The 68,293-nt window shown below is 36.4% G+C and overlaps 6 protein-coding genes and 1 pseudogene across 15 annotated transcripts in view; 4 read left to right on the forward strand and 3 right to left on the reverse strand.

Moving 5' to 3' along the window:
* LOC113119902 (histone-lysine N-methyltransferase EHMT2-like) overlaps window positions 1-837 on the reverse strand; it is a 20,460-nt gene extending 19,623 nt beyond the window's left edge. For all 3 annotated transcript variants that reach the window (XM_026289613.1, XM_026289614.1, XM_026289615.1), the window contains exons 1-2: window positions 732-837; window positions 178-217 (exon numbers count right to left, since the gene is read on the reverse strand). In XM_026289613.1, the coding sequence (XP_026145398.1) occupies window positions 178-217; window positions 732-758 (67 nt within the window). In that variant the 5' untranslated portion in view covers window positions 759-837. The remainder of the gene's footprint in view (window positions 1-177; window positions 218-731) is intronic.
* Window positions 838-1,100: 263 nt separating this feature from the next.
* Window positions 1,101-6,883, forward strand: LOC113119905 (palmitoyltransferase ZDHHC3-like; annotated as a pseudogene).
* Window positions 6,884-7,342: 459 nt separating this feature from the next.
* Window positions 7,343-12,250, reverse strand: LOC113119906 (transmembrane protein 42-like). Its single transcript, XM_026289621.1, has 3 exons — window positions 11,950-12,250; window positions 11,331-11,477; window positions 7,343-9,905 (listed from the first exon to the last, which is right to left on the reverse strand). The coding sequence occupies exons 1-3, from the start codon at window positions 12,124-12,126 to the stop codon at window positions 9,765-9,767; spliced, it is 465 nt and encodes a 154-aa protein (XP_026145406.1). The 5' UTR covers window positions 12,127-12,250; the 3' UTR covers window positions 7,343-9,764.
* A 6,072-nt stretch (window positions 12,251-18,322) lies between these two features.
* On the forward strand, window positions 18,323-42,590 carry osbpl10a (oxysterol binding protein-like 10a). 2 transcript variants are annotated; one of them, XM_026289622.1, is made up of 13 exons: window positions 18,325-18,698; window positions 27,336-27,511; window positions 29,502-29,581; window positions 30,694-30,762; window positions 32,971-33,162; window positions 35,695-35,890; window positions 38,462-38,592; window positions 39,216-39,359; window positions 39,449-39,920; window positions 40,675-40,861; window positions 40,950-41,132; window positions 41,492-41,645; window positions 41,866-42,590. In XM_026289622.1, exons 1-13 carry the CDS (start codon window positions 18,544-18,546, stop codon window positions 41,929-41,931), a joined length of 2,205 nt encoding a protein of 734 aa, XP_026145407.1. In that variant the 5' UTR covers window positions 18,325-18,543; the 3' UTR covers window positions 41,932-42,590. The 2 variants fall into 2 exon arrangements, with proteins under 2 accessions (XP_026145408.1, XP_026145407.1); XM_026289623.1 differs by lacking the exon at window positions 30,694-30,762 and having other exon boundaries at window positions 18,323-18,698.
* Window positions 42,591-48,356: 5,766 nt separating this feature from the next.
* On the reverse strand, window positions 48,357-50,341 carry LOC113120291 (coiled-coil domain-containing protein 127-like). Its single transcript, XM_026290199.1, has 3 exons — window positions 50,291-50,341; window positions 49,750-49,861; window positions 48,357-49,094 (listed from the first exon to the last, which is right to left on the reverse strand). Exons 2-3 carry the CDS (start codon window positions 49,844-49,846, stop codon window positions 48,577-48,579), a joined length of 615 nt encoding a protein of 204 aa, XP_026145984.1. The 5' UTR covers window positions 49,847-49,861; window positions 50,291-50,341; the 3' UTR covers window positions 48,357-48,576.
* A 2,334-nt stretch (window positions 50,342-52,675) lies between these two features.
* Window positions 52,676-60,720, forward strand: LOC113119908 (succinate dehydrogenase [ubiquinone] flavoprotein subunit, mitochondrial-like). The gene is made up of 15 exons (XM_026289624.1): window positions 52,676-52,790; window positions 53,622-53,705; window positions 53,829-53,990; window positions 54,819-54,962; window positions 55,101-55,265; window positions 55,381-55,529; window positions 56,307-56,431; window positions 56,605-56,773; window positions 56,949-57,144; window positions 57,990-58,161; window positions 58,321-58,439; window positions 58,620-58,731; window positions 59,142-59,272; window positions 59,947-60,060; window positions 60,163-60,720. The coding sequence occupies exons 1-15, from the start codon at window positions 52,731-52,733 to the stop codon at window positions 60,247-60,249; spliced, it is 1,989 nt and encodes a 662-aa protein (XP_026145409.1). The 5' UTR covers window positions 52,676-52,730; the 3' UTR covers window positions 60,250-60,720.
* A 968-nt stretch (window positions 60,721-61,688) lies between these two features.
* The window catches only part of LOC113119909 (retinoic acid receptor RXR-beta-A-like), an 18,699-nt gene continuing 12,094 nt past the window's right edge, over window positions 61,689-68,293 (forward strand). For 2 of the 7 annotated variants that reach the window (XM_026289626.1, XM_026289629.1), the window contains exons 1-7: window positions 61,690-61,842; window positions 62,435-62,571; window positions 62,955-63,184; window positions 64,965-64,991; window positions 65,419-65,572; window positions 66,613-66,792; window positions 67,632-67,655. In XM_026289626.1, the coding sequence (XP_026145411.1) occupies window positions 62,556-62,571; window positions 62,955-63,184; window positions 64,965-64,991; window positions 65,419-65,572; window positions 66,613-66,792; window positions 67,632-67,655 (631 nt within the window). In that variant the 5' untranslated portion in view covers window positions 61,690-61,842; window positions 62,435-62,555. Of the gene's footprint in view, window positions 61,843-62,434; window positions 62,572-62,954; window positions 63,185-64,964; window positions 64,992-65,418; window positions 65,573-66,612; window positions 66,793-67,631; window positions 67,656-68,293 lie in introns of all 7 variants that reach the window. The other 5 variants (XM_026289627.1, XM_026289631.1, XM_026289630.1 and 2 more) reach the window with 3 other exon arrangements.

A 68,293-nucleotide genomic window follows, 5' to 3' on the forward strand; every position in this document is an offset into this window, starting at 1 on the left:
CGTTTTCTTTTTTTATAATAAAGTGAAGTTAAACCAGGAGACAAAACAGGTTAATGTACTGCAGATTAAATCCAAATGTATCTAAGAAATAAAGTAATAAGGTGATACAGAAAACATGTTGGCCAATACTAACATATACAGTGCAGCTCTACTAATTAAAGATTAATATACCCTCACCTTCCTGTTTGGATTGAGGAGAGCTCCCTTCTGATGGGGTCTGAATCAAAATAATAAAAAATAAACAGTTAAACATGATATATAATCCAGAAACAATGACAACATGCTAAAATATGATTAAAACCGATTTTAAATCTGATGTTTTAACACAGAACAACAGCTAAAGTCCGGCTGAAGTTTAAAGTAGACACTTGGGGCACGTCAAATAAATATGGACAGATTCTACAAATATTAGAGAAGATACAATGAACTGATAATCATAGGTCATAAATGTCACATCCATAATATTTTAACAGCACCATCCAACAAACAACGTAAAACGCATGCATTAGTTTAAACATCTTCTGACAAGATCATTGCATCTGTACGTTTAATCACTCCGTTGTTTGCAGCGCTGCATGCTGCAACAAAACAGAAAAGCGCATACACCGAACGCATCATTTCTATCATCTATCGGGAAAACACACTCATAACACAACCTCGAAGGCGCAGATGCACTGTAATGACGGCAAGCACGTGTAAATGTATGTTTTATTGTGTGTTTTGTTTCTCACCTCGAGTGCGCGCTCAGATGCCGACATGATGCCGGATGCGCTCGAGGGAAATCGCAGCGCGCGCACCCGTGACTACTGCTAAGATAAAAGTCACTACGACTCCTTCATTCATACATCTTTTCTAAATTTAGATTTTGTTTTAGAATTTATAAGACGTTACTTATTATTTCATATAACATGAACTAAAAAAAACATGTTAATCACAGCATGTTTCCTAATTTTATTTAACTCTAAAAACGTTTCGATAAAATTATTGTAATCTTCTGACACCTTTATACACAATCAACGCCGAAAAATCCTAAACCGATCTTGGACATTTCCACTGATACTTCTGGTTTCCGAAAGCGTGTGGACTTTTATTGTGTAATGTTCTGAAAGCGGAAGTCCGGGGTGGGCAACTGTGTTGGGTGTGTAACAGAAACTTCCTGGTTGTCGCGGTTCACCTGCCGAAACTGAAGAGATAATTCACACAAAAACACAATCGCCTGCTCATATATCCAACAAACTGACATTTCATCGCTACCTGACGTCACCTGTGTAGAAGCGGAGAGAACATTCATCATCTGAAGCAGAGAAGTCCGTGACGCGCTGCTGGAGCATTCACAGAACACAGTGAGTGAGTCAGAACTGAACTCAATACATTTAATGATTTAAACAGACTGCGCTTTTTATCAACATAAATATAAGTGTCTCCCCCGTTTGTTGCCTGCGAGAATTGTTTCGTACAATATCTACAAGCCTTGTCACAGAAATAAAGAAGGAAAAAAAATAGGGATTTTTGGGGGTGTTTAGTTCTATTTATTAATACTTTCTTAATATAACTTTACCTACGATCATTTTGTATTAATTCATATATTTTCCATTTATTCATTTAGGGCCTTTCATATGTTTGTTTTATTTTATTTGTTTAGCATAGCGTGCACACACACAAGAATATTATTTTAGTATAATTTATTATAATCATGTTTTAAAAAGTAGTTTTCATGTTTATATTTTCTGTATATATATATTTTTTTTTTTCTATTGTCCATTTAAATTTTTGTTAAAGTTTTAGTAATTATCTTGTTCTTGTCATTTTAAAAAAAAAATATATATATATATGTATATATATATAGTTTCTTTTATTTATTTATTTTTTCTTTCAGGTGAATAATTTTTGTACATTAACTTAAACTAAAGGAAACTGAGAAACATTACCTTGGCAAACAGCTGAAATGAAATTATGCTTTTGCTTTATTAAGTGTGTGGGTTTTAATGTTTTTAGTTTCAGTGAACTGTAAAAACCCTGCTTCTTAATGGACTTAATCTATTTTAAATATGCAGACATTGCATACTCTGCTTTCAAATGCAGCGTGAGTTTTAAGGGAGAGAGGGATAGTAAAACAACACTGCTGTAAGTCACTTTGGAAAAGCGTCTGCGGAGTGCATGAACTGGCTGATGTGTGACCTACATGTCGATCTTCACATCTGTCTGTCTGAAGGAGGATGAGGGTGTTTCCTGGTGGAAAGGATGAAGAGTTCCCCAGCTAACCGCGGTCGGGACATCGAGCGTCAGGCAGGATATCTGTGCCCGGAGCACTGCATGCCTCCCCCTCCGCAGACACACTCGGCCGGTGACATGTGGTTCATCCGGGACGGCTGCGGCATCGTGTGCGGCATGATCACGTGGCTGCTGGTCTTATTCGCTGAGTTTGTGGTCATCTTCGTAATGCTGCTGCCGTCGAAGAGTATGCTGTACAGCCTAGTTAACGGTGCCTTGTTTAACGGACTGGCCTTCCTCGCCCTGGCCTCACACTTCAAGGCCATGTGCACCGACCCGGTGAGACAAACACACACATGCCATAGTTTGTGTAGATTCATCACTAAAGCATTCAAAGACTGGTGTTTTGCAGGGTTCGTACAAGGTGCTTAAAGTGCTTGAAGTACTTGAATTTGACTTTTTGAAATTTAAGTCCTGGAAAACCCTTGAAAACAGTCATATTAATGACGTGGTAATTGAAAAGTGCTTGAATTATTTAAAGGCAATATTTATGAATTTACAAAGCAATTTTGAAGTGTATATTTTTTTTTCTATAAAACAAAATTAACGCTCAAAATTAACGCCTCAGCCCATCCCCCTCCTTCTACCCGCCTTATTCGTTAACTCGCTCGTTCTGACATCACTTACCTGGAGCACATTTACGAAATGGTAAAGAGTAAGACGAAGAAATGCCGGGGAACATGACATGACTTTCATGTTCTCATACTTAGAGTTGCCACAGTCATTGAATACTTTAATGTGCTGTACCTTATTTGTACCATCTTGTTTAATTTTCATTCATCTATTTTCCTTTTTTAGAATTTAAAGTAAATAAAGTATATGTTTGATAAGTGAGACCTCTGATTGTAGTCCTTGAAAATCCCCAAAATAGTGCTTGAAAAGTCCTGGAAAGTCCTGGAATTTCATTATACAGTATCTGTACGAACCCTGGTTTTGACTCTGTCTTTCCTCTCAGGGAGCCGTTCCGAAGGGAAACGCCACTAAAGAGTTCATCGAGAGTCTGCAGCTCAAGCCGGGGACAGGTGGTGTATAAATGTCCCAAATGCTGCAGCATCAAAACCTGATAGAGCTCATCACTGCAGGTCAACACACACACACACACACACTGTGTGAGGTTCTCTTCCGAGGCTGTTTCCTGCAGATGTGTCATTGTAAGTGTGTGTTTTCTCCGCATAGTGTGTGTAAGCGCTGTATCAAGAAGATGGACCATCATTGTCCCTGGGTCAACAACTGTGTGGGAGAGAGCAACCAAAAATACTTTGTGCTTTTCACTGTGAGTTTCAAATTTCTTTAAGGATCATCCGGATACTTTTTTATTAATCATTTGAAAAAGTTTTTTTCATTTTATTATTCGTATATGTAATGCAAAAAAGTCATATACAGTTTAATGTTTTAAAATGTAATATTTTAATATTTATTTAACAATTTTGTTTTGTGTTTGACTTTTTTTTTTTTAATTAAAGTTTTACATATTTTTTAGACATATACATTTTTTTTTTTAGATTTTATTTAAGCAGTCAAATTAATAACTGGAAATAATAAAAAATGTAAAAATAACAATAATTGTCCTCTACTCAAAGTTGTAATATTTAAAATAATAATAGTAACAAACATGGCAAAAACGCAAAATTTCTATAAAATATTGCAATAAAAATGATTGTAGTAAATAAATAAAGTGTTTCTGGTGTTTTTACAGATGTACATTGCTTTGATTTCTCTTCATGCTCTCATCATGGTGGCTGTCAATTTTGTCTTGTGTTTTGAAGAAGACTGGGCAAGTAAGTGCTTGTTTCTGGGTTTTATTTACCTCGGTTTGCTGCTAAATGATTGGCTGCTTGTGTTGTAACGGAGCGCTCTGATTGGTTGGTGAGTTTAGAAAGCTTCCTGTTTCCTCTCCTCAGAGTGCAGTTCATTCTCTCCTCCGACGACCCTCATCCTCCTCATCCTCCTGTGCTTTGAGAGCCTGCTCTTCCTCATCTTCACTGCTGTGATGTTCGGGACACAGGTTCACTCCATCTGTAACGATGAGACTGTAAGTCAACATCTGCTGATTTCACTTCCTGCAATAATAAACCATGCTTCCTCATGCCGAGTTATTATAGTCAACTAAAACTAAAACTATTGAAATGTTTATTAACTTTTACTAAAATGATAATATTTTTATTAATATTTTATTAATAAACATATTGTAAAATTTAAGCAGTAGTTTCAGTAATTGTTTCTTATTAATATTTTAAATTAATTTTTATTTTCATTTTATTTTAAAACGTTAGTAATTTTGTTGTTTTTCATGTTTACTAAAATAATTGTAATTTTTAATTTACTAATAATATTTTTTATTTAATTTTCTAATTAAATAAAATTTAATTAAAATCAAAAACTAGGTCAACATGTTAATTAAAACTATAATAGTATAGCAATGATACAAAAGTAACACTGTCGAATGCATACGCATTTTTGATAATTAAGCAGTTTTGTATTATTGATATACTATTATCGCTTTTTATTAATATTTTAAATGAGTTATATTGTTATTTTTCCATTTTCATTTTTTAATTTGAAAGTTTTAGTAATTTTATCATGGTTTCATCATTTTCTATTATTTTTAAATGTCTATTTAGTTTAAGTTTTTAGTTGAGCTATTTAGTGTGTCAAGCTAAACTAAATAAAAATGAGAATTTTTTGGGGGGCAAATAACTAAAATAAGCTGCTTTTTTTAAAAAGTAATTTATTTCAGTGCACATTTATTAAGATTCAAATGGTTTTAGTTTTAGTTTAATGGTTTTTGAGCAGTTTTTACCTGTTTATGTGACCAAACATCTCATTGAAGATATTCCACTTGCTTTTCATATTCCACATTTCTCAGAGCCACAAATATCAATCTGTGTGAGAAGCGTTTGTCTTCTACATTCCCTTGAACAGCTGAAGAAAGCATTTAGATGGATTCAGTCATAACTGAACGCAGATATCATCAGATCAAACTCTCAGAGCGTGACTCTCTCTGTTCACAGGGAATCGAGCAGCTGAAGAAGGAAGAGAGACGATGGGCCAAAAGGTCCAAGTGGATGAACATGAAGGTGGTGTTCGGTCACCCGTTCTCTGTGTCCTGGCTGAGTCCGTTTGCCCCGCCGGATCACGGGAAGGCCAATCTCTACCAGTACGTGGTCTGAGACGTCTCTTTGCTTTTAACCCTGTCTGCTCTGAAAGACCTCAGCACAGCACAGGACTCTAGTGACCTGTTTCTGCTCGAGAGTGACTGTGACGTCCAGCTGATCTTTTATAATCAATCCCACACTGTGAACACTGCCCTTTATCAATCATGTTTGAGATGAACTGGATCTAGAGGCCTTGAGTATGGAACTTACTAACCCTCACCAGCCATGGCAAATAACTCAAGTGTTTCTTTTTGACGTTACTTAATTTTTTTTCTTGATTGACAGATGCCTTTATTATTCGCTGGGTAATTAGGAAATGCCTTTCTTTTCATTCTCTGCTCGAGCTTTAGCACAGAAATGCTGCTAGAGTGTGAGCAATCTTTCTTTGCCAAATTTTATTCCATTATGAAAAATAAAATCACACAAAACATTTTTTTCAACTAATTTATCATTTTCAAAACACTAGTGAAAACGTCTGGCCCATATATCATACCAAAATCATATTTTTTTTGTGCATTGTGACTATTTACATGATAATTAAATGCATCATTCTATCAAATTTACAATATAGTACTTTGTATTGTATTATTATTAGTAGTACTAATTCTCACACTCAGTGCTGGTTACTCATTACTGTAAACCAGTCATTTGGACTGAATTACAACACACACACACACACACACACTTGCATTACAATAATCATATATTTTTATCATTCTTAAAAATAATATTTTTGTATTTTCTGATTGTTTTCAATCTTATTCTCAAATACAGTCATTAATCAATTTTCTTTGTTTCTAAAATAATATCTGTGCATTTTGCCTGCAAATTTTTTATTAAACATTTATTTCTGTTGATTTTGGGATGAAATCTGGTGTTTTAGACATGTTTTATGAGATTAATTTCTGAATGCAGTAGCTCATTACAGGCCTGGAAATACGTTTATGACTGTAATACAACACTTTCAGCCGTTCTTGGGACTGTTTTCACTGTCTCTTGGTGGTGGTGCTCATGTGTCACTGCAGTATTTGAGCACGAGCTCGGTCTTCCTGAATCCAGACGGCTGCTGTCTTCGTCCTGTGACTCCTCAGGATCACATCATGTTCTTATCAATCCTGCTTCTCTTCTGAATCCAGCTCAGACCATCAGATGTTCGGCGTCCTCAGTGGATTTCAGTGCATTGAAGTATTCGGCGGTTCTGCTGTTGGATCAGTATTTCCCGTCGGGTCTCTACGGGTCGCTCATAATCACTGTGGTTAACAGGAACACTGTTTCTTTTCATTTTCATTTTCTTTGCACATTTTTTTGCCTGCTTTCAATGTATTGTGCCTTTTTTAATCAATGCTTTGTTGTGCATGTATTTAAAAAACAAAATCAATATCTTAATGCAGTTTTGGGTGTTGCTCTCACTTTGAAAGTCGATTCAATAAAATTATCTTTTTTGTTGTTTTTCCAAAGTGGTATTTTCTCTGCTTTGTTGTCTTTAGATGGTTATGAAAAAAAATGAATCTTCACAATTCTACTATGGAAGTTTTATTTCGCCAAGGGATAAATAAAAATAAAATAAAGTGGCAATTTCAAAATTTTCATAGCAATTCAGACTTTCTCTTTTTTTCATTAATTTCTAAAGAAATGTCAGAATTGCAATATTAAAACAGAATTGTGAGATATAAAGTTGCAACTGCAATACAAACTCAGAATACTGAGGAAAATAGAATTTTGAGATGTTAAGTCAAACCTTAAGGAGAAAAAAAAGTTATATTTTAAATTTTGTGGTGAAAAACAGGCCTCCATAGTCCACATATTCAAATATCTAAGTATCATATCAATTTCAACTGTTTTTGTTCTGTGCCGGTTCATGCTCATTTGTCTTCAGTTATTGATATCAATGAAAGAATCACACAGAACACTTCATATCAGTTTAATGAATCACTCGTGTAGTGTCATTTCATTTAGATGAGTTTACAGAGCTCTAGTTGGTCCATTAAATAATACAACTATATACACATGTATGAATGTGGCCCGTGATTTACTCAGTGACAGCTACATAAACACATGCCATAATTAACATGAATGAGACAGATATTATAACATGATGGTCGACTGACGTTCAATGATCCCTTCTTTAATAGTAACAGGTCTTAGCAATTTGAAATCAAAAACAAAAATTTACAAACAGACCTCTAATGCACGATATTTTCTCTTTTGGTCCCTAATACTGCAGTGTATGATGCCAAATATGAATATTTTAGTTCTGGTAGTAGTTTACACAAATGTTTGGCAGAACTAATACTTTAATCATAATGACACATAACACTACGTTCTATAGTTACTACGGTAACAGTAATTAAGTGTAAATCTAGCGTCATTGTTCAGATGTATTTAAAGTTACTGTAAATCCTTCAACAGTTTCTCAATGTTCATCGTGCATATTTATAACAAAATGAAACATTATTTGCCAATAATGGGCTCATGACGAGGACAGATGTTGTCAACGTTAAACACAGATGACGTCACATTGCCAGGGACTTCAGAACATCACATTATGATGGAATGCATTCGGTCCATGTTTATTAATATCTACCGTATTTAGCTGCTCTAAGAGTCTCTTAATTGAGACTCATAACACAGGAAGAACTAGAATAATTCACAGGAAGTGCAAGACCTTGACCTCGTCCTTCAGCCCCCTCCAGTAATGACCTGTTAAATCTGCTTCAGGGTCCGTGAAGATCCAGATAAAGCAGGTCTTTACCGAGGTTTGGTAAAGAGCTACAATGTGCCAGAGTCATCGTGAAGTCAAAGCTGACTTTCTTCATGCATGCTACTGATTTTTACAAACAAGTTAAATCATCTTTCTTCACTATGAAAAGCATCAGATTAGAGGAGTTAAACGGCGAGTATGACCTGCTGGTTTCCATTGCGTCATCCTGGTAAGTTTCGGTGTCTGCAGAAGGGGCTGAAGAACAGGTTTTGGTTTGCGTTCATTCGTACAGCTACAGGAAGTGTCTTTGCGATCACATCACTGGATGTTTGCATGCATAAGTCATGTGGCATATTTGGGAAAAGCATTTTCTGGTAAAGAATGTAGAATGCCAACATTTGGAGAGGTTTGGTGTCATTATTGCACGTCTCCTGCCACACGCAGTGCTCACAGTGCTGGAGGATGTTGATGCATGAAAAAAAAACATGTGGGGAACCACAGCTTTAACCAATACCTGACACTCTGGAGACCGAAGGAAGTGATGTCATTGAAGAAATAGCAAGATTGAAGGATAAAAAGAGATGTGATCAGAGAGCAGAAAACTACTTTCATATTTAAATGTAACAATATTTATTGATTTAAGTATTTGTTTGTTGATTTATGAATTTAAGATTCATTTATTGGTTTATTTATTTGCTTGTGTATCAAACATGGTTGGCTTACTAAAAACATTTATTTTACTTTAAATGATATAATCATTAAAAACATGTTTTGTTTTACTTCAACTAGTTGCCAAAGCGTTTAGTTTTTAATTTTTGTTAAGTTTAATTTGAAGTGCCAAAATACCAAAGAAAATAAAGATAAGTTAACTAAAACTAATCAATTATTAATAAAACGACATATATAAAAAAAATAACTTACAAATTAAAATGTAAACAGAAAATCTAAAAATAAAATCTAATTCAAAATATTAACAAAAATTACAGTAGTATGAATATGAAGTAAAATAACAGTCAAATCAAATGGCAAGTTTTACATTTTGGTGCGAAGAAAAAAAAGATTTTACTAGATAAATCTCATGAAACCTTTTCAGGATAGAGCATCCAGATCATATTTCAAAATAAATGTAAAAAAAAAAAATTATATTTAGCATTATTTCACTCAAAAGTGAAAATGTTGCACTGATGTTACTTTTCCTGCATAATTTATGTTTTTGTAATCTATTCCCTTTTTAATTGTCCTAAAACAAACTTCACCTTCTTTATTTAAAACTGATTTTGATGTGAAATATGAGCCAGACGTGTTCTGAGATTCACCTGCCACATTAACAATGATGTAGATTAATTTAAAAATAAATAACAACAAACATAAATAAAATGTAATTTCTTATATTTAAATTGATCTTTGGCATGATAGTAGATTTACGGCTGCGAGAACATTTCAATCTCTCCGTTTTAACGTTTAACCTCAAATAATTTGAGCAGCACTTGTGCAGTGAAAGTAAAATCTTGGTAAGAGCGTAGGAGGTTTGTGTGTCTGAGAGAAGCTGGACCCACACACAGTTTGAGAAGTGGTGATATGAGTGTTTGCTGATATGTTCATAAACCACACTGAACTCATCTAACGCAGACGCAGTGTCATTCTCTCTTGCTGTCGTGTGATTGGGTGAGGTTGGGCGACGTGTGATGAAGCACCAGCAGACCGGAGAGAGTGAGAGAGATGCCCACCCACCACAGAGCCACGTGGGTCTCCCCGAATATTAGCTGCCCCAGAAACGCCTGTTCAGCAGAGACAAAACCCACCAGATCATCATCATCACGACATGAGACACCTACATACACTGTGACAAGCAGAAGACACCTCTAGCAGATTTAAATAATAATAATAATAATAATAATACACAAATTAATATGGATGCTGGGTAGATTATTTTCTATGCAGTCATTAACATTTTATTCTTAAACTAATCTAATGCAAAATGACAAGATCACTTATTAATAATTAATATTATTAATTATAATAATAATATTTATAATAATATTTTTTTTATTTGTTCATTTTACACAACCATGTGCAACCCAAACTGACATCTTCTACCTCTAGCAAACTCAGTCAAACAATGCAATGATCTTTAATGAAGTGATAATCACTTTTCTGACTTTAGTTGATTTAAGATAGCTAAAAAAGTAAAAAAAAAAATTAATCATTTAAATACATATTTTTAAATATATGAATATGTGTGTGTGTGCGTTTTTATCCATAATAAAGATGTTTTTCCAGTTTTAAGATTACTATAAACCATTTTCTTTAAATAATATATTTTCTAAAAGTTATTTCAGGTAATTCAAAAGCTAGAAATTGTTTTTTATTTTACATTTTCTTTTTCTGTTTTGTGAGTGCATTTATAATATGGTGATGAACACTTTTCTATTTTTTCAGGAGTTCAAAGGACTAAGGATTTTTAAAATAATAATAATTCATTTGTTAAGGTAAAATGTTTAAAATAAATATTTAAAATAATTCATCATTTTCATAAGTGCATTTTTTATTATAATAAAAGTGAAAAAAGTTGTTCAAGGTCACTAGCTAAAAAATGTTTTATGTAATGAATGATTAAGATAATATACTTTTAAAATCGGTTTAAAAAAATTCAACAGCTAGAAATTGCTCTATTATTTTGAAAGTTTTTTTAATGCATGCAGATTATTTAAAATAATATTTCAGCTAAAAATTGCTCTATGAATGTTATTTTTTGTATATATGTATATATAAATAAACACACATTTCAAATTATGTAATGGTTTTTATCTTATGTATTGCTTTTGACCTAAGCATAGTCAAGTAGCATAGTAATCATTTAAATACATATTTTTAAATATATGAATACATAAAATATATTTATTTTGCGTGTGAGTTTTTATCTATAATAAAGAGGTTTTTCCAGTTTAAAGATTACTATGAACCATTTTCTTTAAATAATATATTTTCTAAAAGTTAATGTAATTCATTTTTCATTCATTTCAAATTGTTTTTTTATTTAAATTTTTTCTCTTTTTTTGTGAGTGCATTTTTTTTAAATCTATAACATAGTGATAACCACTTTTCTATTTTTTTCCAGATGTTCAAAATGACTAGCTAAGGATTTCTCTATATATATAAATATATATTTTTACTCATCAGTCGGCCCCAGATAAGACACTCACAGAGGAGATGAAGTTGGAGGCGGTGGTGGTCACAGTGGTGCGGGTGGAGGAGCACGAGCTGCGGAGAGCTTTGGCCAGGAACGTCCACATCACAGCGTTACAGGTGAACAGCAGACCTCCACACAGCAGTCTGAGAGGGATGTGCAGCTAGAAACAAAACAGTGGGCCAATTATAATTCACTTAGTATCCCAGGATTTTAAAAAATAAAGTACTTTCAATAATGTACTTAAAGTGCTCTATGTTCATGCAACTTATTTTGTACTTAATATACTAAAATGATTCTTTAGTACTGCTGAAGATAAACTTAAGATTATCTGAGGGCACTGTGCACACGGTGCTATTTTGGGACACCATGAATATGTACATTTAACATACTATCTCTGTATTTAAACAATGTCCTTAATCACCACTTGTCTCATGCTGTCCATATAAATGAATACTGGCTGTGTAAATACTAAAGCTCAATTAGTGCATAAAAAAAGAGCACTGTCACGTGCGCTCTGCTGAAGGTCATACGCGTCTGTCACGCAACATCATCATCCTCATCCTCTTCCCAGTAAACAGCTAAATGCGAGTGTTGTTTGAGCCCTGATGTGACAGTGACAGTGACTGACTCACCCAGTCGCACGCGCTCGTGTCGCTGTCCTGCGTGAATCTCCTCTGCTCGCCCCAGGTCCGCAGGCCGGTCTCACACACGCCCTTCAGGTAGTCGGTGCCGAGGGACAGTTTGGCGGAGGAGGACGCGACCGCGCCGAGAAAACCCGCCAGCAGCGCGTAAAGGACCCCGGGAAACATGACGATCAGAGACGAACTCCAGAAGACCCATCACATCTCCAGCACAGCGAGCGAAAACACTCCATCAGCATCATCACCGCTGCTGCGAGGAAGCGCGCGGCGCGGCGCGGGTGCATTCTGGGTAATGCAGTCCATGCTGAATTTTACATTTTACGCATTGTGTACGTGAATAAAATACATTCTGTCGTTAATTGGTCGCCGTAATTTTGCCAACTGGATCAACTGTCCAAAAATACAGACCAATCCCTACCCATAAACCTAACCTTACCCATAACTTTATTCCTAAAATCAGAGGGAAAATGGTAGATGATTAACCATAGACAGTAAAAGAAATGGACACAGCGACCCCATTGGAACTCAATTGAGACAAATGAAGCCCATTTTTTAGCGTTTTTTAGCACTTCCGTTTCTGACGCGCAGACTCAAACGAAGCTTGACGACGTCAGCAACCTGTCTGACAGATGTAAATCTTCTAGTAGCTGTGCGTGCAAACTGCCATCGTTAATCTTGCAGAGACGGCGAGCTTGAGCGGGGAGTTCTTTGTCGTGAGTGAGCAGGAGTAAGTATTCTGATTAATTATTTTGTATAGTATTTTAAAATGTAACGCCAGTACGCCATATTAAGTTAATTGCCTGCGAGCTTCTCCACCTGTCTGTACGGTAATGCGACAGAGAGCCGAGTGGTTATGACGCAATCGTTAGCCTATTTTTTACAAAAACTGTTTATACGGGGCCATAATGTAACATAGAAGGTAATGGAGCCCTTTATACATTGTCGTGTATCTTTAGAAATAAATAATGGACAAACAGAGTCTTTAAACGCCTCAGATGTAAAGTTATTCGCTGTCAAAGTGACGCCAAAATGAATGGGAGTCAATGGGAATGCTAACGCAAGTGAAGTTCTGCTAAAAGATGGCAGCCCCCACCCGACTTCAACTTCCGGTCGAGTTCCTTGCCCCTTGTGATTAACAAGGGTGTAAAGGCACCAGCCTGATTTCCTGAAAAGTTATCACTGCATTCTGATTGGTTGATTGGAATGATGTACCAGTCTAGTTGTTCTTGGTCAAATCACACTCAAATCCTAAGACCTTCGTTCATCTTCGGAGCACAAATTACGATATTTTTTTATGATTTTATGATTTTTTTTTTTTATCAAAGAATTTATTAAATAATCTTGAAAATAAAAATGTATGTGAAAGTGACATGACATACAGCCAATTATGGTGAGCCATACTCAGAATTCATGCTCTGCATTTAACCCATCCAAAGTGCCCACACAACACACACTCACTGTGAACTCACACCTGGAGCAGTAGGTATCATTTATGCTGCGGTGCCCGGGGAGCAGTTGAGGATTCGGTGCATTGCTCAAGGACACCTCAGTCATGGTATTGCCGGCCCGAAACTCGAACCCACAACCTCAGGGGTCAAACTCTCTAACCAGGTCACAACTTCCCCTTTATATCATGAGAGACTTATTTCAAAAACCAACATACATGCATTCCTGCATTTATTAATTAGATAAACTGATCAGTTGAATTCAAAGATGGTCCAGTGAAATTCTGAGAATTCTCCTGTGGAAGAAGAAAATAATGCTAATGAGATGATTCTCCATTCTCAGACAGATACAGGAACATGACCTTATCAGACAGATCAGGGAGAGAGATGCTATCGAATGACTCATCATTCCCATTAAAGAACTCATCCAATGACATTTAAAGAACAAATGTTTCCATCCAAGAACTGTGACTTTAATCAGCGATGGATGGTGACTTGATGGAGAGCAGATTCTGATCTAAAGGGCATTACAGACATGTCAGTGGGCTGTTCTTATCTTACTTGAAATTAATAGTGTCACAGATGTTGTTATAGTTTTTTTTATGTTCCCATTTTTATATTTTACATTTTAATTTTAGAGTTTATAAGTAAATTATGTGTTTTTGTCATTTTGTAATAAAAGGTCAATAAAGCTTTTATTAATTTTTAATTGCGTTTATTTTGATTAAATCTAAATGTTGCTTTGGCAACCCTCTGGTATTTTGGGAGGTACTTTAGTAATGTTAGCTGTGAGGCCAGTAGAGGACACTAGATTCATTGTTTGTGCTCCAGAAGTCCTCAAATCACGTGTCTTGTGGAAATATTGCTGTTCTTTTCTGTGTCAGTCGATCAGGTTTTTCAGTCTTTTCTGCCATTAGGAAGTGCAAAGCTTATACTTCCTCTTTTCTATCTTCCCCTGCCATGCCAAGTTTAACTACCAGACAGAACTTCTGTAATCTGATCATTCTCAGTTCAAGAAACAACATCTCAAAAATAAAGAGAGCACGTCGTGAGATTGGAAAAGTTTGCAAAACCGTTCTCTCCAGAACTCCTTTAGTGTCTTAGTAACTAATCAGAGATGAAGCCAGCTGGAAGATCGCAGGCTGCTTGAGGTCACCAGCTGCATATTTTCATCTACAGCAAAGTCTGAAGTTTCTCTGAGACGGAGTCCATGCACATCCCTCCAGAGATCATCGAACTTTTAGACTCTCTCATTAGCACGATAACACTCTGAACAATGAACAGCGTGAGAGAACAGAGCGAATGCCTGAGGGGCAGAAAATCCACCAGCTCGTGTTTCTGTGGAAGATCCTCCCTTTAACAACGGACAGAAGCAATTAAAGGCCGTCACAGGTCACTGTCTCTGCTGAACACAAGGATAATTGGCCTCTTATTTGCAAGATTTTCCTCCATGAAAGTGTGAAGAACACGAGGAGTTAATTAGCAGAGATAATGCAAGACTGGCAGAGATAGATAGATAGATAGATAGATAGATAGATAGATAGATAGATAGATAGATAGATAGATAGATAGATAGATAGATAGATAGATAGATAGATAGTTTCTGGAGTGTAACAGGCTTCAGCTGAAGCTCTACTGTCACGTTTCTCTGTTCAGAAGCTCTTAGAGATCCAGCGCTGGACGGGGAGCCTAATTTGACAGGACCTTCTCAGCTGGAACGACTTCCACTGTGAGCGGGCTGAGGCCAAATATAGCCTCCATCACAGGAGCGTGCTGCTTCAGACGACGACAGAGCAAGCGAATGACAGCACGCATCAGCAGACGCATGCCAAAACAACAGCACACACAATCACATCAGATCATTGTGTCTCTGATGCGGATCATTCAGAAGCCTTTGAATATCGTCTGAAGGCAGAAGCTGATCTGATGTGCAGTTACTTCTATTCTTATATATTAATCAGATGCATTAAATAAGAGATCAGATCCCTGCCTTAAGTGCATTTGCATAAAAGAAACATATAGTAAATGTTAACTACAAACACTAACTAGTTAATTAGTACACTAACAAAATGCTTTACTCTTGGGATAAAGTATAAAAGTGCTTGTTATTTCTGTTCCTTATAACATATCATGAAAAGAAAGTAGTTTTAGTTTCCCTGGATACCACGAGGCACATGTGGTTTTATTAACAAAGTTCGGGAGAAGCACGATCAGATAATCATCCAATTTGGTACAGGTGCATCTCGTTTAGCTAATCATCTTATAGCACGCACGCGTATATATATCCAGTCTTCCTACCTCCTGTCCCACGACAGTTTTTCGGCAACCCTCCTCCACCCCAACTCCTCACTTCTAATCTATTTATCCCAAATTGGGATAGGGGGAGTTATTTGGGTTCGGGCTATGCTCCGGGCCCGGACCCCTCCCCCAGGACAGCACGCCAAAATATGCCTACTATTTGCCTTCAGATTAGATGTAAGGGTGAACTCGTGAAATATTTGCAGGAGATAAGGAGTGTGTGATTGTGGGCAGATGTTTGTGATCTGTGTGTGGTCAGACATTAGCATGTGATGACCAGCAAAACAGCAAGAAAATGGGAAAGATTTCCTGATGTCTAGTTCCTGAGCTCATCATCATCATCATTATGAGAGCTTTGGTCCCAATATGAATGTGCTGGATAACAGAACAGACAAAAAACAGAGACACTGGTAATGCCAGAAAATCAAACACAAAAATTAGGTTTTAAGGTTTTTTTTTTTTTTTTTTTTAGAAGTTTTCCCCTCTGTACTGACACTCAGCTACACAACACAGTCTGAACATTCACCACTCACATTAACATACATTTGCATCAACATCTGCTGCAGCTGTGCAGTAAATCACAGCTCATCATGTTCTCCAGGACTCAGTGATGAAAGATGAGACTCTTATGCACAGATTAGTTAAACTGAAGTGGCAAATTGTAGGATACAAAAAATACTTTTGTGGATAGGGCTACTCTATTTATGGAAATTGCAATTCTTCTGTTGAAAACGGTGAAATATTGCAAACCAAAAACAAAATTCAGAAACAAAATTCACAGGGAGCCATCGCATAATTCAGGAGGCCATGGAGGATGGATCTTCTTGGCCTTGTCCAGGTTGCTCAGCTCAACCACTATGACAATGGACTGAGGTTAAGAGAGAACTGAGGGTTTAAGTAGGGGACCAAACAAAGGAACTGAAGAGTTAATTAACCATACACAGGTGAACAGAACGTCAATCAGGAAACTAAGGAAACTATAGGTCACAGGAGAACAGGCCAACTGAAAACACAATGAAAACTAGGACAAAAACCAAACATAACCCTAACATAAGTGGCACTGTGTTTATTTAAACGTGAGCAGCTCATGATTCTGTTTCCTCTGGAAGTTTTGTTCCACCAAGAAATAATGAAATCACATATTTTATGTCACAATAAAGACTTTTGTGGCAGTTCTGAGTTATATTTCACAATTCTGACTTTTTCTTAATTCCTTGGTGGAAAACAGTATCATGAGCTGCGCATGTGTAAATGAACACAGTGCTGTGCTTCACTCGGAAACACAAAGAAATATATAAATTTAATCGCAGCCCTATGATCTGATAGCTGCACTATAAGCCCTTTCCCAATTTCAGATTAATTTCAGTGAATCATGTATACTTCAGTGTGCAGTAATGCAGCTGACCTGAGCTTGACTTCAGTCAAATCCTGCTCTCTCTGCTCATATTGATCTGCAGTGTGTTTGCCGTGTCGTCCTGGCAGAAGGAAATCTATCTCTGGCCTCTTGTAGTGAAACCTGAAGCGGAGGCTTTGTAAATATGCAGCACAGATCCATCAGTAGCTCCATTTCTCAGCACGACTCAGATTGATTTAGTGACTCGTAAGATGCTTCAGCCATGAACATGTTTCTTTATCGTACTAATGGATGGAGGGAAAAGAGCGAGAGGAGGAAGTGCTGTTTATTTCAGCTTTTAAACTTTTTCTCTCTGCAGGTCACTGGCAGGTAAAGTGTTTACTAAGTGAACAGGCCTTAAGCTAACAAACAGCTTTAAAGCATTACAGTTTAGTCATGTGCAATTAGCCGCAAGCAAGTGCTGTAGTTGCCATGTATCCAGAATGAAATACACACTTCATTATGCAGTACTGTAAGCTCAAGATCTAGATTAAAATTTTAATAAAATTTGTGTATTTAGCAGATGGTTTTATCCAAAGCGAATTACAGTGCATTCAGGCTATACATTTTTACCTATCATGTGTTCCCAGGGAATCAAACCCCCAAACTTGCGCTTGATAGCACAAAGCTCTACCACTTGAGTTTCTACCATTGAGAGCAGATTTAGAGAAATTAGCATGAAATCAATTGCTCATTAATGGATCCACTTCAGCGAATGGGTGCCATCAGCAAGAGAGTCGAAACTGATAAAACATGCATATTAATCCAGAACATGCATTCAAGTTATATGGTCTTGCAGAACCCTTTTTTTTAAAGTTTAACTTTATAAATCAACTTAGCCAATGTTTATCCATTTAGAAAATTTAATATTATTATGTTGCTCATGGCTAAATTAAATACATTGCAATGTCTGGCTGTTTAAGGACATTTTGTTTCAGAAACAGTTTTCTTTGACTGACATATTAAGTGCAATGTCAAATTTGAGTAACAGAACCAGCTGAGAACCAGTGACATAAAGATCCTTCATTACTGTACTTTATGGAAAATAAAAGGGTTCTGCTCATAGACAGAATAACAAAAATGTAGAGATTATCAGAGCTATCTTTACTAGTAGAATATTATAGTCCAAGCAGGTGATGCAGCACTACACACACACACACACACACACACACAGAGAGAGAGAGAGAGAGAGAGAGAGAGAAATAAGATTCAGTGAAAAGGCTTCGCGTCACGCACGCGTCGCGCACACGGCAGAGTTCGGACGCGTTTGTAATATCCGGGTCTGAAGGAGGGAGTGTCTCAGATTCCTAACAGAAACACGCTGGACAGAGCCGCGAGAGAGACGCGCTCCGCGGGAATATGGCATCGGGCAGAGGGAAGCGGAGGCGCAGCGCGGTGGAAACGGGTTCCAGCTCTCCGGTCATGATTTAGATCGGGATCCGGACCGCGATGGAAAAGCCGCTGTGTTCGTCGCAGCCCACGGCCTCGCTCGGGTTCGGCGCGTCCTCGGTGGGGAACATCGCGCCGCTGCAGCGCGGACGCACGCGCAGGATAGAGGGAGTGCTGAGCAAATACACCAACCTCATCCAGGGCTGGCAGAACAGGTAACAATCGAACCGAACCGAACCGAACCGAGCACGATCGAAAGCGTGATGAAGTTTACACTGACCGAACTCAACTCGTGTCCGCAGTCTGTCATCTCTTATTAACAAAACACGTGTGACATTAAATGCATTTAATATCTACATATGATTTATATATTTTTATTTTTATTCTTTTTAGTTAAATGTAGGTTAATTATTCAGCTATGACATTTCTATTTGTTCATTAGATACTCGTGCTAGAAACACTGTTATATACAGATACTTCTGAACTTTTATATGTGACCATAACCATAAAACGACCTAATTGTCCAAATGTGTCATAATGGTCCATTTATTTTTATTGAGACATCATCTGAAAGCTGAACAAATATGCTTTCCATTGATGTATGGTTTGTTAGGATAGGACAATATTTGGGGATTTTAATATTTGGAATCTCAGTGTGCAAAAAAATCTAATATTGAGAAAATCGCCTTTAAAGTTGTCCAAATGAAATTCTTAGCAATGCATATATCATTTATAAAAAATACAGGGGAAAAACAGTATTGTGAAATATTATTATGATAACGTTTATCTATTTTAATATACATTACATTTTTAATTATTCTTATTTTCAGCATCATTACTCCAGTCTTCAGTGTCACATGATCTTCAGAAATCATTCTAATAAATGATTTATCAGTGCTGTAAAGATTTATATTTTTAAATAAATGCTCTTCTTTTTAACTTTTTATTCATCAAAGAATCCTGAAAAAAAGTATCACAGGTTCCAAAAAAATATTTGGCAGCACAACTGTTGTCAACATTAATAATTCTAATAATAAATCAGCATATTACAACGATTTCTGAAGATCATGCCCTTTATACTGGAGTAATGGCTGATAGAAATTCATCTTTGCATCACAGAAATAAAATATATATTTTAAGAGATATTAAAATATAAAACATTATTTTATATTGTAATAACATTTTGCAAGATTACTGTTTTTTTTTCCTGTATTTTTGATCAAATAAATGCTGCCTTGATGAGCAGAAGAGACTTCTTTAAAAAACATCACAAGTCTTACTGATCACAAACTTTTGATCGGTTGTGTGTGTGTGTGTGTGTGTGTGTGTGTGTGTGTGTGTGTGTGTGTGTATTCCATACTGGTTATTTCAAATGATGTGATGTGTGATGATGTGTCAAATGTCCAAAGTTTTTAGTAGGTTAAAATGAGGCCATAAAAACTGATAGTTATAGAATTAGATTGGACAATGTTGGAAAACGTTTAGATTAATTATAGTCCGAAAAATAAAATAAATGATGCATGTATTAATACACACAAACACCTAGAAATCTGGCTTTTGAACTCACGTATTGTCATATTTAGTTGTTATGATTCTCATATCTGCTGTGTATTCTGGCATAATGTGACTACATTTCGTAATCTCTTTCATTACTAAAGTGTTGCATCATAACAAAACTTCCTTGTAGTCCCCAGATTGATGCCACATGTTAGCTTTGTGTATTTGCTGAGTTAAAGCTGAAGTCATCCTGATGTGTTAGTCACTGATCAAACACTTGATGCTTGTTTCACAGGAGAGATTCTGAGATGAACTGATACTCAGGAATAATTACACAAGAGATCAGGAACCAGTTTAATAAATACACACATACACACACACTATCTAGATCCGAATCTGATCTTTGTACTTTAAACACAGTCCATCTGTAAGTTGTAAAACAGTGCAGGCGGAAATACGTTTCTTCACACACAAGGTCTATTTCATGCAGAAGATTGTGCAAATGTGTGTGTGTTTTAGGACGTTCTGACCTGTGTGTGTGTCTGTGCGCTGAACACATGGGACGAACTTTGATATTCAGATCAGATTCTCTGCTGATGCAGACGTGAGTTTACATTGACTCAGTAGAGTCCATCTGTTATGGGACTGAGAGATTATGAGCTGTGATTATGAGGAAAATCGTATTGTTGTTACTCTTTTAAATATCAAGATCTAAGTTATGAAACATGTAAACATCACATTTAGGGCCCCATAAAATCCATTTTATTTTCTTCACAAATTCCATGTTTTCCATAAAATATTATTTTTTCATGTAATGAAATGACAATATCATGTTTTTATTTAATTAATTAATTAATTAATTTTTTTTTACAAATAAAGTGTAGCACAACAGAACTTTACTGTATGAATTACAACTTGGATGTTAAAATATCTGGATTAATATATTCCTATACAAATTTGAATTAATAGTTAGGATTGTTATGTGGTTGCACTTTACAGTCCTGTTGGCTGATAACATATTTAAATAGCAGTCAGTTTACAGTTTAATAGAGACTCTAATTCATATTGTGATTTGAATTTGATGTATGCTATGGCCTTCCTTTTGATTTATTATGGCAGAAGATTTGATTAAGTGATATTCTGCTCTTCACTGAATATCCTGCTGTCCAGGAGAACTAAATGAGATATTAAAGAGATCTCGTGTGATTTTTCTCTCCTGTATTCAGTGTTTTTCATAACATGGCTCAGGAGGAGATGAGAACACGCGCACACACACACACACACACACACACACACACACACACGCTCAGCGCTGGTTTCTCCGTGTTCAGCAGGACTGTCAGTCTCGGAGCTGGTGGACGTGACTCAAGCAGCTTTTCTTCTTGTTGTTGTCAGGAGAGTGAATCATGTAAATACAGTATGAATATATCAGACATGTTATTCATCCAATGTGTTTTTCTGTCTTCCATCTCACTGCTTGTTTATAATATTTATAAATTCATTGAAACTCCTCTTATAGGCAATATTATTTTAGTATCATCCTTTTACGTTTTAAAAAATTAGTTTTTATTTTTATACTTCACATTTTTTGTAAAATGTTGTTGCCTTTTGTCATTTTTATTACTTAAAAAAAAACACATCTATATACTACTTTTTATATCATCAAGTTAAACCAAATTAAAATGTAAATGTTGGAAACTAGCTGGAATAATAATAAAAAATTTCAGTTAATGTGTATTTTATTCAAAATAATGATTTTTTTTATGTTAACGATAATAGGCATGTTTACAGGTGACATTTCACCCCAAAATAAAAATACAAATATATAATTCATAAAATAAATTAAAGAAAAGAAAAGCTATTTTTTAAAGACTAAAGTTAAGATTCATTGTGGAATTATTAATTTATTATTTCTTTTTTAGTTCTCAATATTTTCTATAATATTATATATAGAGAGAGAGAGTGAGTGAGAGAGAACGTGACAGAGTGAGAGAGTGATAGATTGATGTGCTTAACTGTGGTGAAACTAATGTAATAAGAAAAGTTCAACCATCACAATGGGACTGAAAACATTTTGTTATATTCAAAATGTAATTCTATCTTTCTTTCTGTCAGTTGTTGAAATATGACTGCACATATTCTCGAGGCATTTTCAAGGCTGCTGTTGTTGGTTTGTTGAGATGCAAGCAGACATTTCTTTGGGAATGAACTAGAGCTGATTAATCGGAAGAACAGACTAATTACTGATGAGAGAAATCACAAAAACATCCAAAATATAGCACCTTATCTATCAATTATGATACGCCATGAAGGTTTCCAGCTCACACTTACAAAAGGCATTTCTGTTGTATGGAAATGAGATTGAATATTTAATTAGAGGTAAATGAAGATGAGGCTGTAGAAGCTGTTCAGTATGTTGTACAGTCAACTGTACATTCATTTTATATTGCAGCAGCAGTACTACAGTATATATTATATTTGTATTTTTAATGTAACTCTTTCACCAGGTTTAATACGGGCCTGGAAACGCCAGGCAGAAGAATAGAAATGTAACTCTACTCTGGGATTCTGACCTTTCTCAGATTACTAGGACACGTTTGTGTGACTGAATTTTATCTCTGCAGACACAGATCTCAGTGAACAGATGATTAAAGCATGGAAAATGTAGATTTAAAGGGCCAGAGTAAAGCAGAAACTGAAGTCCACCTGGGGTTTATTTCTAGAGTTGTTCCGATTCCGATACTAGTATCGGAAATATCTCCGATACCACAACAAATTCTGGCATCGGCATCGGCGAGTACATGAACCCATATACCGATCCGATACCATTTTCTTAAAAAAGACCTAGTTATGACCGCAAGCTTTGCCTAACCGCTGCACGGTTCTTCTTCGCTGCTCAAAATGCATTGAAAACACAGGAAGTTGTGCTGTGTTGCCACAAGCAACCCCTGTTTAGAGCAGCGAAGAAGAAATGAAAACGCGTTAGCAGCCCTGATCTATATATGACTGGATCACTCATCACATTCTAAACTGCCAAAAGACAGTGAAGCCGCTACTATATTATAGATCAGTGGTTAGCAGTATGTCTCTGTAGTACCGGTAGTTACAGACTCTCAAGTATATTCAGTACCGGCAGCTGCGTTCAGTCGCTTCCGTGTAAGTCAAAACGCAGGGCTCCAGACAGTAGCCGAATATATACTAGTGTCTGTGAATATTAAACTGCAAAATACTATTTAAATATTACTCCCGCAAAATCTACATCTCTGTGGGTGACTGGCACAGATGCGCGAGAGCTCGCTGTTTTGTAGTCTCTGCTGTGTGTCATGAGGACACGAACGCATAAACCGTCACTTCATGAGAATTTACCGTTTCATTTGAGAATACTGTCATATCATAAACACAGACACTCAAAGATCTTCATGGCAGCCCATTAAAATAAATGTTTGGTTTACATGAGTAAATTGACAATATATAAAGCTACTGTTGTAGCCTACAGTAATAATAATACGTCTCTATAATAATAATAATTATGCCTAGATGGTTGCTTGTTTTTTACTTGTTTTGTTGTAAAGAGATTATCTGATTAATAGATCTTTTTTTATATTCCTAGACTTATTTGTTGCAGTTTTTTTATACAGTTATATTGTAAAACTTAAATACCTTTTTTAGTTTGCGGTGTTAGATTTTTGGCTGCATTTGAAGTTCTTTTTTGCATATGAAAATAAATAATACTGTCAAATTCATGTTAGATAATAAAAATACTGTAATAAATACAGTAGTTCACCATGTATTTGTTCATGTTTTATTGAGGGATCTGTCTGAAGCACACCATAAAAAGAATTCTAGCAATTTACACAGGGCTAGTAGTATATACAGCTGTATATACAGATATACACCCAGGTATCGGATCAGTACTCGGTATCGGCCGATACCCTGAGCCCAGGTATCGGAATCGGTATCGGGAAGAGAAAAAGGGTATCGGAACATCTCTATTTATTTCTGTGTTACTGGAGCTGATTGAGGAACGGAGAAACTCACAGGTGGATTTGTGCCGTAGGTGTTTGTGTCCCAACGCTTTCTTTTGCAGTTCTGACTCACTTCACTGTGTGTGTTTTCTGCAGAATTCAAAACAACAGACGGTTTCTTTTTAACATTCTATTTTTAAATTGAAACCGTTGAAACACATCACAACAGAGCTGTGTAGTGAGAGTGAAACATTCAGTATCAGTCAGTAAATGTTAATCCAGTTATTTCTCTGATGCTTTCCACAAGTTAATTAGACTGATTTAAACCCATTAATCAGTCGTTTGTGAAGATTTCTGCTAACAAAATTCATTTGTGAGTAAAGTGCATTATGTTTTGCACAAACATAACACAAATCTGTGTTTTCATCGCCTTCTTTTATACAAAAGCACTAAATAGCATGGCAGGAAACACTGTTATTTAACTTGCTAATTATTTAAAAGTTTATGGCAATATGTAACTTATAAATAAATATGAATATCATTTACATGAACATTATTTTATAATTGTAAGGTTAATGTGTGTATGTGTGTGTGTTTGTGTGTGTAGATAGATAGATAGATAGATGTGCACATGCATAAGATAGATAAACAGAACATGTACAGATGGTCACCAGTTTCATTTGTAAACGTGGTTTGTAATGTAGTACTAGACTTGAAAGCATCTGTCTTGAACAATATCTATAAAAGTGAATGATTTACAGAAATGAAGTGATCCCAGTGCTGCGAGTGTCTGTGTAACTAGGCCACACAACTGAATACACTCAATGCTCCTACAGTATGATGAATGAAGCACGTTTTTAATGTGTTTGTGTGCTTCGGTGATGGTAAATCCAGCTCCTCCTCTATTACAGGATCAGAGCTGCTGGGTTATGTCTTTGTGAACGTGATTATATGGTCTTGAAAGGGTCTGGTTTGGGGTCAGAGCACATTTTGAAATGTTTGGTGCCTGAAGGCTGGAGTTTATGAGATAAAGAGCAGCGTCGAGGAGAGAAAGCTCGGAGAGAATGGACTCAAATGTTCACTCTAATTCCATCATCTATATTATGAAATGTACCTTTTCTTTGCCTCTATTTTAAATAGCCTACTATACAGCTGCATGATCAAATGTAATTTATACTTCAGAAACTAAAAGATGCCACGTGAACCAGAAGAGCACTTCTGGAAGTATTTTCTTCAGTCGTTTTATCTATAAAGAAACTTAATCATGAAGCAAACCAAAGGTCAATCACATTACAAACATCAACTGGAGGGAAAAAAATTATAATTGGAGTTTAAATACATGTTTTACTTGTTGAAATAAATTTTTTATTTATGGAATAATGGAAATCACAAAAAATCTGTGACCAGATCATATCTGCTTACTTCATGTGCCAAAATAAGGAAATGTGGGATGATTTTAATTAAACACAGACTATTAAATCATCTAAACATGTCGCAACTTGCAACATAAATACTGTAGATTTATAAACGAGATAAACGGTAAGTGCATGTACAGTATATGACGCATAGCAATGCAAGTTTTTGAGCTGTGATTAATTTAGCATTTTACTAAGTGCAGTTTGTTTTATTTCCAAAGCTTTATTGATTGTTTTCAAGCTGTCAGTTGTCCAGATGAGGATGAGCAGATGCTGCTTTAGCACTGGCCTACTGTATGGATATACTGTAAACTATAGAAACACATTCATAATGCATGTGGAAAAATGAGCCTGTCACTATGATCTATGTTTCACTTTTACTAAACATGTCAAACGTGTGTGTGTGTGTGTGTGTGTGTGTGTGCTTTTTGTAGCTCTCTCTGTTGAAGTTTGTTGCTGGTCAATGCTGCTGTTGCTGCGATCAGACAGAGAGTCATCGATCCGCTTTAGAGAGAAACACAAACACACACACAACAGCATCCTCACTCACACGCTTGCAGGCTTTCTGTTTTATATACAGTATATATAAGAATTACAAAAAGTTGTAAAAAAGAAATGCATGCAATATGTAAACAATTACATTAAATATGTGCTCATTGTGTATGCATTGTTGAACAAAAATATTTATTTAATTTATTTAGTAAGGACTGAAAATATTTCCCCATTTTATTTTCTTCATTCATTTAATTTATTTATTTCCATTTCTTGCTTGCTTTATTTTATTGTCAAAAAATTATATTAATATGAAATTTGCACACTTATTCAGTAAATATTTTGGTCACACTTTATTTTAAGGTCCAATTCTCACTATTAACTAACCATTAACTATGAATTTTGCCTCAATTAACCCCTTATTTGCTGCTTATTAATAGGTAGTTGTTACGTTTAGGGTATTGGATAGTATTATGGATGTCATGCATTATATGTACTTTATAAGCACTAATAAACAGTCAATATGTTAAAAATAGAGATGCTAATAAGAAAGTAGTTATTAGTGTGAATTGGACCCTATACTAAAGTGTTACCAATATTTTTCTTTTGTGTGCACTCTAAAACCAAAGATCTGCTTTTTCTTCTACTTTTATTTTATTTCAATTTTAAACGCATATTTGGGATTGACGATTTCCATAATACAGTTACTAATGTTTACAATTGTTTATTAAATGCAAAAGATTCTTTGGGTTGAGAATAATACCCAAATATTATGTTTACATAAATCTTTTACTCATAATAGTGTGGTTTATTGTGTTTTAGTGGATGTTTCTATGCTATACATGCTGAAAACACCATCATAAAAACACGAGAAAGTAAGACAAATAAAAATACAACATCTAAAAAAACATCTGCATTTGCTTTATAGGATGAAAATGAATCATTGAACAAACAGTTTTCCAGGCTTGTTTGGTTTTGTCAGTGGTGTGAGAGCAGACTGGAGGAACACACTTCTTCAGGTGCACTTCTCTGGTTTTCTGTAGTTCAGCTGCTGTTATGTGCACTTTCTTATACGGTTTAATCACACAGAGAGCTGAGCTGGGACTTCCACTATCATTTACACTCTCTAATTGTCAGAGCGGGTGATTGGAGCCGTGGCCTCTGGCCAGAGGGATTTCAGAAGTGATTCCCTGCTTAAATATAAGGTGAAATAAACATTTTGAATAGACCTGCTGTATGACAAACTGCCTCTCTTTATTAATATGAGCACATAAAAACTGCTTGTAAAAGAGTTTTAAATGGGGTTTTAAATGAAGCATGCCACACCACAGGACTGTCAGATTTGCATCTTCTGTCAAGAATTTCAAAATAAAATCATATAGTGTTTCCGACATGGTGCAGTGCAGTCCTTCTCTCTTCACTCAAGAGGTGTTGCTTGACTTTATGAATGTGTGGTGATGGATGTTAATCTGTGTGTGTGCAGGTATTTCGTGTTGGACCCTGAAGTGGGTCAGCTGCAGTATTTCGTGAGCGAGCAGGGGCGGAGTCAGAAGCCCCGCGGATCCCTGCCTCTGATTGGTGCGTCTGTGACGGCGAGCGACGAGGTGCCTCACATGTTCATCGTCAGCTCGGCCAATGGGGAGCTCTTCAAACTCAGAGGTATTTCACACTGGCACTTGTGACTCTCAGGTCTCTGCGTTCAGGAGACGATGAGCTAAAGGTTACTTGTTTCACAAAGCAGTACTGGGTTGTTACCACAGCAACCAGTGGCCTCTCTTTAGGAGATTCATGTTTCATGCAGGAGTTGTGCATTTATTCAGTATTTTCTCTGTAGTGCTGGAGGCTTTTGTATTGAGAGTCTCGCTGGCATTCAGTCTGTCTCTCAGCCTGTCCTGGCATATGGAGAGAAACTGTGATCTAAACAGATGATTCACTTCCATTTGGATGTCCCTTCTATACACTACCATTCAAAAGTTGGATTTGTTTTTCCAAGAATTCATCAAGCATGCATTAGATTGATAAAAATGGACAGTGAAGACATTTATAATGTTATACAATTTCTATTTCAAATAAATGCTGTTCTTTTGAACTTTCAATTCAAAGAATCCAAAAACAATTACATTTTGTTTAGCAAAAATATTCAGCAGCACAACTGTTTTCAGCACTGATAATAATGAGAAGTGTTTCTTGAGCGGTGCATCAGTATATTATAATGATTTCTGAAGCTCATGTGACACTGAAGACTGGAGTAATGATGCTGAAAGTTTAGCTGCGCATCAGGAATGAATTCTGTCAGTGTCATCAGCTTCATTGTTCAGAATGACTCTCCTAGCATCTCTGTTAATTGCAGTCAGTTCATCTCCTGCTCGTTACAGAAGCATCTTCATCTCCTAATTAAAGTGGGAGCTTGTTTAAATTGCTAATGCCGAGCAGATCGGAGTGAAGCGTATCCGTGATGAAGCATGCTTGACAGCTGTTTTACTCATTAAATGAGCATTAAATGGATTCTGATGAAGGTTGCATGTTCTGATGAGACACAACATCTATTTCTATGAGCAACAATAACTGAGAAACATCTGAGGAAGAACATCTGCCACATTGACTCTCAGAGGATCTGCTCGCTGCTGGCATCTCAAGGGCTTCTGGGTATTTACTGGGAGCTTTAGTAGCTGGTCCAAGGTGGCTCTCTTCTGGCTAAGCTATGAAGCCTAGGAGTCTTGATGAAAATCAGGTCATGTCATCTTAAATACAACATGAACTTAAAACTTTTTACATGTGTTTTTATTTTATATTGATGCATTTTATATGTATTTATTTATTATATATTAAAATTAGCACCTGTAATTTGGCACCTGTAACACAATCAGGAGTTGCAAGCCAAGCTAAAAAAAAAGCATAAAGATTTTTATTCAGTTCAAATGTGTCCTGATGCATCAGTTTTCCTGCGATATGATTGACTGTAATGTTAATGTTTGTCTGTTCCCTTGATTTCTACTCTTGTGTTTGAAATACTTCCATTTAATGATGCCAGATTAACACACCACATCATGAAATATAATAATTTTAAAGATGCAAAGATGCAGCATGTGTGTGTGTGTGTGTGTGCGTGTGTGTGTGTATGTGTGTGTGTGTGTGTGTGTGTGTTAATGTTTGGGCGGCTGCTGCTCTGTTTCTCATTAACGCTCTGTTTCTGGTTTATTCCGGCTCTAATGTTGACGCTCTGCTGAAGCTCAGTGAAGTTTGATGATTTCAGCTCAAGTGTTTCTCTGGTGCTTGTTTTGTCTCTAGGAATAGTCTGACTTCCTGTTGAATGTGGAAGTGATGCTGTGTTCAGGGTCACTCGTCTGACCCTCGACAGTCATTGTGAAAGAACAGTGTGTTATTTTAGTATCAGTGAGATACTGTAGTTTTTATTTAGAGTTTGAATTAGTATTACTTTTATATTTACATTTTAGTTAATTCTTAGTTAGTTCTCTACTTAACAGTTCTCTAGTAACAGTTTTGGACATTAAATCCCAATCCAACATGATATAATAGAAATGCATATTTTAAGCTGTTTCCATAGTGACTATAATGCATATGCAACAATTTGCATATTTACTCTCCCTCTCTCTCTCTCATATTTTCTCCCATAATTCCTCTGTCCCAGCGGTGGACTCCACAGAACAGCAGCTGTGGATGACGCAGCTACAAGAGTGTACCAGACGCCACTCTGACAGCAGTGCCAAGGTCTGTGCGAACACACACACACACACATACACACACACACACACACAGACACACACACTCACATATTGTGGAGAATGTCTGGTGCTGGGAAAGTGTTATAGGAGAATACATTTTTTGCATTTGAGAGATTTTGGGTTTTGTGCACTGTATACTTGTAAGGGTTAAATATCTTCACTAATACAGAGAGATATCATGACGTGTGACTCCTGAAGACATTCAGTGTGTCGTCACTAAGTGAAAAGACTCATGAATGGTCCTTTTGATGCTTCTTATGTAAATCTCACCAGTTGCATGGTTTACTGTGAGGATTCTTTAAGGTCAGGAGATAGAAAAGATCACTAATCTGATCTATGAGATAAGCTCACTAATATATTTTCTAAGACAGTGGATCTCAGTCTTTTTGGCCCTGAGGCCTCTCACTGTGCACAACAATATTCAAAAGTCCTGAAACTAATTTTAATCTGTGGGCAGTCCTACAATAGTTATAGCAACAACAACAAAAGTTGTTTTAAAAAAATGTTCTTCAGTGCTACTATTAATATTTATAACCTTTTTTTTTATTATTCTTATTTAAAATAAAATTAACCTGATTTTCTTTCAGCTAGTTGTCAAGGAAACATTTGTCATTTTTATTTAGTTTAACTTGATGTACATAAACTGAAATCAAATTAATGCAAACTATATAGACATATAAAGAATATAAAAAATGAGAAAAAAACATAATTTTCTTTCCAGTTGTTCACTATTTACTGAATTAATATTAAAAAAAAAATATTTATTAAAATATTCAATATATTAACAAAACAATATTTGCATAACTGGTAAATTGTGTATTTATTATAAAAATGCCCATATAGTTTTAAGGTTGTAATAATTTCCGTGACTTTTCCAGGTCTAGAAATCACAATTATGAAATTTAAATCCATGTATTTCAAGACCATGAGAATCATTGTTCTTCAAAGAAACTAAATAAAAGAACAGTTGTTGAAGTGAATTAAAAAAGAAAGATCTTGATATAGTTTGGTATAGAATCATTTGTCATATTTGAAATCATTTTAAATCATCTTGAGTGCTCTATGGTAAGATGTAATCTGATCAGTTGTTGTTCACAGATGAGGAAACTGAAGGATTGTGACGAGCATCTGTGTGTCAACCGAACTCAGAACACCTTTGACACACAGGTAACACACACACACACACACACACACTTTCTCTGGTTTAATATTAGGTGTCTCATGTCCTGAAGTGTCTGATTGTTGTACACACAGAGGTTAATGTGGTGCTGTAGTAACTGTTCATCAGCTCATGATCACAGAGCTTCATTGAGTGAAGAACAGATGCTTTATTCTGCTTCTTCTGGCTCTCTCAGATTCCTCAGGAACTGATATCACACACATCGATCCAGACGGATCTGGAGTCACTGCTGAGGGCATTAGCACAAACATACTACCTCTGGTTTTCATTTCACAGGGTTGTTTATGAATCTTTAAAAAAAACTTAATCTCACACCGCAGCCTCAAAATACAAAAATATGAAAAAATACAAATTGCACCAATATTACCATCAGCAGTTTTCAATGGCCACATTTTAAACTCTTAACCACAAAGCTAAATGTTACCTACATACTTGTTTAAATTAGCTTTCCAGTTAAAATATCACTAAAAGTCCTTGAAATGAGATCAGTGTACTTGAGAAAGAACTCTGAATGAGAAATGATGACTTGTTTTTATAGACTGTATCTTAAATATAAGTGTGTTTTGTCGTACTCCATATCTTTCTTATCCTATTTCAAGGATTTTGAGATGTTATCAGGAAAAAAAGACAACAATACTCAAGTATAAAAAATACTTTATTTTTTTAAATATTTTTTTTTTTTTGTTGCATAGTTGCATTACTAATTCAAAGCCTAATGCACTAAAAATATTTTTTTTCCCCAAAGATGAGAGATTTGTTTGTTGTGCTATTCATTCAATTATTCATTTTTGGCTCTTTTTTTGAAGGTAACATTATAAAATGATTCATCTAACTAAACAGTATTTATTGGACATTTTTGATTCATTAAGTCATAATGCAATGACAAAATTTGTGATTCATCAGGTTTCTTGCAATATGATTTGGTGCAGTTTTAATGCTTTAATACATTAACTAATAAGATTGAAGATCACAGATAAAATGTCTAATCATGTCCTTGGCCAGAAATATTATTGCACCACACACTGCACTAAATAGATTGAGCGTTTTATTTACAAAATTATTTCAGGCCTGTGGGACGGCATTTGGCTTCGACTGCTTTGTGCCCACGTTCACTGTCAGAATGTGTTCGCCCACACACACACACACATACACACACACACACACACACACATACACGCACACCCTTCTGTTCACCTGAGATATAGCGTTGTGTGTTTTCGAGAGAGAGAGAGACAGACAGAGACACCTGTCTGTGTGAACATCTGACCTACTTCAGCTCTGTGATTCACTTCATTTAAAGACTCATGTAGTGTTATATTCAAGGCTGTGAATTGTTGTGATTAATTGCATCATCTTGTTGTAATTAACACACTGAATTCTCAGTAAACTAAGTAGCAGGCGCTTGTGTGATTGTGAAGTACAGTAATCTGTGTGAATGACACTCAATATGACACTAGCAGCTCAAACACAAAAACAAACCCATTAGCCACAAACTGCATCAAAACACACAGCTATACACATGTAATAATTAATCAACATATTCCATACTGAAAACAGCTTTCCAGACGTTATAGATTTAATCTTAGTGTAAAGACGCAGTTCTCTTCAGATTTCTGTGAATCACTCATGGCTGATATTTCACTTATTGACTCATTGATCATTACTCTTCACCACACAGACACGCTAAACGACTTCTGTTACACATCACATCTAGGTTTGATTTATAAGTTACCAATTTAGTGATAAACAGATGCTTTGCTGATGTCTGTGCATGTGTGATAAAATCCTGTTTTAATCAGCTCTAAATGTTCAGAACAAACTTTAGAAACCACAAGATTAGATGCATTAACAGCATTTAAACATTGTTTGATTGTGTTATTTTAGTATAATTTGAAATTATGTACAATGATTTAATCATCATTTAATTAGTTGCATATGTTAATGCATTAACTAGGATGTTGAAGGTTTCAGTATTTGTGGTAATACATCAGACTCTTATCTAGTTCTGATGCTTTCGTGTATTCAGCAGTCATGTGAAGGTGAGTTTGATAGTGAAATCTTCTCTGGTAGTGACGTCTGTGGCTTGTGTTTTCTGGAGTGTGATTGTGATGTGAATGAAGCTGTAATTCTGCATTCACTGCTCGTTAGACTGTATTGTGTATCTGAATGGGATTTCGTGTGTGTGTGTGTCTCAGGGTTCGTCGGGCAGAACGCGGAGTTTCTCTCTGCTTCCTCACCTCCCTCCGTCTTCCTCTCCTGCATCTCAGAGACATCTGCCTCACCACGGGCCTCAGAACAACATCGTTACCATCACGCACCATAAGTCGCCTGCAGCCGCCCGCCGTGCCAAGAACCAGTACCCAGAGCGCCTCCTGGAGGTCAAAGAGGTCAGACACACACGCTTCAAACACTGCACTGATGGAGGATAATTAATTATTGACCAATCTCCTGTCTGATCTAATGTAGAATTAAAAAACACTCTAAATATTATTTAATTTTAAGATTCATGTATTTGAATTGGATAAACAATTTCCATCCATTAAGATGACATAGTTTTAACAAACTAATAAACTTTATACTATGCATACTTGTCAGTCATACATAAATAAAACCATTTTCTAATTTGATAGAATTTGACTGAATTTGCTTGTTCCACATTAAGCCATATTTGAAACATGTCCATACTTCAAACTGACTAAATGTAATTGTTTTCACAATAAAAAGAGTTATGCAGATTTTAAACAATTTAAATAAATGCATTTTGAAAATATGATTATTTAAATTAAATTTAAAAAAAAAACTGCAAATAGCCTAATTAATTATAAACTATGGCATGATTTTTTTTTGAGAGCAGAAATCTGACCCGTTTCATTTATATATGACTGACAAGTATTCTTCACCTTAAGTTTATCGTTTATGTTCAAATATCAACTTTACGTTAAAATTGTGTAATCTAATGGATGAAATTTCAAATGCAATTTAAATACTCTTGTGTGTGTGTTTGCTCTTTTCCATTTATGTCCATGAATGTGAAGTGAATTTGTCACATTTCACAGGATGTTGAATTGGACTTAGGAAGAGGGATTGACTGAATTGAAATTCAAAGGAATTCAACACAGCATAAGAATTTAATTAGTTCCAATAATAAGATAAAATCAAATATATAGTCAGAATAATGTGAGCTCGATCAAGCTTTAATCTGTGCAAATCAAACTATTACTGGAGAGCTGCTTCATAGGAGAAAATCATGTTGTGATTCTAATGGAAAGCAACACTCTGTGTGTGTGTGTGTGTGTGTGTGTGTGTGGTGTGTGTTTATGTATGCACGTGCATTTAATACTGTAAAGCTGCTTGCTTTATAGTGATCTGTTTTATAAACAGCTATTAAAAATAAATGTGACTGGTGAATTGCAGAGCTGTGCAAACATATCCACATTCCTATGATCAGATGCTTTCTTAACTGCTGTTTTCTCACTACTAGCATTTTAGTTTTATTTTGTTATTGAGGGGAAATTTTGCAGCACATATTTGCATTTTCATCTAAACGCTGCTTTTAGCAGCATGTGGATGCTCGCTAACAGTAAAATATTTAATACATAATGTCATATAAATATATATATATATATATATATATATATATATATATATATATATATATAAAATTAAATATATATAAAATTAAATTAAATAAAATTAAAAGTGATATTCTTTGAATAAAAGCATCTGCCAAATGCATGAATGTGAATGCTGCATTTTCACACAGACTTTCTCCAGAAACATCTCTTTCCTTTAATGGAAATAAGGATCAGCTGGATTTTTGTAGCTCTGAGCATAAAGAAGCGTCACAGAAATGTATTCCTCATATAAACTGTGTCAGTTTGAACTCTGTTGGACTTTATTTCTGTGCCAGAGTATCATTTAGAGAATTAAATAAGACCTGCGTCAGCTGAAACATTATTACCTCATCTGTCACATCTGTCGACACACGGCTCGAGTGATCATCTGCATCAACCACAGCGGAAACTTTACTGCTTTTATTTCAGGCCCTAGATTACATCAGCCATTTCAGAGATGGAGAAATATCTGATTAAAAATTATGATGATTCTTTACAATAATGTGCTCAAGAGTCTCATCTGCTCACCAAGACCACACATACTGGTAAACACAGGAAAACTGATAAATATTATTACATTAAGTAACTGTTTTCTATTTGAATATATTTTAAAATGTCAAATGTCATTTTCACACATGTCACATGATCTTAAGAAATCATTCTAATATACTGATTTGCTGCTCAAGAAACATTTCTGATTATTATAAGTGTGGAAAACAGTTGTGCTGCTTAATGTTTTGTGGAAACTGATACATATTCATTTTCAGAATTATTTGATGAATGGAAAACTCAAGAAGAACAATTTTTATGTGAAATAGAAATCTTTTGCAATGTCATAAATGTCAGCTTTCATGACATTTAAGTATTCATTTATTTAAAAAAAACAAAAACATCTTACATCAGAATCAGTGTTTTATTATAGAAACAGACTTTTCAAACTGAGTTTTCTCATGATATTTGTACCAGTTTAACCCCAAGGGTTGTGTTATACTTAGTTATGTACACTATTGAAAATAAAGGTTCTAAAAGGGTGTTTTTGCAGTGATGCCACAGAAGAACCATTTTTGGTTACCCAGAGAACCTTTCAGTGAACAGTCCCTAAAAGGACCATTTTGAAAGTGCATTTTATAAATCTAAAGAACCTTTTGTGACTAAAGAACCTTTTCTGCATTTTCAAAGCTCCACAGATGTTCAAGGTTCTACATAGAACCATTGATGCCAATAAAGAGCCTTTATTTTTAAGCGTGAGCTGAATGGCGCCACCTATTGGTAGACAACAGTAAAGCTCCTTCCTCATTTCTTCAGGTTATGAACCAGGCTGAGGGTCAGCAGAAGAGTCTGGTCGAGTCCATCGAGTCTCTGCCGACGCGAGGATCCCTGTCCTGTCTGGATCAGGACCTGCTGCTGCTGAAAGCCACCTCTGCCGCCACTCTGAGCTGCCTCGGCGAGTGCCTGAATATATTACAGCAGAGCACCGGACATAACCACGGGCCGCCCTCCGGTGAGTCCAATACGGACACCCTACAGACGCCCGTGGCTCTGCTGTCAGACCCGGAGCCGGCCAAAGATCAGGGCGAGGTCGACTGCGGCCCCTGTCCGTATCTAACGGGCCCCATGCAGTTAAACGTTTGCAATAATTGCTGTTGAAGGGCTGTTCGTCGTTCATGCTGCATGTTCACTGTTTGTGTGAGTTCATCTGTATTTGGGCTCTTCATTTGAATCATTTGTTCATTCAGTTCTGTGCCTGATTGTATCATTCGTATTTGTGTAACATGTTAATGCACGGTTTGTTTGACTGTTTGGAATCTGATTCCAGTCGCTTTTCAATGCTGGACGAACCACATGCCAAAGAAACACACACGCAGGTGCCTGAAAACTCAAAATGACCCGGTGGATCCAATAAAACATTTCAGATCGCCCCTGACATGGACTCAGGTGCTTCACTCTGGGCGTCAAAATCAATTTCCATGATTTTTTTTTATTTGATTTTACGTTATGCATTTTTATTTTATTTTTTTCACTCTGCCAAAAAACAACTAAAAGAACAAAATGAGAACTCCTTGATATCAAAGGACACCTTAGATGTCTTTCTTTCTTCAAGGAGAAACACTTGAGAGCTGAATGACTCTGTGCCTGTCTGAATATTGTATTTTCTTTTTGTATTTTCAGTTTTGAATGTTAATCTTCAGATCTCAGGTTCTGTTCCTTGTGTTTGGAGAGAACGAACTGCATTTTGTTTTAGATTTCTTTAAATGCTGTTTTCTTCTGTTTTGTAAAACATATATTTTTGAAAGTATGGGAGTGAAAATGCTTGTTCCTCTCTCACCCTGAATGCTTCAGATGAGTTTGAAATGAGACTGAATTGATGTATGATGTATGGTGATGTTACGGAAATGAATTAAAGGAATGAGTTCAGATGGCATCTTTGATCTCTGACTGAGGTCTGTTACTGTGGGCAAGTGACACACATTGAGGGGGCGGGGCTTTGAATGGGGCGGGGCCTGCAGATCCAAATTAGGGTAACACTAATCAGGTAAATACATATTGTGTGTTTTGTTTGCATGATCAGTTTGCTTTACATCACAGTGATCAGCTGGGACATTTCACATGTTCTAGTCTGTGCATGGATGTTTCCCTGCATGGTCTGTGTGATGATTTATTTTCCAGCCTGATTCACAAAAGAATGAGTTAATCTGAAACGATGCTTGATGCTGTCCGATGTAGTGTTTTGGAGGAGAATCGTGGTCGTAAGAAACACTTGTATTTTTTGACATTTTATCTAATTATTTTCGCTGTGGATTTACAGTTCAAAAGTTTGGGAACATGTTTCTGAATATTTATTATTATTTTTTATCACAAATACAGTACAAATTTTAATATTGTAAAATAGCATTACAATTTAAAATACATGTTTTGTATTTTTATATATATATATATATATTTTTTTTAAATGTACTAAATTGTACTAAATTTTCCGCTGTGATTTACAGTTTTAAAGGGGTCATATGACTTGCTAAAAAGAACATTATTTTGTGTAATCTGATGTGTTTATATGGTTTAAGGTTTTCCTATTTTCCACATAATGTACGTTATTGTTGCTCCTCTATGCCCTGCCTTCTGAAACGTGTCGTTTTTTTACAAAGCTCATCGGTCTGAAAAGCTAGGTGTGCTGTGATTGGCCATCTATCCAATGCATTGTGATTGGCCGAATACCTCAAGCGTGTGATGGAAATGTTACACACCTTACCACAGTGTGATCCAGACTCCCAGCACAACCAGACAAATACCAATAAAACCCATTACAAACGAAGCATTTGTTGCATCCAGTGGGGACATAGTTACTAATTATAATGACTTGTACTGTCTTTTTACACTGAATGGCCACATGTGACGATACCGGGATGGACTCAAAAATTGAAATCGCATCATATGACCCCTTTAAGAATCTGAAGGTCCATTCACCACAAGGGCTATAACAATTATGAGCACATTAAAATGCAAATAATCTAAAGTTTACCTTACAATATAAAAAGGACTAACTGTATTTGCATCCCAGTTATGTAGGTGGCTGAATGTGCAAAACCTGACATCAGCCGATCAGAAATATTGTGAGAGCAGATGCCAAGTTCATGCAGCCCTGATGACGCTTTGAACATGATGTCATGAGAATTTGAGATGTTTTTTGCATCAGTATGCTTCACATCTTTCTACACACTGAACTGCTGCTGAATTAATCTACAATTCATTGGTTATATATAAAAATAATAACAATAATACAGTGTTAAAACTGCCATTCAAAGCAGCATATGATGTTTGTGTTGAAAGATGTGATTCATTCCTGCTGAAAAAAAAACACCTAGGTTTTTTGGTTTGCTGGTTTGAGTTGGTTTCTAGTTTCAGTTTGATGAGCATTTGTCAACTAGCTGTGTAAGACACTTTAGGCCGTTTTTTCTTTTTCTTTTTTATCAGGGTCAGACTGAACGCAGACTGAAGGTCACTAATTGATTTGGTTTTGAGTTTTGATGTGATGTGTAACTACTGGCCGCTGGTCATGTGTTCTTCATTCCTTCAGATAATGTTCCTGTGTGGACCGTCCAAAAGTCCCCCTCAGGAGAACGTCTGAGGAACGACGGTGCTGTTACCCAGAGCTCCACAGAGCCCTCGCCCTCCCTCAGGAAAACAAACCTGCTGCAGAACACTGAGGTGAGGCAATACTGCGCATTATAGATATTTTTACCATGCAAACGTTTTGGGTCTGTAAGATTTTAAAATGTCTACAATTTTATTCTCACTGAAGCTGCATTTGTTTTTCCAAAAATACATTAGAAATGCAATATTGTAAAAAATTATTTCAGTTTAAAATAACAGTTTTCTATTTAAATGTATAGTAAAATGTAATTAATTCCTGTGATGCACAGCTGAATGTTCAGCATCATTCCTCCAGTCTTCAGTGTCACATGATCTTCAGAAATCATTCTGATATAGTGATTTACTGCTCAACAAACATTTCTGATTATTATGTTTGAAATGTTGAAAACAGTTAATGTTTTTATGGAAACTGATTTTTTTCTGATTCTTTATTGAATAGCACATTGAATCAAACAGCATTTTTTTGAAATTGATTGTTTTAAAAAATTATATATGGTTTTAGTAACATAATTATATATGTATTTAATGATATTAATGATATTCATAATATAGGCTATATATACATAATGTATGTATATGTATGTATGAATTCATCCTTTTTTTCATTGTATAGAATATTGTTGCATGCATAAGTTAGTTGTGTGAGATCATGTGTGTGATGTGTGTGTCTGCTACAGGATGGTGTGGATGTGATTTCTCCTGAGGAGGAGGTGATGGATTCAGATGATAACACTGAAGAAGATCTGGGTGTGTTAGACGACCAGAGGAGCGTCATTCTGCATCTGCTGTCTCAGCTCAAACTGGGCATGGATCTCACACGGGTGTGAATCACAACAACACGTCAGTTTCAGGTAACATTAGAGTTACATTGGACTTTAAAGTGTCTATCTGTGTGTCTATCTGTGTGCAGGTTGTTCTTCCCACATTCATCCTGGAGAAGCGTTCACTGCTGGAGATGTACGCTAATTTCATGGCGCACCCGGACCTGTTCCTGTCCATCTCCACTGGAAGCACCCCGGAGGAGCGTATGGTGCATTTTGTTGAATATTACATGACCGCCTTCCATGAAGGACGTAAGGGCGCCGTCGCCAAGAAGCCCTACAATCCGGTGCTGGGCGAGACCTTCCACTGCTCGTGGGAGGTTCCACAAGATCGAGTCCACCCAATGAGGACTGAGACCAACCCCAGGACCAATCAGGAGGCAACGGGGGCGGGGTCAGACTCTTACAGGGTGCGTTTCGTGGCGGAGCAGGTTTCCCATCATCCTCCGGTGTCAGGGTTTTACTGTGAGTGTGCTGAAAGAGGCATGTGTATCAACACACACATCTGGACCAAGAGCAAGTTCATGGGCATGTCAGTGGGCGTCTCTATGGTGGGAGAAGGTGGGTCAATTTTCACTCAGAGGTTGCTAGTAAATTTTACAGTTAAAGGGATTGTTCATCCAAAAATAACAATGAGCTGAAAATTAACTCATCCTTAAGATATACAAGAGGTAGATGAGTTTGTTGCTTCATCACATGTAGAGAAATTTAGCATTACATCACTTACTCACCAGTGAATCCTCTGCAGTTAATGGGTGCCGTCAGAATGAGAGTCCAAACTGTTGATTAAAAACATCACAATGATCCACAATAATCCACACTGCTCCTGTCCATCAGATAATGTCTTGTGAAGTGAAAAACTGTGTTTGTTAGAAATAAGTCCATCATTAAGAAGTTTTAACTTCAAACTGTCCTTTATCTGTGATATTGCTTTCTCTAGTGAATAGTTTGAATCAGGAAAAAATATGCACAGATCAAGCCCAGTTTATTAGCAAAAATAGTCAAAAACACTAAACAAATATGCAACAGGAGATGGACTTATGATGCTTACTTATGTTACAATATGTTATGTTATGATATATATAAAAACTTGGAATCAGTATTTCATGAGATTTATTCCATGATTTTTTTGCAGCAGATACTTTTCACCACATCACAATTCAGTTCAGGGGTGAAAGGTGTTGTGTGAATGTGAACGCGTCCAGGAAAGTGGAGTTTGTTTTCCCGTTGGACCCGTCGGTGTGATGTGAACCAGATTGATCATCTGTGCTGATGTGCTCAGTCTAGCTTTAGGGTTTTGCTCTGTGCTCTTCAGGTGTGTTGTACCTGCGTGATCACGGGGAGGAGTACGTGTTTACATTCCCGAGTGCGTACGCTCGATCCATCCTCACCGTGCCGTGGGTGGAGCTCGGAGGAAAGGTCACCATCAGCTGCGCTAAGACCGGATACTCGGCCAACGTCACATTCCATACCAAACCCTTCTACGGGGGCAAAGTTCACAGGTCAGTCAGCAATGTCACCGATTCTGAAATGAGATGTAATGAGAAGCCTATGAGTGATGATGATGACGATGAAGGTGTGTGTGTTCAGGGTCAGTGCAGAGGTGAAGCAAAACTCGAGTGGGACGGTGGTGTGTAAAGCTCAGGGTGAGTGGAACGGGACTCTGGAGTTCATCTACAGCAGTGGAGAGACCAAAGTCATCGACACAAACAAACTGCCCGTTATCAGAAAGATGATTCGGCCCGTCGAGAAACAGGGCCCGACCGAGTCCAGGTAAAACTGTCTGATTACATATTTTCAAACACACACATATATATAGACATATATGTATATGGATATACAGTATGTATATTTTTAGGATTTTTTGATGAAAGAAGTTCAAAAGAGCAACATTTGTTTGAAATCTATTGTGACCTTAATTTCACTTTGGCATTTCTGAAGGATCATGTGACTCTGAAGACTGAAGTAACGATGCTGACAGTTTTGATCTTTATCTTTGATATATTCACATAGCAAACAGCTATTGAAATTGTAATAGTATATCTCAATATTGCTGATTTTAAAGTATTTTTAACAAATGTTTATTTTGTGGTCATTGATATAGTTGTGATATTCTGTGTTGTTGATGTCAGGCGTCTCTGGCAGCATGTGACAGCAGCACTGAAGGAAGGAAATGTTGATCTGGCCACTGAACACAAGCATGTGTTAGAGGAAGACCAGCGATCAGACGAGAGACAGAGAGCTGCCAACAACATGCCCTGGAAACCCAAATACTTCCACAAAGAGGTGCGTTCATGACTGAAACCGCCTCAGACACGTCTGCAGTTACACACTGGTTTTGAAACCTGACAAACTCTAAATCTGAACTAAATGCAATAGAAAACATCAAATGGACCATTTAATGTGAAGCTTATCTCTCTGATGCAGCTACGATGAAACCATTTGTACAGTTTTCCTGGAGTGTCTATGGTGTGAACCTGATGAAGGTGTTTGTCTGTGTTTGCAGGGTGATGGATGGGTCTACAAAAACCCCTTATGGAAAACAAATCAAAGAAAGGAAGACGAACGCTGATCAGACTAACACAGGGACTGAGAACAAACAGCAAAAATCAAAAACAGGAGAATAATGGTGCATCACACTACAGACAGAAGCCAGTGTGTATATATGAGAACATGGACACACAGACCAGATCTTTTATACACTTTAAATGATATAGTATTTTTCATGATTATAACCGAGCCTTTATGAATATGCACAGTAATATGTACACAGTAATTTGTGATCTGTTATTAGATGATTTGTTAACAGATTAAGAGAGTCATGGATTTACGTCATTTAACAATGTTCAGAATCAAATTCAGTATTTCAGCTCATATTTCAGCCCAATATATATTCATTAATATAATTCATTAAATTGTAATGATTCATAATTCAATTCATATTTAAATTATACATTGTATAATTTAAATTTTATCATAATTATAGAATTCATAATTCATAAATAATACATTATGTATTTTTGCATTGTGCCATTGTTTTAATAAAAATGACACATTTCCCACCTAAATATTATTACTGTAATATCCTATTTTTTAACTTAGTTGTACAACAAATACAATCACAATATAGAAATACTTCACAATTATTTTAAGTATATCTTGATGGTCCTGAAATAAGCTTCAGTTTCTTATGTTTAGTTAAGAAATAAACGAGTATTCTGTGGTGAAATATGATCTGCACATGTTCTTGACAGATGAATAAGTGATGATATTATGTTCGAGATGAATCAGCAGACATTAAACGGATGAAAATGGTTGTGTTTTGACTGATCAGGTGAGCTGATGGTGATGTGATTGAGTTGAATGTTAAATGAATGGTCTGGTCAGTCAATATCCTCTTCATGAGTCACTGCTAATTACTGAGAGCTGCTGACAGAACGCTATTGTTCAAACTAATTGGCCATTAAATGAGGTTTTACCCGAGAGCTTTTACATCGGTCTGCTCCACCACAATCCTGATGCACTTTTAAAGGCCAAAACCCACTGTACGGTGTTAGCAGATCACTGCATTTCTCACTGTGCGACATGGATCTAATAAACTTGACTAGGGCGTGTGTTTTAGACAGTATGATGGGGACACCTTAAATTGTATTTGTATTAACATTATTTTATGATACAACACCCATATTGCCTAAAAAGATGGGTTTATCATGTGATTACACTAACATTATGCTACTTTTAACTTTACCCTGGAGTTGATTTACCCTTCGTCTATGGACACGGGGATCTTCATTTAACGGACGGTGAACATCAGTCCAATGAGGCAGAATTTTAGTATTTTTCATACAGTTAAATTTTTTGTAATTAAACTGCATAAAACATACAAAGCTATAAATGTAAATTTGTTGTGAACACTCTCAAAGTCATGAGTTATCATTAAAAATATATACTTTATCATGTCAGAAACAAAGCCAAGTTGGTCTAAAGAGTGACTGTTTTTTCATTCTTTAATTTTTCTCTTTCTTTAAAAACAAAAGTAAACAACAAGAACTTTAAGTATAAAGCACTGTGATCATTATCACATTAAAATAATATAAAATATTGTTTCAGTATATTTATAGCAGGAAAGGCCCTGTCTGAACCTTATGGAAGTGACAATAGGAAAAACTGCTTTGGTAACTTTTTATAATAATTTCAACCTTTGTATCTTATAAATTTGACTTGTATGTCAATTAAACAACATTTACTTTACCTTCTATCTTTTAATTTCACTTAAAAGCTTCTGGCAAATTTCAAGTTTTATAGCTCTTCCAGAACCAGGCTTATTAGTAATTAAGGCCAATCTTTCACTCACCATTTCATGTACAAGACAGCTCTCTGACTCTCTGATTAAATCATTAACTCACCTACCTGCAAATGTATCCATTTTCTGGATTGTATTTTATATTGGTGTTTTTTTTTTTATTAATATACTTTACTATAAGCCTGATTCATTAGCACTGAAAACCAGCTTTCCTTTGCAACAAACTAAGACTTGCATTCTTTCAAGAACGTAAGCTACTATACACGTTCCTCTGTCTGGAGTATTTTCATGAACCAGAGCACAACCTAATTATGAATGATGAATAAAAATGAATGTTTATAAAAATCAACATATACGGTAAGTATATATTAAGCATTGCTATACCTCTTTTGGCATTGATGGCACTTAAGCTTCATAGCACATTTGTCAAATGGTGCTTTATAGAACCTTTTTTTAGGTAGTAGGCCATTATCATGCCATATACTACAATGTTTGAGTCAATATGCTTCTAAATGATGCTTTTATACCAAATCGTGGATTGAAAGATTCTAAATCCAGTAGCCTACTAAAAGCTTGCTGATAAAAAAAATACATTACACTTTTAAAATAGTTTAGAGCACTTTGGGGATCGCGAATCATTTGAATCAGTTCGGGAGTTCGTAGCGGGTTCGCGAATCTTTGGAGTCATTTCGGGAGTTCGTAGCGGGTTCGCGAATCATTTGAGTCAGTTCGGGAGTTCAAAGCGGGTTCGCGAATCATTTGAGTCAGTTAGCGAGTTCGTAGCGGGATCGCGAATCATAAGTTTGGGGATCGCGAATCATTTGAGTCAGTTCGGGAGTTCAAAGCGGGATCGCGAATCATTTGAGTCAGTTTGGGGATCGCGAATCATTTGAATCAGTTCGGGAGTTCGTAGCGGGTTCGCGAATCATTTGAATCAGTTAGCGAGTTCGTAGCGGGATCGCGAATCATCAGTTTGGGGATCGCGAATCATTTGAGTCAGTTCGGGAGTTCAAAGCGGGTTCGCGAATCATTTGAATCAGTTCGGGAGTTCGTAGCCGGTTCGCAAATCATTTGATTGAGTTCGGGAGTTAAAAGCGGGTTCGCAAATCATTTGAGTCAGTTTGGGAATCATAGCTGTATATGGATAGGCATTTTTAACTAATTTAGTAACTAGTTCTAATTACGTTTTCCACGTGTTAGGTGTGATACTCATTTTTTGTTTTAATGATGTGCCTTTTAACAGTATCAAGTATATTCAAAAACCAAACAAGTCGAGCCTATAAAAAGGTGCAGGCATCTAGGCTAAAGTTACATGCATAGCGTGTGCATTTTGAGTGCGTTCTTTCACTGCATTATTGGGTGTATTCAAATCCATTTATGAATGCATGTGAATGATCAGAAAATTCAAGATATGGGGGTTAGAAAATGTATATATTTATATCACTTTATGTATAACCAATATCACACGAAGAGTGCCATTTCAGTTTTTCTCCAAAAATCACCATGATTAAAATGTGATATTAAGTTACTACAAACAATAATTTAATTACTAATACTAAATGTTGCAGAATAATGTAGTATATGAATGAATAATAGCCTAAAGAAAGAGTGCCAAAAGGGTTCTTTCTTGGCATTATAGAACCTTTTTAGCATAAAAGGTTCTTTGGAGTTGAGTAAAGAACCCTATGGTTCTATATAGAACCCCAATGAACCTTTTTTCTAAGAGTGTGTCGTCATAACGTTCACCTTGGAGATTGAAAATGTTTCTTTTTTAGGACCCCAGGAGCCCAAATTCAGACCCAGAACAATAAAGGAGTTCAAATGAGGAATCTTTATATTACCAAACTGCAGGGAGAGGAAGAGTAGATATAAGTATGGTGGCCGAGACAGCTCAACTTAAGAAAACACATGCAAATTGAAAAAACATCAGCAAATGAAGAAAACATCTTCATCAGTTTGACAACACAAGTGTTGCAAATCATCACAACACATGAATATAACAAAACCCGCTGCAAATCCTTCACAACACACGCATATAACGAAATGCACTGCAAATCATCACAACACATGCATATAACGAAACGCGCTGCAAATCATCACAACACATGCATAAACGAAACGCGCTGCAAATCCTCACAGCACATGCAATAACGAAATGCACTGAAAATCCCCACAACACATGCAATTATCAAACCCGCTGCAAATAGCACTGACCACAATGGAAATGTTTCAAGGAGACCTTAAAAAGTGTCGGACCCGGCTTGGATTTGTTTATCGTGCAGTGGCTACTGGCCAGTGGAGTTGTTAGTGAACTGAAAGGTGAGGGTTTTTTTTTTAAAACACCATGATTCCTTTATCTTTTGGATATTATTAGCCTAAATAAGCTGAGTAATTGCATGATTAAATGTAAAACGTTTAATTTAATATTCTCAACTAAATATAATTTCAAGGTTAATGAAAATAAATTTGCAATGCTTGGAGCGGAGATGGAGCTTGAATAATTTGAACCACTTTAGGAGTGGGATCGCGAATCATTTGAGTCTGTTCGGGAGTTCAAAGCGGGTTCGCGAATCATTTGAGTCAGTCTGGGGATCGCAAATAATTTGAATCAGCTCGGGAGTTCGTAGCGGGTTCGCGAATCATTTGAGTCAGTTTGGGGATCGCGGATCATTTGAGTCAGTTTGGGAGTTCAAAGCGGGTTCGCGAATCATTTGAGTCAGTTCGGGAGTTCAAAGCGGGTTCGCGAATCATTTGAGTCAGTTTTGGGATATCGCGAATCATTTGAATCAGTTCGGGAGTTCAGAGCGGGATCGCGAATCATTTTAATCTGTTCGGGAGTTCGTAGTGGGTTCGCGAATCATTTGAGTCAGTTCGGGAGTTCAAAGCGGGTTCGCGAAACATTTGAGTCAGTTTTGGGATATCGCGAATCATTTGAATCAGTTCGGGAGTTCAGAGCGGGATCTCGAATCATTTTAATCTGTTCGGGAGTTCGTAGTGGGTTCGCGAATCATTTGAGTCAGTTCGGGAGTTCAAAGCGGGTTCGCGAATCATTAGAGTCAGTTTGCGAATCGCAAATCATTTGAATCAGTTCGGGAGTTCGTAGCAGGTTCGCGAATCATTTGAGTTATTTCGGGAGTTCTATGCAAGTTGAGAATCATTTGAGTCAGTTTTCGAATCGCAAATAATTTGAATCAGTTCGGGAGCTCGGAGCGGGTTCGCGAATCATTTGAGTAAGTTTGAGGATCGCGAATCATTTGAGTCATTTTTAACTAATTTAGTAGCTAGTTCTAATTACGTTTTCCAAGCGTGTTTAGGTGTGATATGTGAACTCGTATTTTTTGTTTTAATGATGTGGCTTTTAACAGTATCAAGTATATTCAAAAACTAAACAAATCGTGCCTAAAAAGTGCAGGCCTCTAAGCTTATGTAAAATTACATGATGAAGTCATACTAGTGCGCATGTGCATTTTGAGTGCTTTCTTTCACTGCATTATTCGGTGTATTCAAATACATTTATGAATGCATGTGAATGATCAGAAAATTCAAGATATGGGGGTTAGAAAATGTATATATTTATATCATTTTATGTAGTTAATCAATATCACACGAAGAGTGCCATTTCAGTTTTTCTACAGAAATCAGCATGATTAAAATGTGATATTAAGTTATTACAAACAATAATTTATTTACAAATACAAAATGTTGCAGAATAATGTAATATATGAATGAACAATAGCCTAAAGAAAGAGTGCCAAAAGGGTTCTTTCTTGTCATTATAGAACCTTTTTAGCATAAAAGGTTCTTTGGAGTTGACTAAAGAACCCTATGGTTCTATATAGAACCCCAATGAACCCTTTTTTCTAAGAGTGTACTGTCTGCCAGCCCTGTCGTTCCCCTATCTGACACGTTCCCAGTGCTGGAGTTGCGACTTGATGTGTGTGTGGGAAGTGCATGCCACCCCTGAGAGCCCGGAGGCTCAGAAATACACACCCACTCTCCCACTCCTGCCTGCTCCACTGCTGTCATGGCAGCCCCTCTGCTTACCCTCAGCCCACTATCTCAGGCTCTTCCACCTGCTCCGACACCATCAGTCGGTCCCCTGGAGTCGTCACCTCCTCCCGTCTCCACCATGGCTCCTAACTCAGGTGGTCCGTCCTCCATCCAGGCCTACTCCCAAGGTCCCATCTCTCCTTACCTCTGTTGTTTCTATGGTCTTCTCGGAGGGGGGTGAAATGTCGGACTTGTGTTCCTGTTTTGTGTTTCTGTCCAAGTGTGATCCCCGTGACCCAGTTTCTCCCTTGTTTGATTGTGTTCATTTGATTCAGGTGTGTCTTGACAGTTACTCTCATTTCGTTCTGTATATAAAGTGTATGCGCTATGTTCCCTGTCTGGTGTTGTTAGTTTCCTGATGATTCTACATGTGTTTCCTGCCTAACCTGTGTAACCCTTAGATGTTTAATAAAGTCTGTTATCCTGAATCTCCTTCGTCTTTGCGCTCCTTAACTCTCTCACATTAAGCGACCCTGACACTTTCCCTTTAAATATCAGAACAGACCGACAGATAAAGCTGTGATTCCTCATGAATCTTTTCATGGCTTTTCACCTTTAACTATTTATTAACTGCTGGTTATACTGGTTCTGCAAGTACAAAGCTGATTTAAATTCCCACCCCATTTTAAAGACATGAGCTAGCCTGATCTCATTTGTTAAAGAAATTTTTGTAGTACATTGCTTATAATTCACTTTCTTTTCTTTGCGTTTAATATGTCGTATTGACACTTACAAATTGGATTTTTCTCTTCCCACAAAGAAACCATAACAAAATTGAAAAACTTTATTGATAAATACATTTGTTTTTTTTTGTTTTTAAATACATAATTTTAGTGATACAGATTAATTTCTGCTCTTCCAGTGTCACTTATTGTCTGTGCCAAGCATTGCTGCCTCAGCTCTCTGGTGTGTTTGAAGAGTGAGTTGCAGCTTCCAGTATCTGAGATACAGCCACATCAGACTCCCATTCCTGCGCTTATCTGTGTTGAGATACTCAGCACAACTGCGATCATTCTTGAAAATATCCCTGAGTCCGTCCTCCATATGCAGATGTGCAAGAAGTGGTTCTTTGGCTGTATAAATCAATAGGTCTTTCTCCATCTCCACCCTCCTTGTACGGTGAACGAAAATACTGCAAAAGGCTCTCTGTCTTTCCATCAGCCTGTATTCTACATCATTCAGAACTGCTAAAGCAATCTGCTCTCGTCCTTTTTCAATTTCCAGAGCTTTTTGAAACAGTCTACGTAGTTCACTTTTCTCTTCCAACCTCATGTAACAATGTTCTTCATTGAGTTTCAGATTCTGGAAAGCCAGGGCTTGAAGATTGATCTCACCTTTGGCATCCTGAATTTCCGTTTGAAACTGATTGGACCAGATCCATCCTAAGAAAGTGAGACAAAACACCCCCCAGAAAACAACAAAATAAATCAAATGTATTATTATTTATTCATTTTTACTTGTAATCAATCAGTCAGTTTAAGGAAATGTGCCATATGTAATATTGAAAGCTAGGGGTTAAAATAGGTACTACAAATTAAAAATATTGGCGAAGGAGAGTTGTCACTCGCCACTCCTCCTTATTGCTCACGGTGGTTGCCAGATTAAGGATCAGTTGATAGTTTCGTACAGTATATTTAATGTGCACTCTGGCAACCTGGGGTGTCAAAATACTACAAGGTAAATTGGCAGATGGTGGAATCACAAAAACAAAAACAAAAACAGATATTCCGACATGGAACATGTTTTTCAAAATAGAATAACTGGCTTTTTGGTGAGTAACCTTTGAGAACTTATGCTTTAGTACAGTCAAAAAAATGACATACAGCACTTTTAAGGCTGATGATACACGGGGCAACTTTTTGAGCAATCTTGCCTGTCAGCTTTTTTTTTTTATAATGATGTTTTGGCACTTTTCCCAATGGGCAACAAACCTCTATCTGGATCATTTGGATCGGTCATGGGCCCTGTGTCACCTGGTGGCCTGCTGTATCTCCATGTATCATCAGCCTAAGGGCATTTGTGTTGTGTAGTACATACCAAAGGCAGAGAGTCCCAGCATGGGCACCAGGAAGGCATAGTATTTCCACTTGCTTCTGTCACCATCACCACCATCCTGTCTCTCTGGTATTGCCATTGACTCAAATCTAATCTTCTTTAGTTCAACATAAAATTTTAAATCTTAATGACATAAATTAATTGTTTGAATAGCACTTAAACACTTAAGAGATTAAGCCATATAATTTGAATTAAATATCAGTAGTAAAATTATTTTAACACTGAAAGTAATGCAAAGTTAGTTTAAGTGGCAGATCAGGTCAGAGTCGTCAGACATTGGAAAAGAGAACAAATCAGTAAGAGAATACCACCATCTGAGTCATTTTGTTTGCTGGTTGCATGAAGAAAGAAAATCAACAAAAGTAGTTTTTTAGCAAAATGTTCAAGCAAGTGTGGTAGCTTTATATATACATGACCCAACTCTAATATATATTTTTAAAAAATCGTTTTAGACCCTGTCATAATACAGTATGTAAAATTAAACAATTTTAAGTCTATCATGTAATACGTAAGATTAACTTACCTTCTCTTTAAGGATCAGAACAGACTGACAATATAAAGCTATCCACCCTGACCTATTTTAGCACTAGTTAAACAGGTTCTGCAAATGCAAAGCTTCTTTTCTTTGGAGCAATTTTATTTGTTAAAATATTTTGCTGTGCATTGCACAGGGGAAGTCGTGGCCTAATGGTTAGAGGGTTGGACTCCCAATCGAAGGGTTGTGGGTTCTAGTCTCGGGCCGGACGGAATTGTGGGTGGGGGTAGTGCATGAACAGCTCTCTTTCCACCTTCAATACCACGACTTAGGTGCCCTTGAGCAAGGCATCGAACCCCCAACTGCTCCCCGGGCGCCGCAGCATAAATGGCTGCCCACTGCTCCGGGTGTGTGCTCACAGTGTGTGTGTGTGTGTGTTCACTGCTCTGTGTGTGTGCATTTCGGATGGGTTAAATGCAGAGCACAAATTCTGAGTATGGGTCACCATACTTGGCTGAATGTCACTTCACTTTCACTTTCACACTGCAGTCAGGAATTTTCTTTTAATTAAAATGGCACCTTCTATCTTCTTTGCATTTCACTTCTGTTCTTGCTTTCTATTAAACTTGGCTTTGTAAATTCATTTGAATGGCATTGTCTCTGTTACAAATTGTTTATGTCCATTCTGTTTTGTGTTCACTGGAGAAAGTAATATTATGGACTCATATTTTAGCCTGAAGCAATGGTTTGAAGCTAAAATGACTTGATGAAGGATTTGTTTCTTACAAACATGCAGTTTTTCCCTGCACAAGATGTTTACTGATGGACTGGAGTGCTGTGGATTGCTTGTGGATTGCTTGTGGATTATTGTGATGTTTTTATTGTTTGGACTCAATCTGACGGCACTCATTCACTGCAGAGGACCCACTGCTGACAAATGAATTAATGGTACATTTCTCCAAATCTGTTCTGATGAAGAAGAAAAAAACACATCTATCGTAAAGCAAATGTTAATTTTGGGCATTATTATTCTGGGCATTATTAACTTTCAACTTTATTTATTTATAAAGCACTTTTAATACCACTATGTGGAAATGCAAAGTGCTGTACAGGAAGACTATATAAAAATACAAGAATAAAATCAAGCATAAAACATCATAAACATACAAACACGACAACAACTAACAAATTACAAAACATTTTTAAATGCTAATAAAAACAAATGTGTTTTAAGTTCACTCTGAAATACAGGAAGTGTAAGGAGAACTTTTTACAGACAGAGAAAGGTCATTCCTAAGCCTTGGAGCAGCAACAGAAAAGGCCTGATCGCCTTTGCATTTTAAACGAGATTGAGGAACCATCAGATGTACCCGTTTATTTGAATGCAAAGACCTATTGGATTGATGCAAACTGATTAAATCTGAAATATACGTACTAAACCATGCAAAGCTTTAAAACTTAAAGCGCATCTCAGGGCCTGCTTTACCCTCTATGAAAGACATCAACCTCAAACGCTGTAATAGCAGAGCTGTTAAAATCATTAAGGATGATAACCATCCTGGTAAATGTCTTTTCATTTTGCTGCCATCTGGTAAGCGCTTCTGTAGCCTGATGGCAGAAATGAGAGACTTAGGAGGAGCTTCTTCCCCCAATCCATCAAGCTCCTAAATTCAAACTCAGTCTCTTAACTTCTACATTACTTCACTTAATTATCAGCAATATACTTAACATACTGACATTGTCACTAGCACACAGCAGTTTCTATAATGTTTTGTGGGTTTTTTTTTTGTATATTTACCTTTTTTTTTTACTACTGCAATGTAAATACCCTGTACAACCTGTTTGCACATTCTTCTCTTCCTGATTATCTTAATATTTACAGTAAAAGTCTACAGTATACTGTCCTGCACATTTTATTTCATAAGCATTTTATTTTATTCTCTCTTTTATTTTTTTTTCAAACCATATTTATACATAATTCTTTTTGTGTGTTTGTATTCTTTAATAATTGCATTGTCCATGGAACGGATTTGACTTAAATTTCACTGCTGGTCATATGCTCTCCATTTAACCATGTATGTGACAAATAAAAAATTTTGAATCTTGAATATCTACACCATAGACTGTATGTGTGTGTGAACCTGAAACAGAAACGATTTATTCATTGGTTACCTGGGTCTTCAGTTTATGATTAGCTCACCTCACCTCTAATCTGAAGTCTAATTTCATTACTGCAATGTTAATTTCTAGCTAGAACTGACATAAAAAAGTGGGAAACGTTGATCAAAAATATACATTTACACACAAACTGACCACCGTGAATTAGACCAATTCCAGTAAAGAACCTGTAGAATTTTGCGCATGCGCGACTGAACGAATCACTCCTCGAGATGACTCGTTCTTCCCGAGTCACATGAAAGATTCGAACGAATCGTTCAAGAACGACCCAGCACTACTTTCCCATGTGTTTCAGTCAGAATCGAGCAACATGGCTGCTGTCTGCGCTGCCTCTCGTCTTTTAGGGAGAAAGATTGTATCATCTAAAGCTGTAAGTCCTCTCTTATACTTTGCATACTTTGCATTTGTAATGTCATGTGTCCAGTGAACTCTGAAAGTTTGAATTCTTTATACTCAGACGTCGCTATGCTCTATTGTAGTCTGTTATGTGTTGGTTTTGTAACATCAGCTGCTCGGTTAAGTAACACTGTTATGTAGTATATCAGTAACGTTACCTTTGTTATATGAGTGGACGTTTTATGTGGTGCTGTTTTATTAATGGAGCTTGTCTTTTAGCAGGGATGCTTGAGGCTTTTTCACCTAATGTATTGTGACATGATATAGACGTAAAGATGAGATAGTTTGTTAACAGGAATCCATTGAAGGTCAAGCAGAATATTAGCATTAGCCATGTTATGTTGAATGCTCCTTGTGTTAGATATTATCTCTTTTTAAGTGTCTGTACTCTGTATGCATGGGTTTTATTCGGTTTAACCTCAAGTATTCTCAAACATGCTCCAACCTATATTTTATCTATATATTACAGTTAAACTAACGTATAAGCAGAAGTCTTGCTGTTATGTCATCAGAATAGACATTTGAATAATGTGTGAATACTGTTGTGTTGCAAAAATAAATGAAGAAAAAATCAAGCAGGAGGGAGGTGAAGATGAATATAAATAAATTATATCTATTTTAAATAGTTGAAACATTCATTTTCTGTAAAGCTGCTTTAAAACTTTGTCTGTACAATTATATTTAGATTGAATTGGACTAATCAGTAGAAGGTTAAGCATTGCAATATACAAACATAGTTAAACATCACAGATGTGACTTTGCGTAGGTTTTTGACTATTAGAAACACTTTTTGTTGCTTCACCAGCTGCCTGCAGTGTGTCAGGCGAGCAACCGCAAGCTGCATTTCTCAATCTATGGGAAAAAGGGAGATGCAAAAGTGTCAGATGGTGTAAGTATGTATAATACTTCCTTGTTTGGTTTCATTAGCTTTCATTTTGACAGTTATATGCACACATGAGCTAGATAGACTGGTGTCCTTGTGTGCTGATGGTGTTGTCTGTATTCTCCTCAGATCTCCACTCAGTATCCAGTAGTAGATCATGAGTTTGATGCGGTCGTGGTTGGAGCCGGTGGTGCAGGACTGCGTGCGGCGTTCGGTCTGTCGGAGGCTGGTTTTAACACTGCCTGTGTCACCAAACTTTTCCCCACCCGCTCACACACGGTGGCCGCTCAGGTTTGAGATTTCCTCTAGTAACAAAACAGTCTGTCCTCTTATACCCTCTCATATACTTCAGCAGCACAACCTGTCTCTCATCAGGATTTATGCTAGGTTTTACAAATCAGGTTTTGCTGATATGCATTGTAGGTAATTCCTAAATCTAGGACAATAAATATTGAGACTGAGATGCATCAGATTCATGTGATTTGTTCAGGAAAAGAGTGAATTAAAACAGTTCTTAGACTGTCTGATTTTCAGCTAAAGAAGTCTAAAGTTCACAGTGAAGTTCAACCTTTGGAACTATACATCTGATAATCTTAGACCAATCTGAAAAAAATAAACGCACTGATAAGTGGGCTGTTTTAATTGTTGTTTGAACTAATACTTCATTAATATTCTCTTAGAATATATAGCTGGTCTTAATTTATATGTTTTTATATATAAAATATAAAATGAAAACAATATTATATTATGTATTTTATTATAAATATATATTTATATCACTGTTTATTTTTTACATATGTTATATATATATATATATATATATATATATATATATATATATATATATATATATATATATATATATATATATATATATATATATATGAAAAATTTAATTAATTAAATATTAATTAAAATTAATATTATGAATAAATGTATTTAACCTAAAAATAAAATATGTTTGAGAAGTATATACATGCATGCGTATTTATATGTACATAATAAATATACACAGTATACACACACATTCTGTAAACGATTATTTTTAATCTTTTGACCAGTCCAAGATATATATATTAAAAATGAGAGCTTTCTTGTTTCTTTTCCTTTATAAAATAGGGTGGAATTAATGCTGCATTGGGCAACATGGAGGAGGACGACTGGCGTTGGCACTTTTATGACACAGTGAAGGGATCTGATTGGCTGGGAGACCAGGATGCTATTCACTACATGACCGAGCAGGCTCCTGCTGCAGTGGTGGAGGTGAGAGACACTGCCGCTGTCACCTTCACTGTCAGGACAATAGATGAGAAGAAGAGTTTCTGACCTCTCGTTTCTCTGTCTCTAACTCAAGCATTATAACTCTCAATATGATCGTGATTCCCATCTGTGTGTTTTCAGCTGGAGAACTTCGGTATGCCGTTCAGCCGTACTGAGGAAGGGAGGATCTATCAGCGTGCCTTCGGAGGACAGAGTCTGAAGTTCGGTAAAGGAGGTCAGGCTCACAGGTGCTGCTGTGTGGCGGACAGGACGGGTCACTCTCTTCTTCACACACTCTATGGACGGGTGAGTGAGAGTCTGAGGATGTGATCTGGGCTGATGTTCCAGATTACAATCCTAGTAGAAGTTACCAAACAATTCAGGTTGAGGCCTGTCTGAGTGTGTGTGTGCTGGTGTCTAGTCTCTAAGGTATGACACCAGTTACTTTGTGGAGTATTTTGCCCTGGATCTGCTGATGGAGGATGGAGAGTGTAAGGGAGTCATTGCACTGTGCATGGAGGACGGGTCCATCCACCGATTCAGAGCCAAGAACACAGTCATTGCCACTGGGTGAGGGAAATAATCAGGTTTCATGTCTTAAAGTTGTTCCAAACCTGTATGAACACAGAAGAAGATATTTTATAGAACGTGGGTAACCAAAGAATTCCTGGAACCCATTGATTTTCCATGATGAGGGACCAGCAACTATTTAGTTACCCACATTTTTCAAAATATCTTTTTATTTCAAGCGTTCACCAGAAGAAATAAATTCATGCCAGTCTGAATAAATGATGGATTGATTTTTGGATAAACTATCCCCTTAAGCAATCAGCAGTGTTGTTTTAGTATTATTTATATACTAATAAAGTGTTTATTAATATTTTGAATTAGTTTAATTTTTATGTTTTCATTTTAGAATAAAAAGTTTTTATTTTAGATTTAGTAATCTTCTTATGTACTTTTAATAGTTTTTATTTATTATTAGTGGTAATATTTTATTTAAATTTAATCATTTATTTTATTTCAAATAGTTTATATATTTATTTCTAATTAAAGTCATTTATCTAATATATAAATTTCAGGTTTATTTCATTAAGATTATAAGTGTAATATTTTAGTTTTGATTTAGTTAACAATAACACTAGTATTCAGAGGGACTCTTTAAAACTAAAAGATAAAACAGTTTTTTTCCCAAAACTAGTTTTTAATTAAATCTTTATAAGTGTGTTCGATTGTTTGAATTTATTTACATTGTTATAATTGAGACTCTTTTATTTAAAAGTATCTTATAACCGTGTGTGTTATTATATCATACATCTATAGATATTGATTGTGTTTTCTCTGCAGAGGTTATGGCCGCACATACTTCAGCTGTACTTCAGCCCACACCAGCACAGGAGACGGGAATGCCATGGTGACCCGTGCTGGACTGCCCTGCCAGGATCTCGAATTTGTGCAGTTCCACCCCACGGGTGAGCTCCATCTTTCATAAGCCTGGACAAGTCCTTTAGACTACCGTGAATCTGTAACATCTCTTGGACTTTGGCAATATCTAACTGTTATATATTACAGCTGTGCTGATAAATATCCAGCTCTTCCTCGTCCTCAGTTTTAAATGACGTGACCTCTGAGTTATTTCTCTTAGGGATCTATGGAGCCGGATGCCTGATCACAGAGGGGTGCCGTGGAGAGGGGGGGATCCTGATCAACAGTGAAGGAGAGAGGTTCATGGAGCGATACGCACCCAATGCTAAAGATCTGGCCTCTAGGGATGTGGTGTCACGGTCCATGACCATCGAGATTAGGGAAGGGAGGTAAACTGACTTCCTTTTTACTGTAATCTCAGTATGTGACTTAGTTCCTTCATTTTAATGCACTTTTTGGTATTGCTAGTTTGTTGTTAAAGTCACCTTCACAGACAGTGTGTGACTGAATAATATATGAACTGGTGATGAGTTAAAAAAAGAGTTTCCACCCTGTTCCCTCCAGAGGTGTTGGTCCAGATAAAGACCACGTCTACCTGCAGCTCCATCATCTTCCGCCCCAGCAGCTCGCTGCTCGCCTGCCCGGCATCTCTGAGACCGCCATGATCTTTGCTGGAGTGGACGTCACAAAAGAGCCCATCCCAGTGTTACCCACCGTCCACTACAACATGGGCGGCATCCCCACCAACTACAAGGGACAGGTATTGTGAATGTGATGCATGACTGTTACTATTGCTAGTGCATAAGTGAATGAACTCCTAATGCTGAAGTAATACAATATGAGTATGTTATTTGTACTGCACTGTTTGTCCTAGCACCATTTATTTGTGCCCACTGTATTATATTAGAACTGTAATTGTTGATTGAACAACTGAACTTGTCATTTAATTTTTTTTAAAGGAATATTTTTCTTCAGGATTGATTAAATTGCAAAAAACATTACATTTTAAATTTACAATTTAAAAATACAAAAATGTTTTTTTTTTTTTTCAGTAAATCCATAAGGGTAAATGGAATTAAACTATGCAAATCATTAGCTTTTTTCAATTTTTTATTTATTTAAGACATACAGCCATTTAAAATAAAAATGTTCATGTATGGAATGTCAAGTGTCAAATGCTTTTTATAAAATTATATATGACTTAATTTTGTTGATAAAAGCCTGTTCATGAACCAGTGCAGTATAAAAATGAAATACCTTTTCATCTTAAAATGAAAGTTTATACAAGTTCATATCAGAGTAACATTTTTGTTGTTATATTGTAAGAAATAAACATGTAGATTTCCATGAATTGTTTTTTTTTAGAGCAATCAGGAGTTATAAATTCAACAAAATGTAAAAATATTTTGCTGTAACTGTATTAAAAAATTATTAAGCTACGACTGTTTTAAAAAGAAAAAGATTCTTTGCATCCAAACGGACCCAAATTGGGAAAATAGTATACAGATTTTGAATGCATTATGAACACAACTGGTTAAATCTCTGTTTGGAAGTACCCCTCATCATGAGAACATGATGCTAATATCATCTCTGTAATCGTGACAGGTCATCACTCATGAGAACGGAGAGGATATGGTGGTGCCAGGTCTGTACGCCTGCGGTGAGGCCGGCTGTGCATCGGTGCACGGTGCAAATCGTCTGGGTGCAAACTCACTGCTGGATCTGGTTGTGTTTGGACGCGCTTGTGCCCTGACCATTGCTGACACAAACACTCCAGGTAGCTTCAATAAACACCCTGAAATGGTGAAGGAATGCTTGATAATTGCCTTTTTTTTAGACACAAGACACCATCCTGAAAAGAAGTAATTATTTACATATTTAGTAAAGTTGTTTTACATGCAGTTGTGATTTGTTTATCTATCTTTCTTTCTTTCAGGAGAGAAGCTTTCCCCGCTGAAACCCAATGCAGGAGAAGCATCTGTCGCCAATCTGGACAAGATCCGCTTTGCTAACGGCAGTACCAGGACCTCCGAGATCAGACTGAATATGCAGAAGGTCCGTCGCCTCTCTGCAGTTCTTAATTTCTGAAACCATCCTAAAATTATTAACGAACTGAATTGAACAGAATTGAAGCATACGCTAGCCTTATCTCATAATTTAGGATGATCTCAAGTGGTTATAATAAAATAGTAATTTCAGAGTAACTGAATCTGTATTTTGTTTTTTGGACCTCAGACCATGCAGAATCACGCTGCTGTGTTCCGCACCGGAGACGTCCTAAAGGAGGGTTGTGAAAAGATGGACTCCGTCTACAAGTCTCTGGATGACATCAAGACATTTGACCGAGGTCAGAGAAGACTGGAGTAAATTAGAAATCAAGTATCTCTGTGCTCACATCCAATTTTCGTTCAGTGCTGAATCAAAGGGACAGACGGGATTTTGGTTTTAAATAAATGCTGTTCTTTCTATTCAAAGAATCCAATCAAATCATGATTTCCACAAAAATATGAAGCAGCATAACTTTCAACATTGATAATAATCAGAAATATTAGAATGATTTCTGAAGGATCATGTGACACTAAAGTCTTGAGTATCACAGGAATATATTACATTAAGATACTTAAAAACATTCAAAAAAACATAAATGTAAGAACTGACTCCAAACTTTTGAATGGTATCTGCATTACTATATTAAAAAGGTGTTATTGCTGCAAAATGATGGTTCTTATAGCCTTTGTGCTGGTTTTGTGTGTTCAGGCATCGTGTGGAACACTGATCTGGTGGAGACTCTGGAGCTGCAGAATCTGATGTTGAACGCTGTGCAGACAATCGTCGCCGCTGAGGCGCGTAAAGAGAGCAGAGGAGCTCATGCACGCGAGGACTTCAAGGTCAACTTTCTGAATCCAGCATGCTTGTCTCAAGACAGGGTTCTGTAAATTTACAAAGCTGCGTTTTAGTGCTCTGTACCTTATTATTTAACCTTTTAAAAATAGTGTGTTAGCTTTTGAAAATGGAAATGTTTCTTTACTTGCAATTTGTAATCTTGCATCTTAAAATAATAGTTATAGGAATCAAGATGTAGATGAGTTTGTTTCTTTATCGGAACAGATTTGGAGAAATTAAGCATTAAACCACTTGCTCACCAATTGATCCACTGCAGTGAATGGGTGCCGTCAGAATGAGAGTCCAAACAACTGATGCACAAGTAATCCTCACCACTTCAGTCCGAGTGGGAAAAAAAAAGATGTGGATTGTGGAGTACTAATAAATTATTCTGGTGTTTTTATCAACTGTTTGGACTCTCATTCCGACGGCACCCATTCACTGCAGAGAATCCATTGCTGATCAAGTCATGTAATGCTAAATTTATCCAAACCTGTTTCTAATGAAAAAACAAACTCATTTATAATCTTGGATGGCCTGAGGATGAAAGCATCTTCTGCATATTTTCATTTTTTGGTGAACTATTCCTTCAATATGCATCGCAAAGTTAAAGACAAAACTGTTATGTGGATGATATGGTCTTGGCTTAAATGGTTTTGTTATGCTGTTTTTCGTAAAGGACCGTGTGGATGAGTACGATTACTCCAAGCCTCTGCAGGGACAAGAGAAGAAGCCTTTCGAGCAGCACTGGAGGAAACACACAATGTCCTACGTGGATCCCAAGACAGGAAAGGTATATATATCATAAACCTTTTAGTTAGTCTGCATACAGGAAGAAGGATGTAAAAAAAAGTGTACGTTAGTATGAGCTAACATGTATGAACTCTTGTTTCAGGTTACTCTGGAGTACAGACCTGTGATTGACAACTCTCTGAACGCAGAAGAGTGTGCTGCTATTCCCCCTGCAATCCGCTCCTATTAAACGCTTCTTAATGTGCCCCAGCTGACTTCGTCCTTTTGTTTATTTATAATCAGCCAATAATTAAACGAATATAGTGTTATTGACAGGCTACACCTTAATTAAATATGACCAGAGTAAGACTCAAATATCTCAAAATTCGAACAATAAAGTTGAAATACCATTGCACTAGTCAGGATCCATGAAAAAGATTCATCTGTTCTATAACTGAAGACAAAAACAGCTTTGTTATTAATGCTGTTAAGAAGCACTTGCACATTATGGAAAATTAATTGAATTAGTCAACCCGTTAACTTAGCAGTTTGTAATGCTAATGAAATGTTCGGTTTCATATGTATTTGACCTCGTGGCCTTCCATTCTTGAAAATACACCTCATCTGTATGTAAAGTTCTGTACATCTTGCATGTTATATGTTTTGTATGTTCTGTTTAAACGCAATAAAGATGATCCAGTGATAATGATTGGGACTGGAATACTGGCTGAAATGTATTAGTGTTTACTGGAAAGAGAAGATTAGTTGGTGAGACTGGTGGCTTGCATATTTAAAATGTGAAGGTAAAGGGAAAAAATGCTTGAGTTTTTGTGTTGGCTTTCTGAGAATTAAAAAAAGAGAGACTTTTTAGCTGCTGTGAAGTCCTCTTGCCTGTGGATGGCAGCAGAGATCACAGAAAAGTTCAGCTATTGTGAAAAACTGCAACGACACGATTGTGTCAACCAAACCAGAATATGTATTATTTATTCTCAACATTGGAAAATGAATATATTAATATATATATATATATATATATATATATATATATATATATATATATATATATATATGACCACAGGTAAAAACTCATAAGTAAATGTGTTCATACAAATGCAAAAATGTAGTTGTTTATTTATACAATTAGTTTAGGTGAGTTAAAATAATTCCCTATTTTGTAATGTAAGCCAGTACGTTCGATATAATGTACATTGCCATTAAAATGTTAGGGGTCTGTTGAGATTTATTTAAGTCTCTTTTACTTACCAAAGGATCAAAAATACAGTCAAAACAGTAATATCCTAAAAAATTATTATAATTTAAAATAAGTGTTTTCAAATTGGATATATTTAAAAATGTATATATATACACATACACACACACACACACACACACACATACATACATGTAAACATCATGATAAATAATAAAATGAAAACATTAAAAAAATTTAAGACTTTTGTTAATTTAAGTAGAAAAAATATATATAGTTTCATACAAAACTCTATCGGTATGTCATTACGTAAACATGTTTATGCGACACTCATTCGTAGAGTCATCCAGCAGGAGTTATGTAATGTACTTGCGATGAAGAAACTTTATTTGGAGTTAGACATTTTGGCTCAAATTATCCTTTACACGAGCCAAAATGGCGTCAGTTCCAATGCTCGGACGTAAACAGCTTCAGTTTCCTCTTCAGAAAGGAAGATCACAGGGCAACTGTGAGAATCACACCGAGGGGATGGGGACGGAAAGTCGCGGCACTAGTTTAGCCATTTTTAAATAGAAATCTTCATCGTATTTCCTTAACTCGGTAGATGCTGCTGTTGTTTGCATTTATTGACAGGTATATGTTGCTGTGCCCTTGTTATAATAGACCAATGCTCGGTTTTCCGTTGTTTGTTCTTGGGCAGTAAATTGTGCCTGCACAGTTATTAGCGTGCTATATAAAATGCTAGTTGAGTCGAGTAGCCGCACTCAAATATAAATGCGTTTGTTTTTAACATACTGTACCTGTTTATTATGTGAGTGTTTAATTTACAAACCAGTGTCATTTACTAAAACGATATTAAGGAAATTTTGTGGACGTTTTAAGCTGTTTTATAAAGTGAAATGTGGCTCGTTTTGTTGGTAAATTAAGGATGCCTACCAAGCTAATCCGCTAGCCGATACTGGAAATTGCATCTTGCGTGCTTGCAAATGATCAGTCCTGTTTTATGGAAATAATATTATGCAGTATACATTGATTATGTTGTATATAGTTAATATGCCGGTAAGAAGTCAATTATAAACCCTTAGAAATACATATTACTGTCATGTCTACACGGAAAGGCAATATAACTCGCTTTGTTGTATAACGTTAGTGACTATTACTATTTCTCTTGTTAGTAGTTTAAACGTCATTAAGTGTTATTCACGCAGTGTTTTTTAATTGGCAGGGATAATTTAGGTTGATAAAAAATCCAGGGGCCCGGGCCTCAGTCCGCGGTCTTGAGTTAAACAGTCAACCGACATCAGAGCGAGTGAGTCGGTGTATACAGCAGAGCCCTGCTAGACATCATGGGCGACAGTAGAGGTGAGACGGGCTTGATCATTTTTATGCACAGTTTTTAAATAACACATGTGAAATGTACACTAAAAGTATGTAAACTTAGATTTTAATATGACTGCTTCAGGTTTATTATATTCATGATAGCCATGTTTGATGTACCTTGCCACTGTTTTTGCATATTACCTGAATAGTGATGTTATGTTTAATACTTATGCAATTTTGTCGACCTTGGTTTAGCAGTGTTTCATTAATGTTTTGTTATAAGTATAGGTATCTGGGTTTCAGTATCAGTTTGAATGTATGTAAGATACAGTTTTCCCTCTTTAAATATTTTACAAAAGCACAACATCTTTTAAAATCACTGGCCACTCTGAATAAATATATAATATTTACCTCTGTCCTCACAGATTCTCATAGTCCAGACAGCTCATCCGTTTCCTCGCCACCATCAGGTCAGCGTTCGCCCTCGTTGGCCCCTTCAGCCGCCGCCATGACTTCCCTTCCACCCATCACTTCGGCTGTGAACAGTCCCATCAGCAGCATGGGCTCACCTTTCTCAGTCATCAGCTCCTCTCTGGGTTCTCCCTGCCTTCCTGGAACTCCCTCGGTAGGCTACGGCCCCATCAGCAGCCCACAGGTGAGCACTTCCATGGTAACATTTCTGGTTCTGGTTGACTCCCTATATTTCACCAATAGCCCTGTATGTGCGCTTTGAGACAGTCTCACTTGTTTGGTTTCCAGTTGTGCCATCAGGAGTTCAGGGTTTTTATTTGGGTGGGGGGGGGTTTGAGTACATTAAATTTGAAATAAGTTGTGTACACTACATTTCACATACAGGTCCAGTAAGATTATTATTTTTTTTTTATGATTAATACATTTAGTCACCAAGCATACATTAAGTTTATCAAAAGTGTCAGTGAAGACTCTTATAATGTTACAAATGATTTCTTTCAGGTAAATAGTTAAATTGAATTAAAGCATCTAAAAATATATATATTAAGCAGCACAAATGTTTTCAGAATTTATAAATAAGAAATGTTTCTCAAGCAGCAAATCAGCACATTAGAATGACCTCTGAAGGATGGGGTGACACTGAGCTGCACATCTCATGAATACATTAAAATAATAGAAATAAAAAAGTTAAAAATATTTAATGCAGGGGTAGGGTTACGGTTGGCCACCTCTTTCACAACTGCTGTTTCGGTATCTTTTTTTTTTTTTTGTGACAATAACCGTAGTGTGCTTTTCAATTGCACCACGAATGAGCCGCTGCCTGCTGTAGCCTATATTATTTTATATCAAATCACGAAAGAAACTATGAGCATGCAGTGTCATCGTAGTAATGTCGTCAGTTAAGTCATGAAGTTACGAAAAGTCAATTAAATGTAAACATTTAAGAATATAGACTCTGAAATGTAGTGGTTTTCCAAACTGTCCTGGAGCAACCCAGCTCTGTCTCTCTTATCTAACACGCTCGATTCAACTCATTAAAGACTTTAAGAACTGAAGTGGGTCAGAATAGGTAACGAGATGCATGTTAGATCAGCGTCATGTTCAGCATCGGCAGCTCTTAAAGGGACAGCAGTCAAAAAATCTAATAACCAGCTGCTGTGATGTCTGGTAATCTAAGAAAAAAGAAGAAATCAACAACTTCTGTAGCTGTAAGGATTCATCTAGAATTAATTTAGAATTTAGTGTTTGATATGTGTATTACATTTCTGTGTATTTCTTACTTGCTCAAGGACACAGGTAAATATGACATTTATTATAATGGGTTTATGTGAAGATTGTTTTAAGTTCTCTTAAATTAGAAGTTATTTTATGTAGTCTAATAAATTAAATTGATAATGTTGTAATGTTGAATGGCTAATCAGTGGTTAAATTTAGGGGGAAAACTCTTTCCTAGAGACATCAGAGTGATACTGGCCTTCAGTCATAAAAAAGATGCCATTATACAAATACACAATATGTACTATGTATATGCTTATATATGTGTGTGTGTGTGTGTGTGTGCAAAAAAACATTTTACACATTATATATAATTAAGTGCAGCCTTGGTGAGCAGAAGAGACTTTAAAAAGCATTAAAACATATTTTGAACAGTAGAATGCAATGACTAGCAATATGTAATTAGACCTGAACATTTTAAGCTAGAGGGAATTGTTTTTCCGTCACTGTTTATTCACAGAGATAAATTGAGTGTTTCCCTCTAAAACTGTTAATGTATAACAAACCATCTGATATTTTGACCTTAATTTCAAAAGTCTCTGAGGATCTGAACCGTTTTTTCCCCCACATAGTCTAAATTTGAGTTTTGCAAGTCAAAACAGCATGGTGGAATTGTAAATTTTTTAGCACCACCTCCCTTGCCCCACAATTTTTTTTGTGCTCCTCATGACTGCATTTCTGCTTCACAGATTAACATGTTTCGCAGAAACACAGAGGTGAGACCTCGTACCCTCTCTCACTTTCTGACTCTCCTCGCTTTCTGTCAGCTTCTCTCATGCATCTTCCTCCCTGTGCTGTTGTTCATAAAAGTTGACATGTAGTTGTCTTTGAATGATTAAAGTCTGTTGAGGGGTTGTGTATCAAAGTCTGATCATTTACCTGTGCTTAATGGGTTTTATTTGAGATGAAATGGTGAATGATTTGGGGATATATTTTTTATTATCTGGTTTTGATCAGTTAAGGGGTCAGAGCTAATCAGGCATGTGCTACTGACCATAAGAAATTAACATGTATATTTCTGTTATCTAGTTATCTGATATTTGTTTATCACTAATAAAAATGAGGAAGTCTTCATTTTATTGAACTGAAACATTTGTTCTGTTTTCTGTCACTTCATCTCTCTGCACTCATTGCCCGTCTCAGATCAACTCCACCGTGTCCATGTCGGGTCTGCATGCCGTCAGCAGCTCTGATGATGTCAAACCACCCTTCGGTTTGAAGCAGATGTCGGCCCACAGCCCTGGACCCATGCTCTCTCAGAAACGCTTGTGTGCCATCTGTGGAGATCGCTCTTCTGGTACGTCATGGACCCTAAACCGTCTGAAGGATACTAATTTCCTTTGTCTCGTTCCATTTGAATGTTTAGTGCTATTTGTTAAATGTTATAGAATTGTAAAATATTTAAAGGGTTAGGTCACCCAATAATCAAAATTATGTCATTAATAACTCACCCTTGTGTCGTTCCAAACCCGTGAGACCTCCGTTCATCTTCAGAACACAGTTTAAGATATTTTAGATTTAGTCCGAGAGCTTTCTGTCCCTCCATTGAAACTGTGTACAGTATACCCTTTAATTTAAATGAAGTGTTATCAATTGTCAGTATGTGTAATAAGAAGCTTTATTTTCACGTTATATATCACACAAATTGTTTCTAGTATAATAAAAAATTATCTATATACAGTAGTACCATTTGAAAGTCTGGGGTCAGTATAATTTTTTATTGTTTTAGATGTTTTGATCACCAAGACTGTATATTTTTGTTCAGAAATACATAATTCACGACATTGTTTTTTTATTTTGATATTTTAAGTAGTACTTTATTCCTTGTCATTAAATTGTAACTTATTTCTGATCATACCTAAATTTTCAGCAGTCATTATATCAGTCTTCTGTGTCATATAATGATTCATAATCTTGAGAGCTTAATCATTTTGTGGAAACGATTGAACAAAGTATGAAAGAACAGCATTTGAAAAAATATATATATTTTTGTAACATTATAAATATCTTAAAGTTCACTTTAATGTATCCTTGCTGAATGAACATAAATTTTTATTTAAAAGTATTAAAAGTAAAAGCATTCATTTATATTTTAAAGTATTAAAGTACTTTTGAACTGTAGTGTACAAGTGAAATAATCATGTCATGGCTCTTTTGACGGTTTTTATGTGGAACTTGATAGCTGCAAAAAATCATGACAAATGAACAAAAAACGATTTTTGTTATAACGCTTATGCAACAACAATATTATGGAACTGTTAAATTAAGGTTCACCTATCTGTTGACTAAAGTCTTCCACCTCTATAAATGTAAATTTTCCACGTCTCTTTTCTCCAGGCAAGCACTACGGCGTGTACAGCTGCGAGGGCTGCAAGGGCTTTTTCAAGCGCACTGTGAGGAAGGACCTGAGCTACACATGCAGAGACAGTAAGGACTGTCTGGTGGACAAACGCCAGAGGAACCGCTGCCAGTACTGCCGCTACCAGAAGTGCCTGGCCATGGGGATGAAGAGAGAGGGTAAGAGGAGGAACCCGCTCGCCCATCTTACACATACACATATCTTTACACTAGATGTAAAGAGTTGTGATCGACCCATATGGGATTCGCTACTTTGGTCACACTGTATATTTCTATTTATGTGATGTTAATGCAGTAGAAAGTGTGATGCACAAATTGAAATGTTCAGTGTTGTGCTGTTATTCATTTAAGTGGAGCAAGAAACACAAACTGATGCTTGTATATAGAGCAGAGTGGGTTATTTCAGAAGATTTCCTGATTTTTACTCACCCCCAGGCCATCCAGAATGTACATTACTGACAGTTTCCAGGCAGAGAGAAATTAAAATATTGGAGGAGAACATTTTCAGTGGTCCAAAACCTAGATCTAGAAAATAATGTATCAACAAATGCTTAATTTGAGCCAACTCTGTGATGCACATAAGCAACAATGTTTAGTTTGGCAAGGAACTAGGGATATACACACAAATTGAAGAGATGTGGTTTTATTTTTATATATATATATATATATATATATATTTAATTTTCTTTGTCATTTTGTATTATGTATTATTAGACAGTTAAAGTGCCTGCCAAATATATCTGTCTATCACTAAAGAGAGCAAAACCGGGCAAGTCCTTCAGAATTATTGGGTATTGCAGAGATGTAGATTTCATAAAGTGGTTGTTTACTGTGAATGTAAAGAGTGCATTGTGGGTAGACATCACATAGACCTCAATGCACAAGCCAGAGAGGAGAGCAGAGGGGGAGGGAGGGCTGAAGTCACCACTAACACCTGTCCCCCTCTCTCCCTCTTTTGTTTCCTCTCGTTCTCTCTCTTCCTCCCTCTCCTTCTGTAGTGGTCCAAGATGAACGACAACGATGTAAGGAGAAAAGCAGGGAGGGAGGGATGGAGGGGTGGTTGTGTGTGTATGTGTGAGAATGTGGGGATGGTGAAAGAGTTACTCTGTAGAATATTAGTCACAGCTATTAAAGGGGCCGTATCAGATCAGTTTTTCCTTGCTCACTTTTTGCATTTGATATTTCAAGATTGTTTATTAACCACTTAATATGGTTAGTGTTTCCCACAGACTTGCATTCAGTTTTTTGTGGCGGCACTGACCCCCCCCCCCCCCCATCATATATTTTATACGTATTTTCCGCACTAAAAGGCACACTTAAAAGCCTTTAATTTTCTCAAAAAAATGACAGTGCGCCTTATAATCCAGAGCGCCTATATATGGATCAAGTCGCTCTGTCAAAATGTTGACATTTCCTTTAGCACAGCTCCATCTAGTGGATGCATAACCCAAACCCAGTCAAACGTTTGACTGCAGTATCTTCTATTTTATGTGCGCCCTATATAGGCCATTCATTGAAGGTGCACCTTATAGTGCGGAAAATATGTTATATATATAAGCAGTGCTCCACTCACAAATGCTGCTATATCGAGCATTGCATGCAAGATGAAATGAAAATGACAGTCGGTTTCCTTCAGAAATACAGTGATATTAAAACACAT

The sequence above is a fragment of the Carassius auratus genome, chromosome 19, assembly GCF_003368295.1.
Source record: "Carassius auratus strain Wakin chromosome 19, ASM336829v1, whole genome shotgun sequence".
In the NCBI taxonomy this organism is placed as follows: Eukaryota; Metazoa; Chordata; class Actinopteri; order Cypriniformes; family Cyprinidae; genus Carassius; species Carassius auratus.

Coding starts and splice junctions, on each gene's coding strand:
- LOC113119906 (XM_026289621.1), bottom strand. CDS start 12,126: ATGTTTCCCGGGGTCCTTTACGCGCTGCTGGCGGGTTTTCTCGGCGCG. Junction 11,478..11,949: donor ACACGAGCGCGTGCGACTGG/GTGAGTCAGTCA, acceptor TTTTGTTTCTAG/CTGCACATCCCTCTCAGACT. Junction 9,906..11,330: donor CCTCCAACTTCATCTCCTCT/GTGAGTGTCTTA, acceptor TCTGCTGAACAG/GCGTTTCTGGGGCAGCTAAT.
- osbpl10a (XM_026289622.1), top strand. CDS start 18,544: ATGGAAAAGCCGCTGTGTTCGTCGCAGCCCACGGCCTCGCTCGGGTTC. Junction 29,582..30,693: donor ACTCTGACAGCAGTGCCAAG/GTCTGTGCGAAC, acceptor TGTTGTTCACAG/ATGAGGAAACTGAAGGATTG. Junction 33,163..35,694: donor GCCTCCTGGAGGTCAAAGAG/GTCAGACACACA, acceptor TCATTTCTTCAG/GTTATGAACCAGGCTGAGGG.
- LOC113120291 (XM_026290199.1), bottom strand. CDS start 49,846: ATGGCAATACCAGAGAGACAGGATGGTGGTGATGGTGACAGAAGCAAG. Junction 49,095..49,749: donor GCTGGGACTCTCTGCCTTTG/GTATGTACTACA, acceptor TCACTTTCTTAG/GATGGATCTGGTCCAATCAG.
- LOC113119908 (XM_026289624.1), top strand. CDS start 52,731: ATGGCTGCTGTCTGCGCTGCCTCTCGTCTTTTAGGGAGAAAGATTGTA. Junction 54,963..55,100: donor CTCCTGCTGCAGTGGTGGAG/GTGAGAGACACT, acceptor GTGTGTTTTCAG/CTGGAGAACTTCGGTATGCC. Junction 60,061..60,162: donor TGGATCCCAAGACAGGAAAG/GTATATATATCA, acceptor CTCTTGTTTCAG/GTTACTCTGGAGTACAGACC.